Raw genomic sequence first — 72,089 nt, 5'->3', positions numbered from 1 at the left:
CTAGACACTGGCATAAGCAAGGATGTCATGACAAAGAACCCAAAAGCAAATGCAATAAAAACAGATAAACAGAGATAAATAGCTGGGACCTAACTAAACTAAAGAGCTTTTGCATGGCAAAGGGAACAGTCAGCAGAGTAAATAGACAACCACAGAGTGGGAGAAAATCTTCACAATCTATACATCTGAAAGAGGACTAATATCCAGAATCTACAACAAATCAGTAAGAAATCTAAAACAAATCAGTAAGAGAAAAACAAGCAACCCCATCAAAAATGGGCTAAGGACATGAATAGACAGTTTTCAAAAGAAGATATACAAATGGCTAACAAACATATGTAAAAATGCCCACCATCACTAATGATCAGGGACATTCAAATCAAAACCAAAATGCAATACCACCTTACCTCATGCAAACAAAAAATAAAATAAAAGTAGATGTTTCCATGGATGCAGTAAACACGGAACACTTCTACACTGCTGGTGGGAATGTAAACTAGTACAGCCACTGTGAAAAACAATGTGGAGATTCCTTAAAGAACTAAAAGTAGAACTACCATTTGATCCAGCATTCCCACTACTAGGTATCTACCCAGAGGAAAATAGTCATTATTTGAAAAACATATTTGCACACGCGTGTCTATTGCAGCATAATCCACAAAATCGTGGAACCAACCCAGGTGCCCATCAATCAAAAAGTGGATAAACTGTGGTGTGTGTGTGTGTGTGTGTGTATATATATATGGTGTGTGCGTATATATATATATGGTGTGTGTATATATGTATGGTGTGTGTGTGTATATATATATGGTGTGTGTATATATATATAGTGTGTATATATGGTATATATATGTGGTATATACATATGTGATATATATATGTGGTGTATATATATGTGGTGTGTGTATACATATATATATGTATGTGTATATATATATGTATATATATATAGGATGGAATACTACATAGGCATAGAAAGGAATGAATTAACATCATTTGCAATGACCTGAATGAGATTGGAGACTATAGTTCTAAGTGATGTAACCCAGGAATGGAAAACTCAACATCGTATGTTCTCACTGATATGTAGGAGCTAAGCTATGAGGACACAAAGGCACGACAATGATGCAATGGACTTTGGGGACTTTGGGAGAAAAGTGGGAGGGAGGTGAACAATAAAAGACTGTGAGTATGGTGCAGTGTATACTTCTTGGGTAATATGTGCACCATAATCTCACAAATCACCACTAAGGAACTTACTCATGTAACCAAATACCATCTGTACCCCAACAACTTATAGAAAAATAAAGTTAAAATAACAAATGAAAAATAAAGTATAACACACAAGGAAAGTGAAGAGACAACCCACAAAATGGGGGAAAAATGGAAAACTATCCATCTGACAAAGGATTAATAACCACAATATATAAGGAGCTCAAACAACTCTACAAGAAAAAATACAATAACCTGGTCAAAAATGGCAAAAAAGACTTGAATATATATTCCTCCAAAGAAGACATACAAATGGCAAATAGGCATATGAATAGGTGCTCAACATCCTTGATAGAGAAAGGCAAATAGAAACTGCAATGCAATATCATCTCACTGGAGTTAAAATGGCTTATATTCAAAATACAGGAAATAACAAATGCTAGGGAGAATTTAGAGAAAAGGGAACCCTCATATATTGCCAGGGGGAATGTAAATTAGTATAATCACTATAAAGAACATCACTAGCATTCCAGCTGGCATCAAGTCAGTACCCCTTTGGAATGGTGCTCCCAGAGAAAGGACCATACTGCCATCTTTGCTGTTTTGCAGCCTTCACTGGTGATACCTCCAGGTGCAGGAGAGACTGAGGTGACTAAGATCCAGAGTGGACCCCCTGAAAACCACAGCAGCCCTAGGAAGAGTGGTCTGGCTGTTAAAAACAAACAGAAAGCAACAACATCAACAAAAAAGATCCCACAAAAACCCCATTCAAGGGTCAGCAACATCAAGGATCAAAGGTAGATAAGCCCACAAAGATGAGAAGGCATCAACACAAAAATGTTAAAAACTCAAAAAGGCACAATGCCTCTTCTCTTCTAAATGACAACAACACATCCCTAATAAGGGTGCGGAACTGGCCAGATGCTGAGATGGCTGAATTGACAAAAGTAGGCTTTAGAAGGTGGGTAATAAAAGACTTCACTAAGCTGAAGGAGCAGTGCAGGAGCTGATAACCAGAATATTCAGTTTAAGGGGAATATAACTGACCTGACAGAGCTGAAAAACACAACATGAGAACTTCACAATGCAACCATAAGTATCATTAGGAGAATAGGCCAAGTGGAGGAAACAATCTCAAAGCTTGAAAACAGTCTCTCTGATATAAGACAGGAAGAGAATAATAGAAAAAAAAGAACAAAAAGAATGAACAAAAACTTCAAGAAATATGTGATTATGTAAAAAGACTGAACCTGAGACTGATACAGATACATTGATCCACCATGATCAAGATGGCTTCATCCTCGGGTTACAAGGTTGCTTCAACAAAGCCAAATCTATAAATGTAATTCATCACATAAGCAGAAGTAAACACAAAAACAGTGTGATTATCTCAATAGATGCAGAAAATGCCTTCAGTAAAATTCAACATCCCTTCATGTCAAAAACTCTCAATAAACTAGCTACTGAAGGATCATACCTCAAAATAGTAAGATCCATACATGACAAACCCACAGCCAATATCATACTGAATGGGCAAAATCTGAAACTATTCTCCTTGAAAACAGGCACAAGACAAGGATGGCCTCTCTCACCAGTTTTATTCAACATAGTATTGAAATTTCTCGCCAGGGCAATTGGGCAGGAGAAAGAAATAAAGGTATTTAAATAGGAAGAGAGCAAATCAAATTATCTTTGTCTGCAGATGACATGATCCTGTGTCTAGAAAACCCCATCATCTCAGCCCCAAACCTTCTTAAGCTGATAAACCACTTTAGCAAAGTCTCAGGATACAAAATCAGTATGCAAAAGTCACTAGCATTCCAATACACCAACAGCAGGCAAGCAGAGAGCCAAACATGAATGAACTTCTTTCACAATTGCTATAAGGAGAATAAAATACCTAGGAATATAGCTAACATGAGAAATGAAGGACCTCTTCAAGGAGGACTACAAACCACTGCTCAGAGAAATCAGAGAGGACACAAACAAATGGAGAAACATTCCATGTTCATAGGTAGGAAGAATTAATTCATAAAACTGGCCACACTGCCCAAAGTAATTTGTAAAAGAATTCAATGCTATTCCCATTAAACTACCATTGATACTCTTCACATAATTAGAAGAAACTATTTTAAAATTCTTATGGAACAAAAAAGAGCCCAAATAGTCAAAACAATTCTAAGCAAAAAGAACAAAGCTGGAGGCATCACACTACCCAACTTCAAACTACACTATAAGGATACAGTAACCAAAACAGCACGGTACTTGAATGAACACAGACATATAGACCAATTGAACAGAATAGGGAACTCAGGAATAAGACCATACACATGCAAGCATGTGGTGACAAATCTGACAAACACAAGCAACAGGGAAGGGATGCTTTATTTAATAAATTGTGTTTGGAAAACAGGCTAGCCATATGCAGGAAACTGAAACTGTATGTCTTCCTTACACCTTACACAAGAATTAACTGAGGATGAATTAAAGACTTAAGCATAATACCTAAAACCATAAAAACTCTAGGAGAAAACCTAGGCAACATCATTTAGGACATAGGCATGGGCAAAGACTTCATGACTAAAACAGGAAAAACAATGGTAACAAAAGCCAAAATTGACAAATAGGATCTAATTAAACTAAAGAGCTTCTGCACAGCAGAAGAAACTATCATCAGAGTGAATAAGCAACCTACACAATGTGAGAAAATTTTTAGAATCTATCCATCTGACAGAGGGCTAATATCCAGAATCTACAAAGAACTTAAACAAATTTACAAGAAAAAAACAATCCCATCAAAATGTGGGCAAAGGAAACAAGAGGACACTTCTCAAAAGAAGACATTTATGCGGCCAACAAACATTTGAAAAAAAAAAAAAACTCATCATCACTGGTCATTAGAGAAACGCAAATCAAAACCACAATGAAATACCATTTCACACCAATTAGAATGGTGATTATTAAAAAGTCAGAAAACAACAGATGCTGGACAGGGCGTGGAAAATAGGAAGGCTTTTACACTGTTAGTGGGAGTTTTAATTAGTTCAAAAATTGTGGAAGTCAGTGTAGTAGTTCCTAAAGGATCTAAAACCAAAAATACCATTTGACCCAGCAATCCCATTACTGGGTATATACCGAAAGGAGTATAAGTCATTCTTCTATAAAGACACACGAACACATGTTTATTTCAGCACTGTTCACAATAGCAAAGACTTGGAACCAATCCAAATGCCGATCAATAATAGACTGGATAAAGAAAATGTGGCAAATATATACCATGGAATACTATGCAGCCATAAAACGGGATAAGTTTCTGTCCTTTCCAGGGAAAAGGATGAAGCTGAAAACCGTCATGCTTAGCAAACTAATACAAGAAAAGAAAACCAAGCCAGGCACCAAGGCTCACACCTGTAATCCCAGAACTTTGAGAGGCTGAAGTGTGCAGATCACCTGAGGTCGGGAGTTTGAGACCAGCCTGACCAACATGGAGAAACCCTGTCTCTACTAAAAATGCAAAAAATTAGCCAGGCACGGTGGCACATGCCTGTAATCCCAGCTACCTGTGAGGCTGAGTCAGGAGGATAGCTTGAACCTGGGAGGCAGATGTTGCAATGAGCCAAGATTGTGCCATTGCACCCCAGCCTGGGCAACAAGAGTGAAACTCCATCGAAAAAAAGAAAAGGAAGAAAAGAAAAAAAAGAAAACCAAAAACCACATGTTCTCACTCATAAGTGTGAGTTGGACAATACAAGAGAACACATGGACACAAGCAGGGGAACATCACACACTAGGGCCGGCCTGAGGGTGGGGGGCTGGGGGCGGAATAGCTTTAGGAGAAATACCTAATGTAGATGACTGGTTGATGGGTGCAGCAAACCACCATGGCATGTCTATACCTATGTAACAAACCTGCACGCCCTGCCCATGTATCCCAGAACTTAAAGTATAATTTTAAAAACTTTACATAAATGCAAAAGTCTGGTATAGCTAATATACCATAATGAAATGTCACCTATAATCCCAGCTCAAAGAGAACACCATAAAATTATGAAGGCTTTTCCATAAATCTCTAAATTTATGTCCTCATAAGATTATATTTCATTTCTTCTTAAATAATTTCCTTATTTTAGCTATGATTTAGTGATAGTAAGATGGTAACTATGAAGAGAAAGTTCTAACACTCCATTGAGAAAATTCTGCCTCATTTCAACACACACCTGAGTCTTAAGCAGTCACTTCCTTTTCCTTTTCTTTTCTTTTTATTTTTTTTTTGAGACAGAATTTCTCTCTGTCACCCAGGCTGCAGTGCAGTGGTGAAATCTCAGCTCACTGCAAGCTCCACCTCCCGGGTTTATGTCGTTCTCCTGCCTCAGCCTCCCAAGTAGCTGGGACTATAGGTGCCTGTCACCACATCTGGCTAATTTTTTGCATTTTTAGTAGAGATGGAGTTTCACTATGTTAGCCAGGATGGTCTCAATCTCCTGACCTCATGATCCAATTGCTTCCACCCCACTAAGTGCTGGGATTACATGAGTGAGCCACCACTACCGACCTAACCAGCCCCTTTGAATGCAGCTGAATAATAGATACTCACCCAACTCAGTCTAAGAATTGAATCCATGTATGGGAGATAAGGCCCCCAAGGAGTGGTAATAAGCGGGGAATGCCATCAGCTCATCTTCCTTCAGGCCTGTATTTGTCATTGTCACTTGAAGAAGCAGGACAGCCCTGGCATTGGGATTGTTAGAAACAGACAGTATCAAAGGCAAAACTGAACTCTCCTAATTTTTGAAAAACAGCAGATAGGAAACAGATGGGCTCCAGCGTTTTCCATGTGTGAGGTCATTGTCCCAGGTAGCCTTGCTCAGGACCACATTTCTTCTCAGCAAAACAGAAGTCAAACAATATTTCTACCTTCCAGGAGAATAGAACATAATGTCAGATTTTCTCATGGATTTCCACAAGTTCAAGAAAGTTTCATGGCCTTCATTTATTTCTTCTTTAGTGGTCTTAGGGTCACCTAGAAATATAAGCTACTTTGTTGGAATTTGGAAGATAACTCATGCTCCAAAAGTACTTAAAAGATGTGCTTTTTCTCCCTGGGAACAGAGCCCTAAGCCAAGGCATCTTGCAGGGGAAACAGAATGTAGGCGGCTTTTCACCTGTCACGTAGTAGGCCTGGTATATTTATCAAGGGCAGAAAAAAAACCTCAATTACAGGCAGAGTTGATGACCGAGATGCACATTGTCCTTCTTTATATATCTGATTTTGACATAAATTTCCAGGAACTTGTGTTTTCCATGCCATCCGTTTTTCTTTTTCTTTTTTCTTTTTTTTTTTTTTGAGACAGTCTCGCTTTGTCACCCTGGCTGGAGTCCAGTGGTGTGATCTCAGCTCACTGCAAGCTCCACCTCCTGGGTTCACAAAATTCTCCTGCCTCAGCCTTCCAAGTTGCTGGGACTACAGGCACCCGCCACCACGCCCAGCTATTTTTTGTATTTTTTAGTAGAGATGGGGTTTCACTGTGTTAGCCAGGATGGTCTCAATCTCCTGACCTTGTGATCCACCCGCCTCGGCCTCCCAGACTGTTGGGATTACAGGCGTGAGCCACCATGCCCGGCCCATCCCATCCCTTTTTGTTATCTTCTGTCTCTAGTCATGGGGATATTTTATTTCGCAAACTAGAATGCCCACTTCTTGGCAACAGACACATTTTTTGCTTTGTGACACCCACCAACCAAACCTGAAATATAACTTTAACCTTAATCCTGATTATAACTGCACATTTATGATTTTTTTAAATACAAATACACTTGTTGTTATGATGGTAGCTTTTCTTCCCATAAACCTATATTTCTTAGTGCAGAGCACCAGCTCAGCCTGTTTGGGTTTGGCATGGTGTGTCCCCATGCATTGTTTTTGATTCTGTAACAAAAAAATATTCCAGTTGGCTTCATTTTGGACACCCTCACTCTCTGACTTCTACTCTCTGCAAATAGAATTCTGCTTGAACTCTCTGACTGGATCCAGTCTATCATTAGCTGCCATAAATACAACCTCAATACTCAATCTTTGTTTTTTCTTAGCTCTTTATTTGTTCATTTAATTGCCTTATTTAAAGTTTCTCTATTTCTTCTTTTGAAACTTTCCTTGGTCACTGCTCACAGAAAAAAAAATAAAGCTCTCGACTAAGAATCCTACACCTAGCATATTTATGTATCAAAAATGGAGGATTGCTTGAGTTCAGGAGTTCAAGACAGACCTGGGCAACATAATGAGACCTCATCTCTGCTAAAAAAAAAAAAAATTATATATATATATATATATATATATATATATATATATATATATATATGCCAGGTGTGGTGGTGTGCACCAGTGGTCTCTCAGCTACTTGGGAGGCTGAGGTGAGAGGATTGCTTGAGCTCAGGAGATCTAGGCTACAGTGAGCTGTGATTGTGCCACTGTACTCCAGCCTGAGTGAGAGTTAGGTCCTGTCTCAAACAAAGAAACAAAACAACAACAACACCAATACAGAACCTTAGGGAATCTAATAAAAAAGTAGTTTTGGTCAATCTTTGCTATTTTAAATTCCTGTTTTTTCCATACATTCTAATGCAAGGTAAATGAAAGCACTGGTGAGACCCAGCCTGGACGGGCTTGCCCTAGGCTTAGTGTTTGTTATCTCTGGGCAACCCGTACAAAATTTCCAGAGACATCTGGTGTGTGGAATAAGCCAATGTCAGCATCTCAGAAAAGGTTTTCACTTTAGGCCTTCCTGAATCAAGAGCCTAAGAGTATTGGGATCTACCAGGAGGATATTGTGCTCTGTTAAACATTTTCCATGAGTGACCTGGGCACAGGGTTGTCTCTAGGATGTAGGTGCTTGGTTACCAGAGTTCTAAGTTCTGTTGGGGTCTGTCACAAAGGAAGTAAGATCACTTTTTCAAAGTTTCATCCTCTGGCTCCTTGCTTTCCTCCATAAAACCCATCTAAAATGACCTTCTGGGCTACTGACTGCTCACTATCCCTGAGTGTCAACTCTTTAGCTGCGCACAATTATGCAAGAACAGCCCTCCTCACTTCCCTGAAAAGACCTGAATGAAGCCAGGGTCTCAGGTTTGAGGTCACAGATCTGGGTAAGAACCTAGTATTTCTTATTAGTTCTGTGACACTAGAAAAGTTATTGTAGGTTTTGGGGCCTTTCAACCTGTACAGTGGGTAATATGCCAGCATCTCCCTAGGGAACTCATCAGGTGTGTATAAGACCTGTAAAACTCATGGTGTGGCATCCCATGTAGACAATGCACGCATTTAGAGATAAAATAATTATAAGAAGGAATGGGAGGTAACATAGAATACAACACAAGCAGGCCTGTGTCCAGCACTGTGATATTGGAAAGTCACTTCCCCTCTCAGCCTCATTTTTCATTCTACACCAGTAAGAATTTGAGGTGAAATGAAATTCAGATGTTGTCATCCTCTGACATTATTCTTTTTAGAGCCTTCTCATTATATTCAGAATCAGACCCATGTCCCTCATTTTGGCCTATGTGGTTGGCAGACTATAGGAAGGCTCATAACACTAAGGGGTCTGCGGCTCACTTCTGACAAATGGAATGCAATAAATGTGATATGATAACATTTCTGTCTTAGATTGGCTGTTACAGCAAAGATAGAATGAGCCGCTTATCAACAATACAATGTTCTTCAATATTCTTTCTCACAGTTCCGGAGGACAGAAGTTGAAGATCAGAATGCCAGCATGGTCGAGCTCTAGTGAGAACTCTCTCTTCTGAGTTTCAGACTGTAGTCTTTACATTCTATATTTGCCTGACAGATAGTGGAGGATGGAGTTCTCTGGGTTTTTTGTTTTGTTTTGTTTTGTTTTGTTTATAGAGCCAGTAATACTGTTCCTGAGGGTTTCACCTCATTTTCTCCTTGTCTCTTTCTTCTGTGTTTTGTCCCTCAATCTATTTCTCTCATTCTTCTACTTACTCTGCCCATTGTTTTCTCTCCCATTTTCTGCCAATGTCTTTCTCTTTCTCTTTCAATGTGTATTTATTTCCCTGTCTTTCTACTGCATTCCTCAAGTTCAGAAAGCAAGATCCAGAGTTATGAGCTGCCTATGCAGTGGCCTACACAACAGAGAATGAGGGAGGGCCCAGGCCCCAGGAAACACTCAGGCTCTCAGTCTACACTGAATCTGGACAATACCCATATGAGTGTGCTTGGAATCTAATCCTCTCACAGCTCAGCTTCAGCTGAGAGCACAGCCCCAGCTTCATGGAGCCCCATGTGCAGGCAACCAGCAAAGCTGTGTCCAGATTCCGGTCCACATAAATTGTGAGATAGTAAGAATTTGTTGTTAAAGATGCTAAGTTTGGGGAGAATGTTGTCAGAGAGAAGCAGATCACTGTCTTATTCTTCCAGGTCCCAGAGTCCTCCTTCCCTCTCCTTTTCTCTTCCCTAGGCTCCCTCTAGCCCTGCCGGCCTCTTTCTCACATGGTCTGCCAAAGTCACTTCTGCCTGCATTTCTCTGCACCAGGAGTGGCATCTCACTGACACTGTATCCCCAGAGTTGTGCCGGGCTGGTCATCTGTTGCCACAGAGAGGCATTTGGGTCCCTAGAATGCTGTGGCTCCCCACCCTCCCTTTCAACATCCTACTTTATTTTAATTATAGCATTTACTCTTCATTTACTTGTACTTGCTTTAGGGTTTTTGTCCATATATCCTCAGACTGCAGGCTTCTTGAGTTGGGGAAAGGGCCACTCAATCATTTCTCAGCACCACATGCTGGGCCCATCATGGCACTTAGCACAGATTTAGTTCTGTGGCAGGGTCGCTGAGTGAATAAATGAGGAAATGTCTAACCTCCTTGTCTGCTTCTGATCACCTCATAATGGTATATTTATTTCTTTTAAGAAAAACAATAATTGTAGTTGATAGTAAAATATAAATGGCAAAATTAGTATAATTTCTGAAGTTTTCTGTTCAGTATTTGTGATAGCTTTTATTATATAATTATCCGTATTATTATTTTATGTTTTATAACTGTTACGTAAATATTGATCTTCAGAAAAACCTGTTTTAACTGAGTTGTGACAAAAAATTTTATATTCTATCTACAAATCTTCTATAGTTTAATAATTTTATTATTGTTTTTATGAATGATTTTGACCCTGATATTTTGGAAAGAGGAATTCTACAAGTTTCCTAGCAGGTCAGGCCAATCACATTTTGTCATCCAGGATTTAGCATCTGATGTTCCATCTAACAGGTGTACAAGTTGATATGTCAAGTAACCCTAAGCCATATGTGCCCTAAATAATTCTAAATTATTTGATGAATATTTAATTTTCTTGTTTAGTTTTTAAAAATCGTTAATTATAACTTGTTAGTTCACGTGCAACTCTGAACTCATGCACTAGATTTGAATTCTGCAGTTGCTTACCAATCTGGGTCATGGGAAAGGTGGATACTTAGGTGAAACAAACAATTTGGGAATGTGTGACAGCTCACAAAATAATTTCATATTAAAAAACTAGAAGGAGAAGTCAATAGTTGGGCAAAAGATGAGATATTAGAATCATAAGGGGCAGGAGGGAGAGCAACATGCAAGGAGGCAACAGAAGGACAAGGAGGAGACACATTTACTAAAAAATGTGTCTGGTTTTTGTTGCTTCTGATTGTAAATTTTTCATCTTTAGACATCTTTAGCAATAGAATATTTTAGTGGAGCAATGTCTCATTCAGAATTATATGTACAGTCTTCTTGGCTCATTATATGTACCAACTAGAAATACTTCCCATTGGACCTGAAGATTCTTTGTCTTTCTAAAGTGCCTCTCAAAGGAAGAATGTTTGTCTAGTCAACATTCATTAATGTGGTCATTAAAGGTTCAAATAATCATTGAACTAATGGTATTCAGAGAAATAAGTGTAAGAATTGTAATTAAAGTATATATAAGTACCAATACTTTTATCCTAAAATGAAGAGTATTTGGAGAACAGTTTGTGTGTAATCCTGTGCACCTAATGTCTCAGCCCTAATCCAATGATTGGCCATAACTTAAAGCAGAAAAATGCCTATGACTCCAGTGGGTATAAAACCAGAGAAAACATGCTGTATGGATTAAAGATGTTTTCTTAAGATGAGAAAAAGTGAAAGGAAAATGTAACCAGTTTCACAGTAACTGACAGCAACGTTTATCCAAATTAATGCCGATCGAGGGAAAAACCACTAACTGTTCTCTCTGTGAGGTTGGCTGAAACAATAGGCACAAAGGTCCTATGCCTATGGTCTACCCTCAGATTGTTCTTAAAAAAAATGACTTTACACATTATAATACATGACAGTAACACAAGGATAGCACAATGGGATGAAGATGGCCTGATTCTACCAAGTATGTCAACAAAATGGGGTCTACAAAATCTAGGTACCAAACTGATAATAAATAGCTGCAGAACCCAACAGAAAGAGAACAGAGTTCAGCTCTTGTGATGACTTAGCACATAATCATGCACTTGACAAGTCAGGAAAAGCAAGGGAAAGGCGACCTTCATGGGTGGTGCACATAGTCAAGGCTGCCACCTATGGCAGTGGGTAGTTCAGAATATATTTTAGTGGAATCTTCATGTGACCATGAAAATTAGCAGACCACCTGAGGTAAGTGCCTTATTCAAATATACCATTTTAAAAATCTTTTATAACATAAATTTGCTGTGCCTTTTATGTTTATGTATACAAATGTTGACTATTGTGTTACAATTGCTTACAGTATTCAGCATAGTAACATGCTGTACAGGTTTGTAGTTTAGGAGCAATAGGCTATACCATATAGTCTAGGTCTCCAATAGGCTATACCACCTAGGTTTGTGTAAGTACATTCTATGATGTTCACACAGTAATAATACTACACAATGGTGCATTTCTCAGTATATATCCCAATTATTTAAAATGTGTGATTGTATAAAAAATAAAATGGATGTTGAAAGAGTGAAGTTGCTATGTATTGTTTCATAACATGTAACCCCAAAACTTTATGGCATAAAATCACAATATTTATTACCTGAATTTCTGTAGATGAGAAATTCAAGAACAATTATCCTGGTGGTTGTGCCCCAGGCCATCTCATGTGGTTACAGTCAGATTTCAATTGGGGCTGTCATCCAAACTCTTGACAGCAACTAGAAGATCCACTTTCAACTTTGCTAACATTCACGGCCTGCAAGTTGGTGGGGTTTTTAATTGAAGGTCTCAGGTTCTCTCCACATAGATATTTTTGTAGGGATGATTGACTGTTCTCACCAAATAGTGGCTGGTTTCTTTCAGAGAGAGTGGCTTAGGAAAAACAATGCATTAGTGGCAAAATCTTTTATGACCTAGACTCAGAAGTCACACATGGACACTTCTGTCACATTCTATTCACCAGAAAGGATTTTTAAGCTTGACATACCTTCAAGAAGAAAAGAATTAGGGTCTATGAAAGGACTTCAATAAGTTTGTGAAAAAATGAAAGTAAAACACAAAAATAAAACATATAAACTTTATTTCTCAACATTAGCTTCATCAAGTCAAGTTCAAGACACTTTTATAAGCAATAATACCAGCCTTCAGTCTATCCCCACAAAAAGTAAGGTCCTGGGAATTTAACAATGTCAGGAAAGTCTCTTTTACATTATTAACTGTAGAAAAATGGGTGTCTTTTAAAGCTGTTTTAAAATCAGAAGAGAAAAAGAAGTTAGAGGGAGCCAAATCAGGGTTAAAAGGTGGATGCTTAATAATTTTCCGTGGAAAGTCCAGCAAAATTGTCCTTTGATTTTTTTAATGAGAGGAAAGAGAAGGAACATCGTTGTGGTGGTGAAGAATTCTATGGTAAAATTTTCTGGAAATATTTCCCCTAACGCTTTGGGTAACTGTCTCAAAATACTCCATAATAGCATGTTTTATTGCATTATGTATTGTTTTGTTTTGTTTTTGGCCCTCTAGAAAGCCAACAGGCAAAATGCCTTGAGCACCCTGACACTGTTGCTATCAGCTTTGTTCTAGACCAGTAACCTTTTGCTGAGACTGGACCACTTTCACTTCTTGGTAGCCGTTGCTTTATTTCTGTTTTATGTTGAAAATTTCATGGAACAGCTGTGTTTGACTTCCTCACACAATTATTTGAAGAAATGCCCCAAGATCTTAATAACATTTATGTACAATTTCAGTTGAAAGCTCTGTTCTTGTCTGCAGCTGATCTAGGAACAAGAGTTTTCTAATCTATTGAGTGGAAAAATTCTCAAAAATTGTGTAAATTTAAGAGATGGCCATGGTGTTGACTGTTGTTTATACTGTTGTCATTCCTAAACTGTTGTTTATACCGTTGTCATTCCTAAAGCACGGCATGAACAAGATTAATTTCTTTTCTGGTGAGTTAATGTGAATTGTCTTCCACTGTGGGCTTTATCTTCAACACCTAATCATCCCTTCTTAAAACGAGTTATTCATTTGTATGCTTGTGAATGTCAGGGGGCATTGTCCCCATAAATTGTTATAAAGAATTAGTTATTTTACTATTCTTTCACCCAAAATGGCCATAAATTTGATGTTTTTTCTTGCTTTAATTTTAGTAGAATTCATGCTGCTCTAATACGATCTCTTTTCAAATTGGTGTCTTAGTTTCCTTATTATAATTCCCCAAATTAGATCCTGTTCAGACATGTTATAACAAAGTTAGTAAAAGTTTATTTAGTCGCAAAATATTTTTGAAGTCTATGCAGAATTTATTCTCCATATGCATTTCTCATGAACTTTTTGAAGATCCTTCATACTTTTTGAAGAGCTTCAAATAATTTTTGAATATATATTTAAACTATTACAAGAAAATTATCTATAGAACCAAATTTCAGATTTATCAAGTTTGTGATAGGTATAATAACCAATGGAAATATCAAATGGGCAGCTTAGCTATTGAAACAGAATTAGAGTTAAATGATTATAGAAGTATTCAGTAAAGACCTGCAGGTATTGAAAAGCATTAAAAATTTAGAAATAAAATAACAGGATTATACGTACCATTTAAGAGGAGAGATATCAGAAAAAAATTAGAACAGGGAGAAGAACCTATAATAGCAAATGTTATGTAAAATTTAAGGATAGTGAAGCCATTGCTGTTCTCCATAGCAGCGTTGACATCTCTTTGTTAACAGTATCACTGAAACTCCTGCTTCCATTTCCAAAATCCTGCCTTTGTGAAGCAGAGTTTTTTTCCAGTGACAGCAATCAAAACAAAATTATGAAGTAGACTGGACACAAGCACCACATTTTGAGTGTCACTGTCTCCCATCACTGTCAAATGGAACTGACTAGTTGCAGGAAAACTAGCTCAGGGCTCCCACTGATTCTACATTACAGTGAGTTGTATAATTATTTCATTATATATTACAATGCAATATAATAAAGTATGAAATAAACGTAATGTGCTTGAGTCATCCTGAAACTGTCCCCCTGCCCAGTCCATGGATAAGCTGTCTTCCACGAAACTAGTCCCTAGTGCTGAAAAGACTGGGGAGTGCTGCAATATAGAAAGAAAAATTTAAAGAGAGGAAAACACAAAATCTATAACAGCTTTAATAATATATGCACTAATGCTGTACAGAATACACTAATTTCATTCATTTATTTAAGTATCAACCGATACATACAAACCAATACAAATGGCTGTAATTGTTTTAGGAGAACAGTGAACGAAACAGCAAGAGAGAAAGATAGCAAATTAAAAATATACGTGTATGATTATCAGAGAAAGACCCCCATCTCTATAAACAAAAATCTACATGTTCACGTCAAGTTGTAATGAGTACTAAGAACAAAAATGAAGAATGAGAGAAGAAAGAGACAGATACGTTAATTCATGTAGAATGATCAAGGAAGTTTGTCTGGGATTACAGTGGTTAACATTGCAGGTTTTAGAGTCAGACAGATGCCAGTTTTTATCCTGGCTCTGTGTCTTGTAGCTGAGTGTCCCATGGACAATTTATTCCACTTTTAAATCTCAGTTTTCAAATTTCTAATTTCTAAATGTTTATTAGAAATAAAAGCACATGAACAAACTAAACATACATAAAGAATCAAGCACAGAAAACTGATGAGGCTGTATAATGAATCAAGAATAATGGTTATAAAAATGGAGATAATAAATTTGTCAAACTTATTAGACAATTCTGAAGATTAGAAGATGAATATACATAAAGAATTTTGCATGTCATGTGGCATAACACTCATGGTAACTACAATTATTATCATCATATTACTAAAGGAAAATATGTATCGTTCTTGGGCATTAAAAAAGCTGTGGGACATACTTTTTCAAATTATGCAAACACATAATTAAAGATTCATTTTTATGTTAAATTAAACAGTTCTACCTTTAACATTTTTAAAAGAGATTTCTTGAAAGCATATGTCAAAAATCTCATGTAATGCTTTCTGCTTCTTAACCAAAGTTTAGAGAAACTTAACAGTCAAACTTTTAAAATGTAGTTACATTACATAAACTATTTAAGGCAAGAATAAGCACAACAGCTTTAACTTCTTAAATACGCTTAAGCATTTCAACTAAAAAATTATTTCTTTCAAATTCACAGGAATCTGTTTAGGAAAATTTTAACTAGGAAAAGTTGGAATTCTAAAGTAAACAGTGCCTAAGGCCATAAAATTTTTTATGGCTTTCAATTTCAATGTCAACTAGGGGGAAAAAAACATTCTCTGAAATTTGCTTTTATTCCATTAAAGACTTATTTTTTATTACCAGCAATACAGAGTGACTCAGGTTGAATCTTGAAGGTAAACTGTAACTTAATTTTAAGTTTTGGCTAATTTTTAAGGATTTCTCAGTCACCTATCATGATTTCATCTCAGAAACCAAGATCTCAATTTCATATAGACATTTGGAATATTAAAATAGAAGGATAATGCTTCAAAATAATATTCATGTAGAGGCTTGCATATGTGGACCAGGAATCTTCATGTATTACAAAGTTTATGAGAACATAACAAATGCTGATACACACATTTAAGTCTGAAATAAAAATTTACAACAAACAAAATTGTAACAAATCAAGAAAATTCTGTGGGTTACATATTTTATGTCTAAAAATACAGGTATTAAACACTCAAGGATGGATAGAAGAATAAATCACAAGAGAAAACAGAAAATATCTAGAGACAAATTAAAATTATGAAATACAAAAAGTTAAGACATACATCAAAAGCAGTAGCATAAGAGAAAAATTTATAGTTATAAATGATTATAAAAAGTAAGATATCAAATCAACAACTTAACTATATAGCTAATGAACTAAAAACAGAGGGAAAAAGAGGGAACAACTAAAAGTTAGCAGAATAAAAAATGATAAAGATAGCAGTGGAAATAAGTGAAAGAGAATAGAAAAATATCAAAATACAACAAAACCAAGTTTGTTCTCTGAAAAAGTTCAACAAAACTGACAAACCTTTAACTAGATTGACTAAGAAAAAAAGAATACTCAAATTACAAAACTCAAAAATAAAATGGATTCATTACTACCAAATTTTTGGAGTAAAAAAAGAATGTAGGAGGGTACCATAAGAAACTGTACACTTAAAAATTGAATAACATAAATAAAACGAACAAATTCCTAGAAACAAAAAACCCACTAAGACTGAATATGAAAAGTTGAATAAACCTATTCAGAAAGGAGATTCAGCAAGAAGACTGCATCAGTAATCAAAAACCCAACAACAAAGAAAAGCCTGGACCAGACGGCTTCACTGTTGAATTCTACCCAACATTTAATGCAGAATTAACACCAGTTTTTTTCAAGCTTTTTCAAAACGTTGAAGAGGAGGTAACATTTTCTAACTTATTCTATGAGGCTAGAATTACCCTGACACCAAGCCGGAAAAAGACACTATAAGAAAACTACAAACATCCCTTACAAATGCTGATTCAAAAATCCTCAACAAATACCAGCAATTGAAATTTATCAGTACACTAAAAGGATTACACACTATGAATGAGTATAGTTGACTCCTGAAATAAAATTATGTTCCAACACATGAAAATCAGTTTAATATCACATTAACATAAAGAAGGAAAAAACCCTCATGTGATCATTTTAATCAAATAAAAGAATTTGTCAAAATGTAACCCACAATCATAAAAATATACTTAATAAGCTATAAAAATAAATAAAATGTCGATGTAATGTTATATTAAAAATGCACACACACACACACACACAGCTAACCTTATGGTGAAAGACTGAAAGATTTTACTCTAAGAGCAAAAACAAGGATGCCTGTTTTCACTACTTCTATTTAATATAGTACTGAAGATTCTAGTTAGTTACAACAAAAAGGCAAGTAAAAGAGTGAAAGATATTCCAATTTTTGAAAAAGTAAAATTATCTGTTCGCAGATGACATAATCTTATATGTTAAAAGTCTTTTAGTTTCTGTGAGTTAAACTGTCAGATGCAGTAAATAAAATTCAGCAAAACTGCAGGATAGAAAATCAATACACAAAATTAGTTGTATTTCCGCAATAATAATAAACTATGTGAAGAAGAAATCAAGACAACAGTATAATTTATGATAGCATCAAAACAATAACATATTAGAAACAAACTTAACCAAGGAAATGAAAAACCTGTACAGCAAAAACTATAAACATTGCAGAAAAATATTAAAGATGATACAAATAAATGAAAAGACGTCATGTGTTTATTATGGATTGGAAGACAAAACCTTGTCAAGATGCCATTGTTATCAATAGTCATCCATGAATTCAATAAAATCACTATAAAAATTCCAATATTTGCAAAAATAGAAAAACCTATTCTAAAATTCAGATGAGATTTCAAAAAACCCCAAGTAGCCAAATCAATCTTAAAAACTAACAAAATTAGAGGAGTAACACCTCCTGGTTTCAAACTTACTGCAACGCTTCAGTACCCAAGACAATGTTGTACCGGCATAGAGACAGACAGAAAGACCAATGCAATAGAAATAAAGAACCAAAAAATAGGGTCATGATTTTTAACAAGGTAGTCAAAAGTATTCAATGGGAAAGGACAGTATTTTAAAAACGGTGTTAACAAAGGAATATTTACATGAAAAACAACGAAGTTCGACCCTTACTTTACACCACATAAAAAACTTAATTTAAAATAGACCAAACATCTAATTGTAAGTGCTAAAACTATAAAACCCTTAGAAAAAAAACATAGGAAAAGAGTTTCATAACATAGAATCTGGCAATAATTTCTTGGATATGTCAGTGAAAGCATAGACAACAACAAAAACAACAATACACAAAAATAACTTCATCATAGTGAAAAGCTTTTGTGTATCTGAGATACAATCAATAGATTGAAAATACAATTCACGGAGGGGGAGAAAATATTCACACGTTTATGTATTTCACAAGTAATTAATATCCAGGCTATATAAAGACCTCAGAAACAACAACAAAACAATCAAATTTAAACATGAGCAAAGGTTTTAAAATACACATTTCTTTAAAGAAGATATACAAATGACCAGTAAGCACAGTATAAGGAGCCCAGCATCAGTAATCATGAGACAAAAGTAAATCCAAACCACAATGTCATACCAACTGACACATGTAAGTATAGCTACCATCAAAAAAACCACCAGCAGCAAACTAAAACAAACAACAAAGCTCCAGAAAGCAGCAAATGCTGGATGTGGAGAAGCCAGGACTCCTGCACTCTGCTGGTGGGAAAGTAAGATGGCACAGCTACTGTGGAAAACAGTAATCACTATGTGATCCAGTAATTCGACATCTGGGCCTATACCCCAGAAAACTGAAAGTGGGAATTTGAACACCCATGTTGGTAGCAGCATTCAGAATAGCCAAAGGGTAGAAAAAGCCCAAAGGTCCATCTACAGATGAATGGATAAGCAAATGTGAGCCATACACACAATGACATATTATTCAGCATTAAAAAGAAAAGAAATTTTAATACATCTTACAACATAAACCTTGAAAAGATTAAAACAAAAAATGCAAATACTACATGATTTTCACTTTTATAACAAACCTACAATGGTTAAATTCATAGACACAAGAAGTGGGATGTGGTTTCCAGGGGATAGGGGGAAGGGAAACGGGAGCTATTGTTCTGTGGATACAGTGTTTCACTTTGGGATGATAAAACAGATTTGAAAATGGATAGCGGTGATAGTTGCACAGCAATGTATTTGTGCCTAATGTACTTAAATTTTCTATTACACATATTTTACCACAGTAAAAAATTAGCAAATATTTAAAAATCTATGTGTTTCTTTGAACTGTTTCTTTACATCCCTTGTCCATTTTTCAATTTGACTGCTAGTCTTTTAATAATTTAGGATATATATATATTATGTAAATTCGCTTTTTGTCTGTCACGTATGTTGCAGATCTATTTCCACAGTCTATGAGTCATTTGAAGTATTTTTCTCTCATAGAAAGTTTGAATTTTTATGGAGTCAACTGCATCAGTCTTCTATTCAAAGACTTATTTATGGGTATAGTCTTTCAGTTTAGGACGATAAAGAAGTTGTAGATACGGATTAAGGAGATGGTTTTACAACACTGTGAATATACCGAACTGTGCATTTAAACATGGAAAAAATAGTAAGTTCTATGTTATATATATTTTACCACCAAAAAAGGGTCAGGCTTAGATGTTTATAGGTTAGAGGTTTGTTGTACCTTTAACATTAATTCCCCTCCAGGGCTTTACTTTATAAAACACCCACAGAAGAAAAGTAGATACTGACTTCACAAATCTCATTACAAGTCCCACAGCAGAGGCTGCCTTGGAAAACAGAGGTGGAAAAAGTCACAGAAACTTGAGGTCAATGTGAGACCTCCCATCCCCTACTCAGAAATCAGATAAGGGAATGCATGCATGCAGGCTGAGCTGGATAGATGAGATGGGGTGGGCAGAACAGTCCTCCAATCAGCCTAGACCTTAAGTGCTCTCACGTGCTCTCAGGCATGTATCAAACCAAGAAAGCAGGCTAGGAGGATAACACATCTATCTTTATACAGGGAGCTATGAAATATCTGAGATGAGCAAGTGATTCACAAGGAGACAGAAGCAGTATGACCTTTACCCTGTGACCTGGTTCAATTATTTCAGGCTCTCATTAACCAGGAGAGCTCCTCTTTCTCTCAGAGGTAGGTAAACTTGAGGGGGTAAAGTAGGATTTGGGGATAATGGAAAAGAAAGCCTGGTAATATTTCTTCTATCTCTGTTTTAAATAAAAAGTAAAACATAAATGCCCTTTCTCAGGGCCCAAATGTTAGGCGAAAACAATGTTTGTCATCTCAGTACACACATGGTCATTTATTCTTTCCCTCTGCATGTAGTGCGCTTTTTCAGTTTATAATGTCCCTGATCCACTTGTCTCATACTAGCTGCAAACAAGGAAACTGAATGTCACACCAGGTGGCCAGCATTTCTGTGAACGGCAGAAACCGGGGCAGCCAAACAGCTGGCAGAGGCCAGCTAGTAAGTACCTGATGCCCACTCCGTAGAGGACTCCACACTTAAAAGACCAAATAAGCAAGTGTCAGGCTGACTCACTTGTTATCCCCCCAAATAAAAAAATAAAAATAATCCCTCCAGGGAAAGTGTGTGTGTACATGCCAAAGTACATGCACACAGCTACATGCAAAGGGGAAAGTCTGGGAAGGAAGAAAACCCACCCCTGAACACAAGTTACTTGTGGGGAAGGGGCAGGTGAAGCCAACTGTCAGCATTTCTTACCTTTTCAACAGATGAGCTTGCACGAATTTTGGTAATTTCTCATAAAAAAGGCAATTTTCACTCCTTGGGTGATCACCCAGGTCTTTCAAAACGGAGCCACCAACAACCACCTGTACCACTTGACAGGAAGCCAAATAATGGCTTCCATCAAAGCTCAGCCCTCACACCCACCTCCCAGTCCTGTCCCATGCAGGGGGGTACTGGACTGCTGGGGTCCAAGGGTCCAGGCCAAACCCAACCCACAGATTGTTGGTGAAACCAGCATGCATCCAAGGGCCTTTCCACAACTTGGGCCATGTGCTCACTGCATAAGTATGCCTGTGCTTGTTCCCCTAGGACAAAGACTCCCTTTTTTTACAGCTGGAAGGAGGGGTGGGGAGATTTCATGGTGTCCTGTACAGGTTGGATGTTAATCTGATGTGGTGCTCTTGGAGAAGCTTGCCTGAGTCAGGTGCTTTCTCATCCTGTGGTGTGTGCTTCCCCTTCAAGCTGCAGAAGTCCCTGAAGGTAAGTGCTAATGCAACCCCCATCTACTGGTGAGCAGAGGTCAGGTGATCTGCAGCCGTCCAAGCAGCTGCTAAGTGGCCAACAGGCTGGATCTGCGTCTCACTTGCAGAGGCCCTGCGTGGCTGCTGTGGCTGCCCTGAGACTCGTTCTGCCTCCTCTTCCTTCCACAGCTCTCCCAGCTTCTACCCACAGCTGTGCTCCAGGTGAGGAACACTTATGGATGCACCAGGGTGTAACTACTCAGACTTCTGCATGCAGAAGGGCCCCTGATCCATGCTGTTTCCATATCCAAGCCCAAACTTTTCTAGAGCTTCAGCAAATCCAAGCCCTCTGAATTCCCTGCAAGACCAAACTGAGCCCTACAACCCCTACTACACTGATTAGCTGCCAGCCCCTGCTCCCTCCTGGGCCCCTGTCTATAGTGTTCTGAAGTCCTACAAGAATGTTGAGTTCCTAAGCCAACTCTCACCCAAATAGGTAAACAACCAGGGGCCTCCAGGGGTAGAGAACCTACCCAGACAGGTTCTGCTGCCTGTAGACTTGATGTCCTTCCCCCACAACATGCCATGCTTGCCAGGCTGGAAGGGGGGTCTCCAGATACTTGGGAAATCTGGGCCTGTAGCTGGCATATGGAGAAGAGGCCTGGAAAAGCACCACTCCTCTCCATGAAGCCCCCAGATGGAACCAGGTAATTGGGAAATACATGGGTACCAAGCCTAATCCACATTCAGACCCGATGGGAACTGCAGCAGTGACTCGCCCTCTGTGCAACTCTGGGTGTACCACTTCAGAAGGACCATCTGACCCCATGTGTCACTGGAGATACTACATGTGGGCAGGTTCCAGTGGTTGCTTCAGCTGAACCTTCCCAACCAGGTCCACACAAAAACATTTCATATGGGGGCACACCTGGGTGGGCAAGCACACCCCTCAGAGAGTGAGAGCCACTGAGGAGGGCTGTCACAGAGGCCCCTTTTCCTGCTCTGAGAACAGGTTAAGGGAGTATGGGGGACCTCTGCCACCTCCTAGCTGCTTCCAGGAGCCACTTCTTTCAAGATGAGGCACTCTCCTGCTTGCCTGTTGCCATTTGGCTGCAAAAGGCCATTGTCAACATTCAGTGAAGAAAAAGAAAGGGGCCTCGCCTGTTTTCCCTGACACACCTGAGGCAGGTGGGTATGCCCAGGGTTCCTGCGGTAGAACCTGTACATCTGCCGACCCCCAGGCTATGCTGGCTTCATTTTATCTGTGTGATGAGGGTGGGGTGGGAATTACCGAGAGGTAATTACACAGGCCACCGACAAATTCTACAAGAGCTAGGTAGAAAAGCACTGTCTTGTCAGGCTGCCCAGCACCCAGCTCACACACACATCTCTTGACAGCTTCCCCAAAGCAGGCTTTGAAGTCCAGGCTCCCCAAGAAGCCTGGGGTGGAGACTCTGCCAGGCTAAAGGACCTATCCCCAAAGGTGCCACCCTCACCAGTCTCATCCTGACAATCTTGGATTATTTTTGCCCTGAAGTTTTGGAGTGGGAGACAGAGAGACAGCAGACAGTGTGTATTAACCACCTTTCCAGAGAGCATCAGCCCTCCAGACTGGGGCAGGTAAGACCTCCACTTGTGTGTTTTTCTCACTGATTGCCAGATGGGGGAAGCAGCACTTGTGAGCATCTGCCTGTCTCCCCAGGTCCTGTTCAGAAACCCCATCTTTGCCTTTGGAGAGACTGCCCCGAGCACACAGGCCCAGCAACCACCATCTATGGCCCCCAGGACCTAATAACCTTCTACATAGGGTTCAGTGCATGTGAGCAGACACTGGACTTGATTCCTGCCCAATAGTCCCTGCCAGATACCCCATGCCCACCTCATTAAGAGAATGAAGACACACGTTCACACCCAGTCCATCATGGTGATAGAGTGGCTGGGGTCCTACTTTCCCACCCTTCAATGCTGGTTCATAATCAGCTGTCTGACCACGTTCCTACCCTGAGGTAGGACTTTGGGACATTGTCCACCAGGGTCACTGACCACTTTTAAAGTTCCAGAAACAGAGGGCCAGCTATTCCCCTGGAAGTTTGCTACATGGGATAAGCCAAGGCTTGCCTTCAGGAACAGGTTTCCCATCACATAGCTGCCCAAGTCCCAGGGCATCCATACGTTCATGTGAATACTACTTGCCACATCCACAGCCCATGCCAACCCCTCCTGGAGCCAGCCGAATGCTTGTTACTGGGCATGTGATAAGCCCAGACAGCTTCAGCCTTGCAGGACAACTAAGGGCATCTAGCAGCAGTAGCCAGAGAGCCTAAAGAAAGAAGTTAGAGGTGAAACCAGATGTTATGAGAGTACTTTAGTAGGCAAAATCGCATACTATAAAAATGCTTTAAACTGCATCAGGAGAAGACGAGAAGACACAAATGAACAATTGCATAGTGACACAGGGCTGTCAGAACACCAAAAAGAATCCACATAGTTTCCATCCTTTCCCCAAGAAAAGGAAAGTTCTAGGCCACCTCCTCCTCAGCACACTCCTCAAACTCCTCCTCCTCAGCCTTGGCATCCTGGTACTGCTAATTTTCAGACACCAGGTCATTCATGTTGCTCTCAGCCTCAGTGAACTCCATCTCATCCAAGCCCTCGCCCGTGTACCAGTGGAGGAAGACCTTGCACTTGAACATTGCTGTAATCTCTTCTGAGACATGCTTGAAGATTTCCTGGATAACAATGCTGTTGCCCATGAAGGTGGCCAACATTTTTAGCCCCTGGGGTGGGATGTGACAGATGGCTGTTCTTACGTTGTGGGGGAGCCAGTCAGCAAAGTAGCTGCTGTTTTATTTTGAATGTTGAACATTTGTCCCTCCACCTCCCTCATGGGCATGCAACCCCTGAAAATGGCAGCCACCATTAGGTAGCAGCCATGACAGGGGCAGCCATCATATTCTTCGCATAAAACGTCTGCTGAGTAAGCTCAGCCACAGTCAGGGCCTGGTAATGCTGGCTGCCCCGGCTGGTCAGTGGGGCAAAGCCAGGCATGAAGAAATGCAGCCTGGGAAATGGGACCATGTTCCCAGACAGCTTCTGTAGGTCAGCATTCAGCTGACCTGGGAAGCCCAGGCACATGGTGACCCCACTCATGGTAGCAGATAACAGGTGGTTCATGTCACCATAGGTAGGTGTGGGCAGTTTTAGGGTTCTGGAATAGATGTCATATAGAGCTTCATTATCTATGCAAAAGGTCTTATCTGCATTTTCTATGAGTTGGTGGACTGACAGGGTGGCATTGTAGGGTTCCACCATGGTGTCTGACACCTTGGGCGAGGACAGGATGCTGAATGTGTTTATGATCCTGTCTGAATACTCCTCCCAGATCTTACTAACGAGAAGGGTACCCATCCCAGACGCAGTTCCCCTACCCAGGGAGTGGGTCAGCTGGAAACCCTGCAGGCATTCACAGCTCTCACATTCCTTTCAGACAATGTCCATCACTGACTCCATCAGCTCCGCACCTTCTGTATAGTGCCCCTTGGGCTTGTTTCCAGCCCCACACTGACCTGTAAGACAGTACAGTCAGTCACTTGAGTGCCAGGTGTATGGTCATCAGTGGTCACCACCACAATGCAAAATGGACCAAGTGTCACATGTGAGGTGAAAGCACCATTCATCCTTCAGGTGGAGCAAATGAAACCCCGTACCGCAGAGTTACAGGACAGCAGCCTCCCGTGTTAGAAATTAAGTCAGGACTCAAACCTCAGACATGCTAAGAGACCTCGCTGTAGGTGGCTCCTACCTATTTTCAGGGAAGAGAGTAGCCACGGCCCCAGCTCAGTTCCCTGCAGGGAGTTTATAACAGTAGCTCCTCACCTTGAGGAGACGCCTGGGGCTTCCTCCCAAAGCCCATTTAGGAGAGGCAGATTGAGCCACTGGGAGAATAGGAGGATGTTCAGAGGCCCTGGCTGCACAATTCCCACAGCTATGACCTTCGGGAACTACTAGATGAGCTGCTCCGGCTAAGGAGCCGCAACGCAGTCCTCACTCGCAGCTCACCAAAGATGAGGTTGTCGGCCTGAAGATCAGCCCGAAGGGCCCCGAGCGCAGAGAGTCCATGGTGACCGGCTCCAGGCCCACGAGCACAGCGCAGGGCACGTACCAGCCACCTGAGTGGGACAGGAGGGTATTAGCGAGGGGGAGGGCCGCCGTTCCCAGGATGGCGATCGGAGAAGGTCTGGGTTCTCACCGCTGGCCTCGTTGTAGTACACGTTGATGCGCTACAGCTGCAGGTTGCTCTCCCCGTGGTAGGTGCCAGCGGAGTCAATGGGATGTTCATCAGAGATCACCCCCCAGAACTACAAGAGATTAGTGGGGTCAGACAGACCAGGGCTGAGTCACGGAGGCCAGGGAGCTGGAGGCGCCCCAGCCCCTCTCCTAGCTCCTCTACCACCCCAACCCTCATCCGCAACCACATCCCTAGGCTGCCGTGTCCCTGGGGTCCACCCCTGCCGACTAGTCAGCCTCCCCGTTCCACTGCGTCCCCGGCAGGGAGCCCAGGGGCTGCAATTCGGGGGCACCGCCCAAGCCACTGCCACTGCCAACATCTTCCCTGGCCACCCAGTAGGCCGGAGCTGGGACCTCAGAGCCCCGGATGCCGACCTTGGCACCGATCTTGTTCCCGCACTGCCGGTCTGCGTGAGCGCAATCTCCCTCATGGCCAAGGCGGGATTAGGGCGGCAGGGGAAATGCGAGAAGGAAGAGCAGATGTGCAGCGACCCAGCCCGCCCTCTGCCAACATTTAAATAGACCCTCGCCCGCCTCCCTCAACCTCGGATTGGGCTCCCAGAATAAGCAACAGCTTTACTTCCACACAGGTGTACCCACCTGTGAATCCCTTGGAGCTGAACGTCTGCTGGGGAGCTCAGGTGGCCTTGCTGTGGTCCTTTCGATGTTGGGGAAAGCTGGTCAGCTGGAGAACTTCCTCCCTCGTCTTTACTAAGATTAAATCCCTAGCTGACATGAAACTGAATTTTCCTCCCATGTGGGAGGGGAAGCCTCTTATTTCAGTATTCACAGAGTGCCTTGCACCTATCCTAGACTGATGACATATTTTTGTACTTGATGAGTCTTTTCATCTATTGGGAGATCTGTGGTTAGGAAAGACCTTCCATATGTTAACACAACAAGACTTAATTGTAAGTTTTACTTTGGAGCAGTTCAAACCCTCAGTAAGTTATGGGTGTTAGAGATATTAGGCATTTGATTTAGCATGAGTCTTCTTTAGAGTAGGATTAGCCCTTTCACCTTTCCAGAGGACTGTGGTCTTTATGCAGAGTGAAAGTAATACTGGATTCCTAAAGCTGAGGATAGGTGTTGGGATACGCTGAAAATGGACCATTGTCACTTTGCAGGCTTTTAGATTACTCAAACTGAGAAGTTATTTCTTCTGGCAATGATCTAACCAGTGAAGGTATCAGTAAGAGTTAGCAAATATTTGAATCTCCTGCAGAAAGACATCTGAGTAAATTAGAGGTGCCAGTTCTCACCTGGATAGATTCATCAATATTGGACACGTTTAACTGGAGAAGGAGAAACTCGCTGGCCTTTTGGGTCATGTCAGGCGCAGAGCTCACAGGGGTGAGTCACCTGTTTTATTGTCTTGAAAAGATTTACCGCTATAAACAAATGAGATATTAACAGAAACAAAGAATCTCTTCTAGGATGAAAAGAATCATAAAGTACTGAATTATATTCCTATGATTGGTACTTGGCATTAGTAATTTATTACCATCGTTCAGCGGGCCAGAGGGGTCCTGGACTGAACTGCAATCCCTGGCCCAATTTTGTACTTCTTCAGAGTATTCTGACCCTATGTTCTGTGAACGCTAATCAGCACACCCATAGCTTAATTGGCCTTTTCAGTCCAGGGGCCTTGACTGCAGCATCTACCAGGGCATTTCCTTTTACATGGTCAGTCTCTGTTTTGATGACCTCTGCAATTAATTATAGTCAGTTTTGGCAGCAAAACAGCATTCTAAGAAGCTAAAAATCTGAATGATGTTCTATGGAAAAGCCCTTGGGAGCCACGGGTAGTTACCCATTCCAAATTGCAGCATAAGAATGAAGCACTAAAAAACCATAGTTGGAATCAGTGTAAGTGTTAACGTTTAAATGCTTTACCAACTGCAGGGGCCTAGTAAGTTCAATTAACTCAGCTTTCTGAGCTGAGGTAGAGGCCAGCAATGCTTGTGCCTTGATTCTCTTGTGCTAATAAGTATATCTAGCTCTTCTGTTTTCCCTGATGCAAAAAAGAACTTGTGTCTGTTAACCACTCTTCCTTGGGATGGTCAAGGGGCAAGGGGCTCATCTCTCTTAAGTCTGGCCTCCTAGAATAAATTTGTTTTATAACCTGTGACATGATTTTGCTGTGTCCCCAGTCAAATCTTATCTTGAATTGTAGCTCCCATAATTCCCATATATCATGGCAGTGACCCAGGGGAAGGTAATTGAATTGGGGGATGAGTCTTTCCCATGCTGTTCTCGTGACAGTGAATAAGGCTCATGAGATCTAATGGTTTGTTTATTTATTATTTATTTATTTTTTTTTTTATTTTTGAGACATAGCCTTTCTCTGTTGCCCAGGCTAGAATGCAATAGCATGATCTCAGCTCCCTGCAACTTCTGACTTCCAAGTTCCAGCTATTCTCCTGTCTCAGCCTCCTGAGTAGCTGAGATTACAGGTGCCCACCACCATGCCTGGCTAATTTTGGTAGTTTTAGTACAGATGGGATTTCACCATGTTGGCCAGGCTGGTCTCAAACTCCTGACCTCAGGTGATCCACCACCTTGGCCTCCCAAAATGATGGGATTACAGCTGGTGGCTTTATAAAAGGGAGTCTCCCTACACAATCTCTTTTGCCTGCTGCCATGTAAGAGATGTGACTTTGCTCCTCATTTGCCTTCTGCCGTGAGTGTGAGGCCTCCACAATCATGTAGAACTGTGAGTCAATTAAACCTCTTTTCTTTATAAATTACCCAGCCTCAGATATGTGTTTATTAGTAGCATGAGAATAGACTGATACAACCTGTATGCCAGAAAGGCTGGGAGCACCTGTGGACTCTGGCAGATAAGTAGCTGTGTTTATGGTTTGGCAGGCTTTAAGAGTTATGTCTGGAGTGTCTAGCAATTAGGCCTGATACCTTCATAAATATTCTCCTATTATCCACTGGTGCTATTTAGCTTCTAGGAAGACCTTCCCTTGATGTGGGGTCAAAAACCTGTAGGTGCTGTCCTAATGTTAGTTTATTAGTTTTACCTACTAGAAAAGTTGTAGCAGCAATAGCTCTAAGACATTAAGACCACCCTGAGGCCACCTGGTCTATCTGCTTAGAAAATTAGGTTACTGGCCTTGGAATATTCCCCAGTTTTGTGACAAGATTACCGAAGGCCTATGCCTTGCTTTTTGGCCACATAAAGTACAAATGGTTGATCCAACTTGGGGACTCCCACAACTGCAGCAGAGCCCAATTTCTCCTTAAAAGTATTGAAGGTTTGCTTGTAGTTCTAATTACATTCTAGGAGCGCTAAATCTTTCTCTTTAGTGCATCATATAAGGGTTGGCTACATGTCCAAATCTGGGTACCCATAAGTAGCAGTACCCAGCCATCTCCTAAAACAGCCCACAGTCATTTCTTGGACTGGGATCCTCACATGACTAAAATAACTTTTTATCTTCTAGGGATGTGGATCAGTTCCAAAGGTTAAGACAGATTCCAAATATTTAAGTCTTTCAGTCAAAATCTGAGCCCTGTATGGTGATATCTTATATTTGCAAATTCCCAGGAAATTTACCAATTTAACAGTATTATTATTTGAGTCTTCTTTAGTTGGACTAGCAATGAGCAAGTCACCTACATACTGAATAATTGTGTCCTTTGCAATCGTAGATTTCTTAAGTCCTTAGCTAGAGCATTTTCTAATAAGTGGGGGCTATCCCAGAACCCTTCAGAGATGCCTGTCCAGGTTAATTTTGAGGCTGAATGCATATACAGATCAGTCCATTCTAAGGCAAACATATTGTGAAACTGGATGCACTGAAATGCAGAAAAATTCATCTTTCAGGTTTAAGAATGTAAACCACTTTGCATCCCCTGGGACTTGGGTAAGTATTGGGGACAATGAGGTTTATGGAGACAACTGCGTTTATTAATGCTGTAAGGTTTCTGACAAATCTGTATTTTCCATTAGGCTTTTCATCTGGTAACATGCAAGTATTGTAAGGAGACTCTCATGGCCTTAATAACTCATATGACAATAATATGGCGATAAGGGTTTGAATTTCCCCTCATGCTTCTCGCCTTAAAATGTATTGTCTCTTCTGAGGGTGAGGAGCACTAGGCTGAAGTTGGATTTGAATGTGGGAGGTGTTTAGTGCATTTCCCAGAGCTTGTGTGGCCCAAACCTTAGGATTTACTTGAGACAACAGCTCAGGTGGTAAATGTGACAGCTCATTCTTAACTTCTTTTTCCCCTGAGGGGTCAGGAACAAAAGTAACACTTTCTCTGCTTTATGATCTGTGAAGGTGACCATGACATAGTCTCCTGATTCAATAAACCTCTCCCCAGTAAGAGGTCAGGCATTCAGACAGTACTAAAAAGGCAGGTGAGAAACACAGAATCCCTGGAGGACAACTTAGAAGATAAGAAAAGCAGTGTTTTTGGGCTTGTCCATCGTGAGAAGACAGGAGCCAATTGTATTTACTCAGGACGGAGTCATCTGTTCCCATACTTAATAAGAAGTTAATAATCCTACCTTCCACTTCAAGAGTCGGCTGAGGCTCTTCCATCTCTCGATAGGTAATAGTCCAATGAGAGCAGATGCAGGAAGTATCAGGCCCTACCACTTTTGGATCTACTGGGTGCTGATGATGGCTGCCTTGGAAGCACAGTGTATTTCCTTCGGCAGTGGCTGACCTTCTTACAGAAGTCACATTGATTTATATCCAAGGCATAGTGGGCCAGAGGCACAGACTGGGACTTTTACCTTCTCACTTCCTCTGTGACGGCCAGGGGTTAAGGGGGCTGCCTCTGAAGGGGTGGAGAGCACAAGGCTGTAGCTAGAAGCTGGCCTCTTGGGAGGTTTGCTTTATTTTGTTTCCTCTGCCCTATTCCTGTGATGGAAAACTGCAAAAGCCAAGTCTAACGGCTGACCCATGGGAGTCTGGGTCCCTAAGCACTCCCTAAGGCTGCTTTCAGCGGCTTCCTGCAGATATCAGAAGCAGACTGGGCTATAAAATAAACTCCTAGCAATGCCGCAATGCCTGTCCCTTCTTGGAGTCGGGCAGTGTTAGTGTATTTCCTCAGGGTCTAAATTATCCACCCTTGTAATAAAGCTAGGTATTCATCTTCTCCCTGAGCAATTTTCCAGATTTATAAAAATTAAAAAGTTACATCATGCATTTTTTTATTCCTTCAAGGAGTCAAATGATCATAATTTTTTCCCTGTATATCCCACTTTCTTCCTAATTGATTTCCCTTTTCTAGATCCTAATTCTCTTTTGGTTCCTGCTCAGGCACTGTTGTGCCTCCTACTTGATAGTTGCCATGTCTCCGGTTGCAGGCTGCCGCCCTATTAGCATGTGCTCTAGTCACTCCCATAATACACTGTTTTTCTATCATGCGGCAGGTAAACATAAATGTATGCAAATATTGCCTGGTCAGATCATACTTCAAGGTTAGCCTCTTAAATTTGTCTATGAATTTTCCTAGAACCTCTGAAAGCTGTTTCAGTTTTTCCTTGCATGTGGCTGATTCAGACACAGAAAAGGGTACATGTAGCTACATAGTGTCCCTATTGTCATTTGCCACTTCCCAGAGAGGGCAAAGATTCAACTTTGCCAGCTGATAAGAGACCCCAGGGCATGTTGTTCTGGTGAAGCTCGGGTGTTTTCGTGTATCTATGTAAGACAGGACTCGAAGGGCAGGGCAAAGATGATGTCTGGACACGAGATTACCCTGGAAAACTAGAAGGAATTAATAACATGTTGCACACCTCACCAGAACTGGAAGGAGCCTGACTGCGTTCTTATGGGGTGCTTGGACTGGCAGTGCAGAGTTCAGCCTCAGCTAAGAGAAGCCTGATATTAAGAGGCACTTGCATTGAAAAGGTAATCAATTATGTGCCATCCCTATTTTGTCTTTTCTTCCATCAAACATATACAAGCTGATTTTAATTTTTTAATCCTGACCAAGCATCAGAGATGCCTGTGTATAATGTATTTCCTCCCCTTCACTTTCTCTTCTATAAAACAAATTAAGCTGCAAAAGAATGAGTCAGACCAAACAGGGAAAATGGGAAGGCTGTAACTTGTATATTGAAATGTATTAGTCCATTTTCACACTGCTATGACAAAACTGACACACTTTCAGGGAAAAAATGACATGCTGGGTTTAGAAAGTAGGGTCCAGCTGCCCTATACCAGCTCTTCAAAGATGATCTTATGCTTAAGAAATAAGAGAAAACTCTTAAGCAAACGTCTCATGTTCTCCATATTGATGCTAATTGTTTGCAGAGGGTTGTCATAGAAGAGGTTGTCACTAAACAGGCATATCTGATCTTATCATGTAAGACTGTTAAATGCCACATTTCAACTTCTAGTCATAATGATGGAGAGGTTACTGCTGATCTTTTCTGATAATTAAGGTAAAAAATACTAGGTTCCAAGACACCTCTTTTCTTCAGTGTCACTTGGACCAGTGGCAAATTAAATAAGCAATCAGCTAAAAGTCAGAGGATTATTGAGGAAAGTAAAAGCTAAACTGTTTTGGTCCTCTTTCATGGGGCAGCCTACAGACTACTACAAAACAGAGGCAGTGAGCAGAAAGGGGACAAGATGCAGAGCACTCAGGTGAGGGACAGAGAGCACCAGGTGGACAGTCCAAAAAGAGAAAGTGGCAAACATCTTGTTTAGCCAAGTCCATTCTTCTCAATATACCCCAGAGCCTCTAACCTTGTGAGCTTGGCGTTTAATGTGAGTATGACACCCCCAGGTCTATAACTTTTTGGGCTAAGTCTCTCCCCCTAACATTATGCACTAGGGCCTCTCACTTTAGTAATAGTGGATAATCATTCTTGCCCGCCAGAATGGCTTCATGACTCTAAAAGATGGCCTGCTTGCCAGGTGATTGATTCTGTATGGATTGTTTTCCTTGGAGTGGGGGTCTTGTCTTGGTGTCCCTTCAAGGTGTTGCTGAAAGATGTTGCTGGAAAAGAGGGTCCTGATACTGACCACAAAGTAGGATTCTTAGATCTTGTGTAGGAAAAAATTGAGGTGAATCAGAGAGCACAGTGAAAGAAGCAAGATTATTATAAGTGACTCCATTGCAGAGTTGGGCATCCTCAGAAAACAAAAGCAGGAATGCATTGTCTTTTATGAGTATCTCTACTTATAAGTAAGTATAAAGAGAAACAGTTATTAATAAACTTGGAAGGTGCAGATGTATTCACTAAAGTCAGGAGCTATTGGTTTTAACAATGGTCATTACCCCGTTGACCTAAGCTAGCTCATTAATATTATCTTTAAGGAAAAAATGCTGCACACCTAGGATATTTATACATTTTTCAGGCTTGGTGGAAACTGTCTTGTATGGCCATAAATACTCTGCAACTGTAATTTGTGGCCAGCTTAAAAATGTGGCTATTTTCAGACCATAAATATTAACCTTCTAGATGCCTTGTGAGTACCTAGGTACTCATATTAAGATAGAGTATTCTAGTTATGTTTATTAAACTAGAAGCTTGGTAACCATGACTTCCTCTAACAAAGCAAGCCTACTGCTCAAGGATAAAATTTATTTCTCAGGAATTTTGCGCATTTTGTTTGATGGAATTGATATATTTACCAAAATGGCAGAAAAGAGTGAAATTAGTCCTCAAAGATTTCTCAGGATTGGAGATAAAGTAAACAAAATGATTATAGTTAATATGCAAGTTGATACAATTGATATTCAAAAGAAATTTTGTTAGAAACATGAGATTTTTATCTATATTTATTTAATTATTGTTATTATTTTGAGACAGAGTCTTCCTCTGTTGCCCAGGCTGGAGTGCAGTGCACCATCTTGGCTCACTGAAACCTCCGCCTCTGAGGTTCAAGTGATTCTCCTGCCTCAGCCTCTCAAGTAGCTGCAATTACAGACATGCATCACCACACCCAGTTAATTTTTGTATCTTTAGTAGAGATGGGGTTTGTCTCTGTTGGCCGGGCTGGTCTCAAACACCTGACAGCAAATGATCTGTCCATGTTGGCCTCCCAAATTACTGGGATTACAGGAATGAGCCACCGCTTCCAGTCACAATGAGGTTTTTAAGTAATTCTAACTGATTTCCTGCTGTTCAGCAGGGAGCTGAGCAAATTCAACAGATCGTGAGCCTAAAGAAGGAGAAGACTGAGGACAAACTCTGGAACACATGTGATTAATCACGTATAATTGAAACCAAATCAAATTTAATAAGGCTTTTAGTTTCAAGATGTTTCCATCATTTTGAAATGTGGTGTTATTCAGTGGAAAAGAAAAATAATGTTTATTTCCAGAGTAAAGAACAGGGTTCCCTGCAGGGATTGATTAACTGAGAGCTATGGCTCAGGATTAAACATTCTTTTTCCCCTTATAAATTAAAAATTAATTTTTAAGCCTCCAGTGATCAAATGGACCCCTCTTCTTGGATAAGGACCTTCCAAAGTTAACCTGAAAAGCAAGTTCAAGCCATGGGTCACGCATACCTCATTATACTCTCCTCCCCTTGGTTTTCATTTTAATTTTGATTTTTAATTTATTTTTGTGGGTACACAGTTGGTGTATATATTTATAGGGGTACATGACATACTTTGATACAGGCTTGCAGTGGGTAATACATAATAAAAAATGGGCTATTTATCCCCTTGAGCAATTATAGCTTGTGTTATAAAGAATCCAGTTATACTCTTTTAGTTTTTATAAAATGTATAGTTAAATTATTATTTACTGTAATCACCCAGTTGTGCTATCAAATACTGCCTTATTCATTCTTTCTAACAATTTTTTTGTACCCAGTTAGCATCCCCACTATCCTTCTCTTCCCCCACTGCCCTTCCCAGCCTCAGGTAACCATCCTTATACTCTCTATCTCTATGACATCAATTGTTTCAAATTTTAGCAGTCACAAATAAGTGAGAACATGTGACATTTGTTTTTCCTGTGCCTGACTTATTTCACTTAACATAAAGACTTTCAGTTTTGTTTACGTTATTGCAAATGACAGACTCTCATTCTTTCTTATAGCTGAATAGTATTCCATTGTGTATACGTACCACATTTTCTCTAGCCAGTCATCGCTGATTGACATTTAGGTTTCTTCCAAATCTTGGCTATTACCAGCATTTGTTTTTGACTGACTTCTGGATAAAAGCCACCTTACTGGAGTGAAATGATATCTCATTTTTGGTTTGATTTGCATTTCTATAATAATCAGTAATGTGGAGAATCTATTCATTTGCCTGTTTGCCATTTGTATGTCTTCTTTTCATAAATGTCTATTTAAATTTTTTGTCCACTCTTTAATTAGGTTACTACATATTTTTCTATAGAATTCTTTTAACTCAATATAATGTAGTGTATTAGTCTGTTTCTGCACTGCTATTAAAAGAAACAGAGACTGGGTTATTTATTAATCTATTTATTTATTGAGATTAAGTCTTGCTCCATCACCCAGGCTGGAGTGAAGTGGTGCGATCTCGGCTCACTGCAACCTCCCCTCTGGGGTCCAAGCAATTATCTGCCTCAGCCTCCTGAGGAGCTGGGATTACAGGCACCAGCCACCATGCCCAGCTATTTTTTTTTTTTATTTTTAGTAGAGACTGTGTTTCACCATCTTGGCCAGGCTGGTCTTGAACTCCTGACCCTGTGATCCACCGACCTCGGCCTCCCAAAGTGCTGGGATTAAAGGCGTGAGCTACTGTGCCTGGTGAGATTGGCTAATTTTTAAGGAAATAGGTTTAATTGACTCACATGGCTGGGGAGGCCTCAGGAGACTTACAATCATGGCAGACAGGGAAGCAGGCACCTTTACATGACAGCAGGTGAGACAGCCTGTATGCGAAGCAAAAGGGGAAGAGCCCCTCATAAAACCGTCAGATCTCATGAGAACTCATTATCAGAAGAAGAGCATGGAGGAAACCACTTCCATGATCCAATCACCTTCTCACCTTCTACCAGGTCACTCCCTCAACACCTGGAGATTAATTCAATATGAGATTTGGGTGGGGACACAAAGCCTAACCATATCATGTAGTTATAAATTGCATTTCACATGGGTAATTTACAAATGTTTCCTCCTATTCTGTGGGTTTTCTCTTCACATCGTTTATTGTTTCCTTCACTTTAAAAAAGCTTTCTGACTTGCTGTAATTCCATTTGTCCATGTTTGCTTTTGTTGTCTGTGCATATGGGGCACTACTTAAGAAATTTTTGCCCAAACCAATGCTTTAAAGAGTATCCCCGTTTTTGTGTGTGTGAAACTTTGATAGTTTGAGGTGTTAAGTTTAAGTCTTTAATTATTTTAATTTGATTTTTTTATGTGGCAAGAAATATGGTTCTAGTTTCATTCTTCTGCCTATGGCTTGCCAGTTTTCCCAGCCCTACTTATTACAGAAACTGTCTTATTTTTTGTTGTATGTTCTTAGCACTTTTGTTGAAAATAAGTTTAGTTTAGCTGCATGAGTTTGTTTCTAAGTTCTCTATTTCATTCCCTGTGTCTTTATGTTCTATTTTTATTCTAGCATCATGCTGTTTTAATTACTATAGCTTGATGGTATAATTTAAAACCAGGTAATGGGATTCCTCCATTTTTGTTTTATATACTCAGCATAGCTTTGACTATCATGGTGTTTTGTGGTTCCATATACATTTCAGAAGTTTTTTCTATTTCTGTGAGGAATGTCATTGTTATTTAGATAGAGATGGCATGAAATGTACAGATTCCTTTGGATTGTATGGACATTTTTAAAAATACTGATTCTTCCAACCTGTGAACAAATAAATATCTTTCCATTTTTTGTGTCCTCTTTCATTTCTTTTATCAGTATTCTACAATTTTAATTGTTGAGAACTTTTATTTCTTTGGTAAATTCACACACATTTTGTTTTATTTATGGCTATTGCAAATAGGATTACTCTTCTGAATTCTTTTTCAGTTTGTTGATGGTTGGCATATAGAAATCCTACTGATTTGTATATGTTGATTTTGTATTCTGCAAATTTACTGAAGTTATCACTTCTAACAGTTTTTTGGTGGATATATTAGGCCATTCTCACATTGCCATAAAAATAGTTGGTGACTGGTTAATTTATAAAGAAAATAGGTTTAATTGGCTCATGTTTCTAGAGGGTGTACAGAAAGCATAGCCCTGGATCCTGCTTCTGGGGATGCCTCTGACAACTGACAATCAAGGTGAAGAAAAAATCCGGTGCTTGCACATCACATGGTAAGTGCAAAGGCAAAGGGAAAGTGCTACACACTTGTAGATGACCAGCTCTCATGAAAACTTACTGTTGTGGGAATGGCACCAAAGCAAATGATGCCAAACTCTTCATGGAAATCCTGCCCTCATGATTCCATCACCTCCCAACTAGGCCCACTTCCAACATTGAGGATTACATTTCAATATAAGATTTTGGTGGGAACACACACCCAAACTACATCATTTTGCCCCTGGCCATTTCAAATCTCATATCCTTCTCATATTTCAGAATACAATCATGACTTCCCAATAATCCCCAAAGTCTTAACTCATTTCAGACTTAACTCAAAAGTCAAAAGTCTCATCTAAGACAAAGCTAGTTCCTTCCTCCTATAAGCCTATAAAATAAAAACAAGTTAGGTAATTCGAAGACATAAATTGGGTATAGACATTGGGTAAATATTGCTATTCTAAAAGGAAGAAATCAGTTAAAAGAAAGGGGCTGCAGGACCCATGCATGTCTGAAACCCAGAATGGGAGTTATTGAATTGTAAGACTCCAAAATAATTATTTTTGACTCTGTGTCCCATTTCCAGGACACACTAATGCTTTGGGAAGTTTCAACCTTGTGCCTTTGCATGGTTTAGCCCCCATGGCTGCTCTCACGGGCTGTTACTGTGTGCCTCTAGCTTTTCCAGGTGCAAGGTGCAAGCTGTACAGGATCTACCATTCTGGAGTCTGGTGGACAGTGATCCTCTCCTCACAGATCTACTAGGTCATGCCCCATTAGGGAGCCCACATGGGGACTGTAACCCCACATTTCTTCTCTGCATTGATTTAGTAGAGGTTCTCCATGAGGGCTCCCCTCCGCAACATGCTTCTGCCTGCACACCTTGGCTTTTTCATACATCCTTTTTGAAATAAAAGTGGAAGCTCCAAATTCTCAACTGTTGCATTTTGTACACCCACAGGACTAACACCACATGAAAGCTAGCAAGGCTTATGGATTGCACCTTCTGAAGCATTGACTATAGTTGTAAGTGGGCCAATTTGAGCTACACCTGGAGCATGAGCAGTGGCCAGGATTCAGGGAGCCATGTTCCAAGGCTACTCAAGGCAGCAGGTGCTGAGTCTGATCTCAGAAACTATTGTCTTCTTTTAGGCCCCAGGGTCTGTGATGGGGGGCTGGCTTTTAGAATTCTAAAATGCCTTCAATTCCTCTTTCCCATTGTCTTGGCTATCAACAATTGCTTTTTTTTTAGGTTGTACAAATATCTCTAACAAGTGGTTGCTCCATAGCCTGCTTGAGTTCCTCTCTTATAAAAGCTATTTATTTTTCTGACACTTAACTAGACTACAAACTTCTCAAGCTTTTACACTATGCTTCCATCAAAAGTATAAGTTACAAATTTTTGTTTTGTTTTGTTTTTTTGCTCCAACATGTGAACACAGGTTGACAGAAGCAGCCAGGCCACATCTTGAATGCTTTGCTGCTTAGACATTTTTCCAACAGAAACCCTAAATCATCACTTACAAATTCAAACTTCTATATATCCCTAGGGCGTGACAGACATTCAGCCAACCATTTTGCTAAGATGACATGCATAACTTTTGCTTCAGACCTAATAAGTTTCTAATTTTCATCTGAGAACTCCTCAGCCCAGCCTTCACTGTCCAGATCACTAGCAGAATTATGGTCACAGCCATACAACCAGACTCTAAGAAGATCTCAACTTTCCCTAATTATTCTGGCTTCTTCTGTGTCCTACAGACTCCTCCAACTTTTGCCTGTTTATCCAATAACAAAGTTAATTCCACATTTTCAAGTATTCTTATAACAATTTTCCACAATTTGGTGCCAATTTTCTCTATGTATCTATTTTTGCATCACTATAAATACCTGAGACTGGAAAATTTATTTTTAAAAAAGGAGGTTTAAGTGGCTTGTGTCTCTACAGGCTATAGAGAAGATATAGCACTAGCATACACTTCTGGGAAGGCCTCTGAAACTTTACAGTCATGGCAGAAGTTTAAGCAGAATCTTGCATATCACAGGGCAAAAAGCAGGAGCAAAAAACAGAGAGGTGAGTTGTTACACGCTTTTAAATAACCAGATCTTATGGGAACTCACTCACTATCATGAGGATAGTACCAAATGGGATGGTGCTAAGCCATTTGTGAGTAATCCACCCAGATGGTTAAATCACCTTTCATCAGGCCCACCTCCAACATCGACAATTACATTTAAATATGAGATTTGGGAGAGGATACATATTAAAACTCTATCAGATGAGTCTTTATATTTTTTCAAATATAAAATTATATCATCAGCAAAAAAGGTAATTTGACTTCTTTTCCAATTGGGATGCCTTTTATTACTTTCTCTGGTCTGATTGCTCCAGATAGGACTTTCAGAATTATGTTGAATAACCATGGTAAAAATGGATATTCTTGTCATCTTCGAGATTTTAGAGGAAAGGCTTTTAGTTTTTTCCCCACCAAGTATCATACTAGCTGTGGGTCTCTCACATATAACTTTTATTATGTTGAGGTATCATTCCATACCCAGTTTTCAAAGGGCTTTTAATTATTAAGGAATGTTAAATTTTATCAAATAATTTTTAGCATAGTTGAAGTGATTATTTGGGTTTTGTCCCTCATTCTGTTTTTTGTTTTTGTTTTTGTTTTTTTACGCAGTCTCCTTCTTTCACCCAAGCTGGAGTGCAATGGCATGATCTTGGCTCATGGCAACCTCCACTTTCCAGGTTCAAGTGATTCTCCTGCCTCAGCCTCCTGAGTAGCTGAAATTACCGGTGCCTACCATGGCGCCTGGCTAATTTTTGCATTTTTTGTAGATATGGGGTTTTGCCATCTTGGCCAGTCTGGTTTTGAACTCCTGACCTCAGATGATTCACCCACCTCAGCTTCCCGAAGTGCTGGGATTACAGGCATGAGCCACTGCACCTGGTCCCTTCATTGTGTTTATATGATATATCACATTGATTAATTTGCATGTTGCACCATCCTTGCATGTCTGGGATAAATCCCACTTGCCCATGATGAATTATCTATTTATGTATTGTTTAATTCAGGTTTCCAGGTTTTTTGCAAATTTTTGCATCATTATTCTCATATATTGGCCCGTAGTTTGCTCTTTTAATATGTCTTTGTCTGGTTTTGATATCAGTTTAATACTAGCCTCAAAGAATGAGTTTGAAAACGTTCTTTCCTTCTCTATTTTATGCCTGGTCCTGCAGACTTTTTTATTATGGCTTTAATTTTGTTATTTATTATTGGTCTGTTCAGGTTTTTTATTTTTTCCTAGTTCAATCTTGGTAAGTTGTTTGTGTCTAAGAATTGATTTCCTCTAGGTTTTCTAATTTGTTGGCATACAATTGCTCACATTAGCCACTAATGATCCTTTGATTTTCTGAAGCGTTACTTGTAATGTCTCTTTATCAACTCTGATTTTATGAACTTGGTATCTTCTCAGTTCTTCAGTTAGCCTCTGTAAGTAGTTGTCAATTGTTTTACTTTTCAAAAAAATCAACATTTTGTTTCATTGATTTTTTGCATTGTTTTCTTAATTTTAACTTTATTTCCACTCTAATCTTTATTATTTCTTTTCTTCTAATTTTGAGTTTGGTTTGGCCTTTTTATTCTATTTAATTAAGATATATTGTTAGGTTATTTTAAAGTTTTCTAATTTTTATGTATGCACTTATAGTTTTAAATTTTCCTTTTTATTAGTACCTCTTTTACTATATTCTATAGGTTTTGCCATGCTATGTTTCCATTATCATTTGTTTCAAGAAATTTTTCTACTTTCTTTTTAACTTTTTTATTGACCTACTGATTATTCAGGAGCATATTGTTTAGTTTTCAAGTGTTTGTATAGTTTCTGAAATTCATTTTTTTATCGATTTCTAGTTTTATTCCATTGTGGTCAGAGAAAATCCTTGATATTACTTCAATTTTTTGAATGTTTTTAGATATGTTACTTAAGTTATGGTCTACCCTTGAGATCAAACCACGTACTGAGGAGAAGAGTGTGTATTCTGTAGCAGTTGGATGAAATTTTCTGTAAATATCTATTAGGTTAATTTGTACTATAGTGCAGATTAAGTCTGAAGTTTCTTTGTTGATTTTCTGTCTGGAAGGTCTATCCAATGACTAAAGTTGGGTGTTGAAGTGTTCAGCCATTATTGTATTGTGGTCCCTTTCTTTAGATCTTTTATAATATTTGCTTCATTTATATAGGTGCTTTAGTGTTGGGTGCATATATATTTCCAATTATTACATCTTCTTGATTAATTGACCTCTTTATTATTATATAATGACCTTCTTAATCTCCTCTTACAGTCTTTTGTTGAAATCAATTTTTGTCTGGTAAAAGTATAACTATTTCTGCTTTTTTTGTTTCTATTGGCATGGAATAACTTTTACTATGCTTTGATTTTCAGTCTAAATGTATCTTTATAGGTAAAGTATTTTTTTTTTTAGGTCACAGATTATTGTCTTGTGTCTCTATCCATTAATCCATTATTTGTCTTTTGATTGGAGTATTTAGTTCATTTACATTCAAACTTAGTATTGATAAGCACTTACTCCTTCCATTTTGTTATTTGTTTTCTGATTGATTTTCGTCCTCTCATCCTTCTTTTTTTTCTTCCAGTCTTCCTTTTAGTGAAGGTGATTTCTCCTGTAATATAATATAATTTCTTCCTTTTTACTTTTTGTACAACTGTGATATGCTTTTTAATTTGAAATTACCATTAGGCTTGAAAATAACATCTTATAACACATCGTTTTAGACTGTGAACAATTTAACCCTGATTGCATAAACAAAGAAACAAGCAGAGCAACTAGCAAAAACTTTACACTTTAATTTCATTGCCATTCTTTTAAACTTTTTGTGGTTTGTCTTCATTCCCGATTTTACTGTCTATATCTTGGAAATATCTTGTAGTTATTTTTGTAATTGGTTTATTGCTTACTGTTTCTATTTGAGATTTTTGCACAACATAATTACCATGTTATAATATTCTGTGTTTTTCCGTGTGCTATTACTAGTGAGTTTTGTACCTTCAGATGATTTCTTATTGCTCATTCACTTTTTTTTTTTCAGGTTAAGAACTCCCTTTAGCATTTCTTGCAGGACATGTCTGGTGTTAATGAAATCCCTCAGTTTTTGTTTCTCCAGAAAAGTTCTTATTTCTCCATCAAGCTTAAAGGATGTTTTTGCCAGATACATTATTCTAAAGTAAAAGTCTTTTTTTTTTCTTCAGGTTTTTAAAAATGGCATGCCATTCTCTCAGCCTGTAAATTTTCCCCTGAAAGGTCTGCTGTCAGATCTACTGGAGTTCCACTGAATGTTATTTGTCTCTCTTCTCTCGCTGCTTTTCGATTCATTTCTTTATCCTTAACCTTTGGGAGTTTAGTTAAGTGCCTTGAGGTGGTCTTCTTTGGGCTATATCTGCTTGATGTTCTGTAACTTTCTTTTACTCAAATGTTGATATCGAATGCTGGGGAATTGTTTAATATTATTTAACACTATTTCTTTAAATAAATGTTTAACTCATCTCTTTTCAATCTCCTCTTTAAGGCCAATAACTCTTAGATTTGCTATTTTGAGGCTAATTTTTAGGTTTTGGAGGCATGCTTTATTTTTTATTCTTTTTTGTCTCCTCTGACTTTATATTTTCAAATAGTCTGACTTCAAGATCACTAAATCTATCTTCTTCTTGATCAATTGTTTAAAGTAATTCTTCATTATGACAACTGCATTTTAATTTCTTTTTTTTTTTTTTGCTTTATTCTTTTTATTTCAATCTCATTGCTAAATTTATCTGATAGAATTTGGAATTTTTCGCTGTGTCCTATTGCATTTCTTTGAGTTACCTCAACCAGCTATTTTGGATTTCCTTTATGAAAGGTCACATATCTCTGTTTCTCCAGGATTTGTCCCTGGCACCTTATTTAGCTTGTTTGGTGAGGCCGTGTTTTCCTGGATGGTCTTGATACTTGTAGATGTTCATCTATATCTGGGCATTGAAGAGCTTCCTACTGTAGTCTTGAAAGTCTGGGCTTGTTTGTTCCCATTATTCTTGGGAACGCTTTCCAGGTATTCAAAGAGACTTGGGTCCCAACCGAATAACACAGTAGTTTATGTAAACACATACAGGTACTGCCTTGGTTGCCTTGGATTCACGTCAGGAAAAATTCTCTTGATTTATCAAGTAGAGTCCCTTGTTCTCTTCCCTTACTTTCTCTCAAACCAGCAGAGTCTCTCTCTCTGTGCTTAGGCATGTGGAGCTGGTGTTGTGGCAACATGAGAAACCGTGTGGCCAGCAGCACAAAGACTGTGCTGGTTCACATCTCAGGTAGGCACAGAACTTGAGTCTCACCCAAGGCCCATTCTAACCACTACTTAGCTACCATGTAAGTTTACTCAAAGCCCTAGGACTCTATGATTAATAGATGGCAAAGCCAGCCAGATTTGTGTCTCTGCGTATAGCGTGGCAAGTTCCCTGTAGCCATGAGGGGGTCCCTAGATGCTAGGGAGCCAGAGATTAAAGTATAGAACCTTCAAAATTTACCTGCTCTTCTATTTTACTGTAGCTAACCTGGCATTTAGGGCATAAAACAAAGTATTTTCTACCCTTCTTTCCTCTGTCTGCAGGCAGAGGAGTCTCTTCTATGACTGCCAACACCACCGGCCCATGGGGTGGTTCTGCCAAATCATCATCAATTTCTCACTTAAAGCCCAGGTACTCTTTAGTTAGCTTGTGATAAATTCTGCAATGCCTGGGACTCGACCTTTGGCCCAGGGCAAGTACAGAAATGCTGACCAAGACCTTAGGTCTGGACTCAGGGACTCCATGAATCTGCTTGGTGCTCTAACCCACTGTGGCTGAGCTGGTATATGAGGTACAACACAGCGTTCCCTTTACTTTCCCCCCTGCTTGTCTCAGATGGAAGAAGTCTTTCACCATAGCTACCACAGTTGGAAATGTGCTGGGTCACACCTGAAGTTAGCACTTCTCAGAGCCCTATACCCATGGTGTATCACTGGGTATTACCTGGGTATCACTGTTTTTTATTCTGGGTACAGAGGTTCTTTAGTCAGCAGGTGATGAATTCTGCCAGGTCTTTACTGACATGGCAGCACTGACTTTAATGTTAAGTCCTTCAGTCATTGTGCTCTTCCTCTCCCAAATTCACAAGTTTCTCTGTGTTGTGTGGCTGCTGCTGGGTGGGGGTAGGGGGAGTGGTATTGTGACCACTCCCTTAGCTGCTCTGACTGGTGTCTCAGTAGTCCACATTCTCCCCAGCCTCCACATTGCACTCGCTCTGAGCCAAGCTCAGCGGTATGACTTGCCTAATAATTGAAGTCCTTGTGGCCTAGACTGCCCCTTAAGTTCTCTTAGGGTCCAATAGCTCTTCAACTCATGTGGCAAGGCTTGTAAAGACTCAAGCTCCCAACATTGAGTTGGGAGATTTTCATCTTGCTAGGGCAAATCAAAATGTTCTATTGGCAGATGTCAGCTGAGTACAATCTGGGTCTGCTTTTTACTGTGACAGGGTAGTACTGAGTTTATTTCAAAGCCTCACAATCTGTGCTCTCCCTTTCCCAAACATACAATCTCTGTACCACGTGGCCACTACTGGTGGTTGAAAAAGAGGTGGCATCAGTGTTTCTAGACTGTCATTTTTTTGTCTTCTCCAAAGTCTCTTTCAGTGATATGAAGTTAATACCAGGTACTGTGATTGCTTGCCTAATTTTTGGTCCCTTTGATAGTGCTTCTTGAATATAATAAGTTGTGAAAATTTGGTGTTTGGGTATGGGGGACAAGTGATGTAGACTTCTATTCTGTCTTCTTGGTCTCTGCCTTACATTTTTTAGATTCAGGAAGTACTTTTGCAGGTTTGTTACATGGATATATTGTGTAATGCTGAGCTATGTGGGATATTATTGATCCCATTACCAAAGTAACGAGCATAGTACTCATAGTTTCTCACCCCCTGCCCTCCTCCTTCCCTCCTTCATCTAGTAGTTCTCAGTGTCAATTGCTGACATCTTTATATTCATGTTTAGATCCCACTTACAGGCAAGAACATGTGGTACTTGGTTTTCCATTCCTGTATTAATTTTCTTAGGATAATGGCCTACAGATGCATCCATGTTGCTGCACAGGACTTGATTGTATTCTTTTTAATGTGTGCATAGTATTTTATGGTGTTGGATATTTCTATCCAATTTTTGATTCACACGTACGTTAATTTCATGCCTTCCCTAATGTGAATAGCAATATGATGATATACAAGTGCATTTGGCGTTTCTTTTTAAAAAATTTTTAATTTTCTTTTGGATATATGCTCAATAATGGAATTTGTGGTTTAATGGTACTTCTGTTTTAAATTCTCTGAAAAATCTCCAAACTGCTTTTCACAGTGGGAAAATTAATTTACACCACAGTATATAAGCATTTTATTTTCTCTGAAGTCTAACCAGAATTTATAATTTTTTACTTTTTCTTAGTAGCCATATCGAATAATATGAGAAGTTATCTTACATTGATTTGCATTTCTCTGATTATTAGTGATGTTGAACATTAAGAAAACCATGCCATTAAAACATTGGCAAGGCACTTAAGCAGACACTTCTCAAAAGAAGACATATGAGTGGGATTCTTATTCTATCGCAATAAGCTGTCTTTCTTTTGAAAAATACAAAATCAGACCATTTGAAAATTCCCTTTAATTGTAGTGATTGACAGTATGCTTCCCCTTCTCTATCTCATTTTCTTATTCGTGAATTTTTTATGATCATTATGAATCCACTCAGCAGAGTAACCTCCATTCTTAATCTGTGTGAATTGTGCTGATGAGCTAGTCAGCTCTCTTAAAATCACCAACAAGGGTTTTAAATTTCCTAGTTAGTAATATATTTTTGGCATGCCACAGGATACCCTTAGTACAATGTCTTCTGATCCACGCATTATGGATTATGATGATTAGTTTTTTAGATTTCTATAAGCTTTGAAATTAAGAGGTATATATCTAAAATAAATTGGACTTCATACTCTTTCCACGTTTATTGGGTTTGTTAATTATTCCATAGAAAACAGTTGAAAGACTTTTGTAGAATTCAATTCTGTTTTACCATATTTAGGGTCAAAAGAAGGGAATTATATTGATGTAACTGAGAGACTGAATTAACCTGTCATCACAGGTGATTTTTCTGGAGTTTTTTAATGTTAGTGACATTATTTTCAATATGTCAATGCCTAGCTTGGGTTTCTAGGGGAGACATGAGTAGCTAGTACTATCCATCTAAAATATAATGACAAGTGGAGTTGAATCTCCCATTTCTTGAATCTGTGTTGGTCACAATGACTTGCTTTACCAACAGGATGCAGCAGAAGTCAAATTCTAGGACCTCCAAGCCTAGGTCATAAGAAGCTTTGTAGTACTTCTCTGTGTGTCTTGGGACCAACTACCATGTTCTGAGGACTCCAGGTAACATGGAGAGGCCAGATAGGCACCACACACTACAGCCAATAGGCACTGTCAGCCATGTGAGTAACCCATCTAGGCTCTTCAGCCTAGTTGAGTTTTCAGGTAACTTCAGTAGCAGCAACCAATAGCAGCTGCAAGACAAACTCCAAAACAGAACTGTTGTACCTCCCATCAACCCACAAAACCTTGAGAAATAATGTTATTTAAAATTACTAAATAAAAATAACAATAAAAATATTAAACAATAAATAATTCCTTAAGTTTTGGAATGGCTTACTATTCAGCAACAGAGAGCTAGAATAAGTTCTAAATATTTCACAATACTGAATAAGTATAAGTTTAGTCGTGTAATATACTTCTATATTTTGAAGCCATTGACATTTCTGGACAGAGTGTGAAAGTGAGCACTGATCAAATGGTTCCCAAGAGAAGTTGCCTATTGTATCTCAAAATCATCATTTACCAAAGGGAGCTGTATTTTGCTTTTGGAAAATACACTTTTTAAAGTTCATTTGAAAAGAAAACTAGCAATTGTTTAGAAAGGCACATGCTACAGTCCCACCAACAGTGTAAAAGTGTTCCTATTTCTCCACATCCTCTCCAGCACCTGTTGTTTCCTGACTTTTTAATGATTGCCATTCTAACTGGTATGAGATGGTATCTCATTGTGGTTTTGATTTACATTTCTCTGATGGCCAGTGATGATGAACATTTTTTCATGTGTTTTTTGGCTGCATAAATGTCTTTTTTTGAGAAGTGTCTGTTCATGTCCTTCGCCCAGTTTTTGATGGGGTTGTTTGTTTTTTTCTTGTAAATTTGTTTGAGTTCATTGTATATTCTGGATATTAGCCCTTTGTCAGATGAGTAGGTTGTGAAAATTTTCTCCCATTTTGTAGGTTGCCTGTTGACTCTGATGGTAGTTTCTTTTGCTGTGCAGAAGCTCTTTAGTTTAATTAGATCCCATTTGTCAATTATGGCTTTTGTTGCCATTGCTTTTGGTGTTTTAGACATGAAGTCCTTGCCCATGCCTATGTCCTGAATGGTAATGCCTAGGTTTTCTTCTAGGGTTTTTATGGTTTTAGGTCTAACGTTTAAGTCTTTAATCCATCTTGAATTGATTTTTGTATAAGGTGTAAGGAAGGGATCCAATTTCAGCTTTCTACATATGGCTAGCCAGTTTTCCCAGCACCATTTATTAAATAGGGAATCCTTTCCCCATTGCTTGTTTTTCTCAGGTTTGTCAAAGATCAGATAGTTGTAGCTATGCTGCATTATTTCTGAGGGCTCTGTTCTGTTCCATTTTTCTATATCTCTGTTTTGGTACCAGTACCATGTTGTTTTGCGTACTGTAGCCTTGTAGTATAGTTTGAAGTCAGGTAGTGTGATGCCTCCAGCTTTGTTCTTTTGGCTTAGGATTGACTTGGTGATGCGGGCTCTTTTTTGGTTCCATATGAACTTTAAAGTAGTTTTTTCCAATTCTGTGAAGAAAGTCATTGGTAGCTTGATGGGGATGGTATTGAATCTGTAAATTACCTTGGGCTTTCAACCATTGTGGAAGTCAGTGTGGCGATTCCTCAGGGATCTAGAACTAGAAATAACATTTGACCCAGCCATCCCACTACTGGATATATACCCAAAGGACTATAAATCATGCTGCTATAAAGACACATGCACACGTATGTTTATTGCGGCATTATTCACAACAGCAAAGACTTGGAACCAACCCAAATATCCAACAATGATAGACTGGATTAAGAAAATGTGGCACATATACACCACGGAATACTATGCAGCCATAAAAAATGATGAGTTCATGTCCTTTGTAGGGACATGGATGAAATTGGAAATCATCATTCTCAGTAAACTATCACAAGAACAAAAAACCAAACACTGCATATTCTCACTCATAGGTGAGAATTGAACAATGAGATCACATGGACACAGGAAGGGGAATATCACACTCTGGGGACTGTGGTGGGGTGGGGGGGTGGGGAGGGATAGCATTGGGAGATATACCTAATGCTAGATGACGAGTTAGTGGGTGCAGCGCATCAGCATGGCACATGTATACATATGTAACTAACCTGCACAATGTGCACATGTACCCTAAAACTTAAAGTATAATAAAATAAATAAATAAATTAATTAATTAAAAAAAAGAAAGGCACATGCTATTTTGAAAAAACATTTGAGAGAATCAGAAAAGTCTAAACTTTAAGCCTCTAATCATATTTGTATGCTATTTAACCCATAAATACGAAGTCTGATGGCAAATATGTTTATGTTACACTGACTTTTGCATAAATAAGTTAAACAAACAGTTTTCATTTTAAGTGATAGGGCTTATACTAGGTATAATGTTAAGATGGCTGCAGTGAATGGGCTCATCACCATAATAATATTTTCTCTTTAATACTTTTATGGAACATTAAGTGAGAACCAGAGAGTCTAAAACTGGGTTACATAGCAGTAATAAAATCAGAGTGACACTTAATTTGCAGCAGCAAGATTGGAATTCTTGCTGTTGAGGTTGGTGGTAGCAAACTCAATTATGAGTGGTTTCTGCTTCATGCTTAGGTGGTGTGTTGAAAGATTTCCTCTTTAGAATTTTCAAACACTTCCTGAGTAGAGCTGTTTAAAATAAAAACAAAACCCTCTGATTTTGAATTTAGCCAATTTATTTTTAAAATTTGTACATATGTTTCTAATTTTTAAACTGTGGCTTTCATGTAGACAGAAATTATATCTTATACCTCTTTTTCTTCAGCAGTGGTGTGCCTGGCACCTAGTTGAATTGCCAAGTTTCTTGAATAAGTAAAGTAAAATTATACCAGAAGTAAACTATTACATGTATCAACTTTACTCAGAAAATATATTGCTAAGTAAGACGTATGAATCAATTCACTCACTTATTTAACAAACATTTATTAAGTGACTACATTATGCTACGAGCTAGGAATATGGCAGTAAACAAATCTCACCTTGCCTCAAACTTCAGTGGATCCAGAAGTCTCTAGAAGTTTAATTCTTTCTCAATCAGCAATTCCTCTTCACTGAAGACTTGACAAGAAGGTTTGAGAAGGCAAGAGTGTGTGAACTCAGCAGATGTTTGTGATGCACCTACTGTGTGCCAGAAGCTGTAGTGTCAAAGAATCTACCTGTCTCCTAGGAAAGGTGAACACTAAAAACATTATTTTAAGCAACAAAAAAATTCCAAGTATGCCAAGTGATGGCGAGAGAAAGCACTGGGTCCCAAGAGTATAATGGGCACTGAGCCTAGTGTGGGGTCCAGGCATCCCTGGCATTGTGCCCTCCTAGGTCATGGTTGTCCCTCCTTGTTGCTCCTGCTGTCCTCTTCAGTTACATGTTACGTGCTGCTTGATGCTCTGCATTGATATCCACAGGGCTCAGATTTCCCTAGTGGAGTGCTTGGGCCATTCTTGTCATATGGCTCTGAAGACTTTGTTCACAGCGTGTACTTGCCAGATGGGGAAGCCAGAGATCTGGGGGCCTCTGTTGAGGCCACTCTCACCCCAATTATCTTCCCTGACATACCTAACAGATGAAGCTCAGGTGAGCGATGAATGTCAGGCCACAATGTGGACCATGTACAATTCTTCAAGTTCCAGCTTTAAGTCTCTTTCTTATTTCTCTCTTATGACAGTATATTTAGATGGAAGTAAATGAAAATAATGTTATTAGGGGATAAGATTAAAATATATCCCACTTGCAAAAAAAGAAGTAGACTATTTGTGAACTGCAGTACTTTATTTTTAGTGAGAAATCACCTTAAAACTTGGAAACTGGATACAAGATAATTATTTCATTCTGCAAATGTTTAGTAGAAAACTATATGCCAGGACTGTGCTAGGCACTAGGGATACATGGTTGAATATTTAGTATAAGATGCCTTGCAGTTTCATATAAATGGCTAATGCAGTATATACAGTGTGGTAAAAATAGACTTCTGAGATGCACAGAAGACAGGCATTAAAGGGTATTTAAATTGTGGATAAATGTGTTTGGATGTTTCACTCAGGGCTGTTGAAGTTTTTTAAGGTCAGTGGTCTCAGAGTCTTGGTGTTTTCAGGCTCTACTAAGTACTTTGTTTCTAGCTGATTATTGGCCACCATTACTGATCATCAACTGGCTCTGTCTGATCCAGCTACTCCACCACTGGGTACATACACAAAGGAAAATAAATGAAATTATTAGAAAGATACCTGTACTTGTATGTTTCCTGCAACACTGTTCACAGTAGCACAGATACAAATCAACCTAAATACCCATCAACAGATTATTGGAGAAAGAAAATGTAGAAAATATACACAATGAAATAATATTCAGGAATAAAAAAGAATAAAATCATAACTTCTGGAGACACATGAATGGAACTGGAGGCCATTATTGTAAGTGAAACCAGCCAGACACAGAGTAAACATTGTATTTCTCACGCATAAGTGGATGCTTAAAGATGTCTAGGTATTGATGTAGATAGTGGAATGATAATGGAGACTCAGCAGGGTGAGGGGATGGAAGGGGTGAATAGTGGGAAATTACTTAATGGTTACAATGTCCATTATTCCGGTAATGGATACCCTAAAAGCCCTGACTTCACCACTACGCAATCCATGCTTAGAGCAAAATTACACTTGTAACCCATAAATTTATACCCAAAAAGTCTTAGACCTCTCTCTCTTCTCTTCTGTCATAAGTCTCAGAGCTCAGTGATCCCCTTGGATCTCCTCAGCCTGCTAAGTTTTGACTTTCTTACCAAACGTGATTTTGAGCAGACATAAGAGAGTGTTTCAGGAAGATGCTCTCAGACACACTGCTTCTGAAGCAACATCAGAGGCTCTCCTGGTGGCCTTTATCTATTCACTGCTTTTAGCAAGGAATAAAACATCTGTGTCTAAAATTTAAAAAACTGTGTTTCCCACCTACCATTCAGACCTGACAGAAGAGATTTTAGAATTTTAAGGAAACAGCTTTTTCCTGAACCAAAAGGACACAGTAGTGCAAAGGCCAATGTCACATAAGTACCTTTTCCCCATCTGTAACATAACTCTCAGATGCTATTCCCACAGCTGGAATCAGTACAATGTTGTGACTGAGGTACTGGAAAAGCCTATGAGCTCATTATCATTTGAACACATGAATAACATAAAATTTAGGCAGAATTTTATCTTAAAGGATTATTTATACAAGTTTTAGTTAACAGATTTATATTGTGGTTATTTCAAACAATAAAAATCAGCTTCTTATGTTGCAAGCTAGAAATATGTACAATAACACATGGTCTTGATTATCTCACCTGATGAATTGAAGATTAAAGCAAAATAGGGAACTTTGTGAAAGTTTCTGTTTAACTTTGCCTTATAATGACTTCAAACTGTTGTGCATATATAGAGAACTCCTGACTGAAGAGACATTTTTGGACTATTGTGCTATGTTTATTATTGTAACTTTTTAAGATCTGGAGGAACACACATTTAGTCTCAGTTGGCCCAGTAAATGTTTAGGAATCAGCTTAGGTGTTATGTGCTGAGTACTGAAGCAACAGTAGAGACAAGGGCACTGCCCTCACAGAGTCTGGGGGAGAAAACCTGATGGAGTGTGGCATGGAACACTCTGGGAGCATCCCAGGATGCCAAAAGTGCACACAGATGGAACACATGCCTTAGGATGGGGGAGGGACAGACAAGGAGAATTGTCAGGAAAAAACAAGGAAAGATCTGCAGAAATAGAAACACACTTGATAAATTCATGGGGAATGAAAAGAGAATGGGTGAGCAGCAGCAGAGTGTCAAGAAGGAAACCAAGAAGGAGCAGCCGAAATGTTGATGGAGAATGAGGAGAAAGAAGGTGACACTGAAGCCAAGGAGCGGAAAGTGTTTCAACATTTCTGGAAAACAAAATCACATGATCCATCTTAATGTTGCTGTTTTATGAGTCATATAGCCACATTCCAGGTTCTGAGATGTCCAGCAATAAAGATGTTTCTTTTAGTTTGCTTAACCCAGCATTTGCCAGAATAATCTGGGCTCAGTGTGAGTGTGTGCAAGTGTGTGTGTGTATGAGTGTGCATGCACCTGTGGGTTCCACTAATATCTCACTGAGGCTAGTGTTCTATACAACACAATTTTTTAAACACTGGTTTTATCCATCCTATGTTCAGCTGCAGCAATACTTACAAAGATCAACTTTCATCATGTGTCTTAGTTACTAAAGAAAATATGACAAACTAATGAATAAAGCCCACCCTGCAGTGACTCCTTACTACCTGTACAATATAGCCCAACTGGCTTGGCCTGGGTGCCCTGTACTGACCTGGCTGTACTGCTGTCTGCCTGCTCTTTTGCATCCCCTTTCCTCCTGGAGAAAGTAGGGATGCTCTGAGCTTTGGCCAGCATTGAACCTGTGTCCTTCTTCTAAAGTGGACCATGTTTTCTTGAGTCCACTTTAATCTCTTTTAAGGGCATAGATCAAACAATTTATATTATTTCCTCTCCTTTTCTCCCCTACCAATCACCATACAAAGATCTGAACTTTCCTTAAAGCTTTTGGTCAGGTTTCACTCTGTATGCAGTTTTCCTGCCACTTCTGCAATGTACACACTGTACTGGTACATAAATTATGCTATACCAGACCAGCTTTTTCATTTATGTGTCACTTTATATCATCTTTTTTTCTTAGAGCTTACTTCACTTATTTATTCAATCTTTCACAATATAATTGTATGTCATATAATGTTATATTTATTTTCATTGGTATTTGTATACCTTTTCTGTAAAATAGAGACTTTCTAAATAGATCTTCATTAATGTTGAAAGAACAAAGTTTTAAGTCTTGGTCTCAGCCAAAATGAGGTCCCCAAATATCCAGGAGGACATGAAACACTTGCATTGTTGCATAAGATATTATTACAGAGAAAGAGAAACATGTGTAATGGAAAATTGCTAACTTTGCCTCAGGGAGATCAGGCTGATTCACTGAGAAAGTTTAAATTAGTTTAGAAAGCACAGTCCTGAGTTTTCTAGGAGAAGGAGAAAAGTTAGTATAGGGCATAAGAAGTAATGCCCAATTCAAAAAGTTAGAAAGATCTCATATTAACAACCTAACATCATAACTGAAAGAATTAGAATAGCAAGAGGAAATCAACAACAAAGCTTGCAGAGGATAAGAAATAACTAAAATCAGAGCTGAATTGGAAAAACATTGAGACATAAAAAACTGTTCAAATGGTCACTTAATCAACGTTTTCTGAAAAAAATTAATAAGATAGATAGGCACTAGCTAGACGAATAAAGAAGAAAAGAGAGAAGATTCAAATAAACATAATTATAAATGATGAAGGTAATGTTACCACTGATCCCACAGAAATAAAAATAACAATCAACAACTACTACGAACACCTCTACACACTCAAACAAAAAACCCTAGAAGAGATGAATAAATTCCTGGACACATACACCTTCTAAAGACTGAACCAGGAAGAAATTCAGTCTCTGAACAGACAAATAATGAGCTCCAAAAATTGAATCCGTAGTAAACAGCCTACCAACCAAGGAAAAAAATAAAGCCCAGGACCTGATAGATTAACTGTCAAATTTTGACATATGTACAAATTAGAGCTAGTACCATTCCTACTAAAACTATTTCAAGAAATAGTGAAGGAGGGACTTCTTCCCAACTTCTTCTATAAGGCCAGCATCATCCTTATACCAAAGCCTGGCAGTGACACAACAAAAAAGGAAAGCTTCAGGCCAGTATCCTTGATGAATGTCCATTCAATAATCTACAACAAAATCCTTGCAAAGTGAATCCAGCAACATATCAAAAGGGTAATTCACCACAGTGAATTAGGCTTCTTCCCTGGAATGGAAGGTTGTTCTATAATGGGCAAATCAATAAAATGTGATTCATAACATAAATAAAACTAAAGACAATAACCATATGATGGTCTGAATAGATACCGAAAAGGCTTTCAGTAAAATTCAACAATGTTTCACATTAAAAACTCTCAATAAGTGAGGTATTGAAGGAACATACCTCAAAATAATAAAGCCACCTATGACAAACTCACAGCCAACATTATGCTAAATGGGCGAAATCTGGAAGCATTCTCCCTGAAACCCACACAAGCACACAAGACAAGGATGTGCTGTCTCACCACTCCTATTCAACATAATATTAGAAGTCCTTGCTGGCGCAATCAGAGAAGAGAAAGAAATAAAGGTTATTAAAAAAAGAAATAAAGGGTATGTAAATAGAAAGAGAAGTCCAACTACCTCTGTTTGCAGACAACATAATTCTCTATCTAAAACCTATAGTTGTGACCCAAAATGCTCCATAAGCTGATAAACAACTTCCACATGGTTTCAGTGTACAAAATCAATGTACAAAATTTGCTAGCATTCCTATACACGAAGAAGAGCCAAACTGAGAGACAAACCAGAAAGGCAATTGTATTCACGATTTTCACAAAAAGAATAAAATACCTAGAAATACAGCTAACCAGGGAAGTGAAAGATCTCTGCAATGACAATTACAAAACACTGATCAAAGAAGTCACACAAGACACAAAGAAATGGAAAATTATTCCATGTTAATGGAGAGAAAGAACTGATATCATTTAAATCACCATACTGCCCAAAGCTATTCCTATGAAACTACCAATGACAAGCTTCATGGAACTAGAAAAAGCTATTTAAAAATGTATATAGAACCAAGAAAGAACTTAAATAGCCAAGGCAATCCTAAGCAAAAGAACAAAGCTTGAGGCATCACATTACGGGACTTCAAACGATACTACAGCACTACAGTAACCAAAACAACAGGGCACCCTTACAAAAACAGATGCACACACCAATGGAACAGAGTAGAGAGCCCAGAAATAAGACCGCACACCTACAACTATCTAATGTTTGACAAAGCTGGCAAAAACAAGCAATGGGGAAAAGTCTCCCTATACAATAAGTGTTGCTGGGATAGCTGGCTAGCCATACGTAGAAGACTGAAGCTGGACCTCTTCCTTACACTCTACACAAAAATCAACTCAAGATGGATTAAAGACTTAAATGCAAAACCCAAAACTATAAGAGCCCTGGAAGACAACCTAGGCAATACCATCCTGGACATAAAAACAGGCAAAGATTTCATGATAAAGACACCAAAAACAATTACAACAAATGCAAATATTGACAAGTGGGGTCTAATTAAACTTAAAAGCTTCTGCTCAGCAAAAGAAATTATCGATAGAGTGAAGAGACAACCTACAGAATAAGAAAACATATTTACAAACTATGTGTCTGACAAAGGTCTAATATTCAACATAGAGAACTTAAATTTACAAGAGAAAAACAAACAACCCTATTAAAGAGTTGCCAAAGAATTCTCTACTCATGTCCTTAGCCTACTTTTTTATGGGATTTTTTTTCTTTCTAATTTGTTTGAGCTTTTTGTAGATTCTGGATATTAGTCTTTTGTCAGATATACAGATTGTGAAAATTTTCTCCCAGTCTGTAGATTGTCTGCTTACTCTGCTGACTGTTCCTTTTGTCGTGAAAAAGCTCTTTAGTTTAATTAAATCCCACCTATTTATCTTTGTTTTTCTTGCATTTGCTTTTGGGTTCTTGGTCATGAAATCCTTGCCTAAGCCAATATCTAGAATGTTTTTTGATGTCATCTTCTAGAATTTTTTAAGTTTCAGGTCTTAGATTTAAGTCGTTGATCCATCTCGTGTTGATTTTTGTAGAAGGTGAGACATGAAGATCCAGTTTCATTCTCCTACAGGTGGCTTGCCGATTATCCCAGCACCATTTGTTAAGTAGGGCATTCTTTCCCCACTCTGTTTCTGTTTACTTTGTGAAAGATCAGATGGCTTTAAATATTTGGGTTAATTTCTGGGTTCTCTATTATGTTTCATTTGTCTATGTGCTTACTTTTATACCAGAACCATGCTGTTTTGGTGACTATGGTCTTATGCTATAGTTTGAAATCAGGTAATGTGATGTCTTCTAATTTGTTCTTTTTGCTTAGTATTGCTTTGGCTATGTGGGCTCTTTTTTGAATTCTAGAATTGTTTTTTGTAGTTCTGTGAAGAATGATGGTGGTATTTTGATGGCAATTGCATTGAATTTGTAGATTGTTTTTGGCAATATGGTCATACAAAATTCTTAGAAGATATACAAATGGCCAACAAATATATGAAAAAATGCTCAACATCACTAATAATTAGGGAAATGCAAATTACAACCATTATGCGATACCACCTTACTCCCACAAAAATGGTCATAATCAAAAAATAAAAACATAATAGATGTTGGTGTGAGTGTGGTGAAAAGGGAACACTTCTACACTGCTGGTGGGAAAGTAAGGTAGTACCATCACTATGGAAAACTGTGTGGAGATTCCTTAAAGAACTAAAAGGAGAAGAACCATTTGACCCCACAATCCCACTACTGGCTATGTACCCAGAGGAAAAAAAGAAGTTATTATACAAAAAAGATGCTTGTACATGCATATTTATAGCAGCACAATTTGCAATTGCAAAAATGTACAACCAATCCAATTGCCCGTCAGTCAATGAGTGGATAAAGAAACTGGGGTATAGATGTAGGATGGAGCACTACTCAGCCATAAAAAGAAATTAATCAATGGCAATTGCAGCAACCTGGATGGGATTGAAGACTATTAACTCAAGTGAAGTAATGGAATGGAAAACCAAACATCTTACATTCTCACTTATAAGAGGGAGCTAAGCTATAAGGAGGCAAAGGCATAAGAATAACACAATGGACTTTAAGGACTCACGGGGAAAGGGGTAAAAGGGGTGAGGGATAAAGGGATACAAATTTGGTTGAGTATATACTGATGAGGTGATGGATGTACCAAAATTTTACAAATCACCAATAAATAACTTACTAATGTAACCAAATACCACCTGTTGTCCCAAAACCTATGGAAATAAAAAACAATTTAAAAAGTGGGCAAAAGACATGAATACTTTTCAAAAGAATACATACATGTGTCCAACAACCATAGAATACGAAGCTCAATATCACTGGTCACTAGAGAATTTCAAATTAAACGCACAGTGAGACACCGTCTCACACCAGCCATAATGGCCATTATTAAGAAGTCAAAAAATAACAGACATTGGCAAGGTTGTGGAGAAAAACAATACATACACTGTTGGTTGAAATGTGTATTGGTCCCACCGTTGTGGAGAGCAGTATGGTAATTCCTCGAAAGAGCTAAAAGCAGAACCATCACTTGACCCAGTAATCTCATCACTGGGAATATACCCAGAGGTATATAAATTGTTCTATCATAAAGTCACAAGCAAGTACATGTTTATTGCAGCACTATTCAGAAAAGTAAAGATATGGAATCAACTTAAATGCCCATCAATGACAGATTGAATAAAGATAATGTGGGACAAGATAATGGAGCAAAAGTTAAATATTAAATTTGAACTCAACTGAACATGGACACAAACAATGGTCACTGAGACATGGAACAAGTTGTGTGAGCCCCTTGAGGCATTCATTCAGTGCTCTTTCAGAGAAATAGTTATTGAAAAACAACAGACATTTCAAAAACAATTGCACCACCACGCCGGGCTAATTTTTGTATTTTTAGTAGAGATGGGGTTTTACCAGTTTGGCCAGGCTGGTCTCGAACACCTGACCTCAAGTGATGCACCAGCCTTGGCCTCCAAAAGTGCTGGAACTACAGGCTTGTGAAGGTATGCTTTTGATGACCATTTTGTATTCCTTGAGCCCAGTCAAGAAGGGCCCACATGACTGGGCCTCATGTTAAACAACTTTTAAGAAGAAGAGCTAGTTTCCAAGACCACGCCGAAGCTTCATGGGACCTCTCTTCATCTGTACATGGACTAGTGGCCAACTCTGGAGGCCAGGTAGTTGCTTCCCCATCTGGTGATGAATCCTCCATTATCTGGTGAATATATATATATATATGTGTGTGTGTGTGTGTGTGTGTGTACACACATACATATGTATATGTATATATTATATATAATATGTCTTTTCCCTTCTCCCCTTTCCATCACAATTTGTTTATTATATCATTGGCTTATTAGATGATTTGTTTATTATATCTGTGTTGCCATATACTTGGGATAAAGTCTGTTTACCCTTAAAAGTATTGTGTGTTTCTTTTCTTCTCTCCTTACACATTTTCCACACAGGACACACATATGTACCATGGAATACTATGCAGCTACTTGTTCTCACTTATAAGTGGGAGCTAAATAATGAGAACTTAGGAACACAAAGAAGGAAACAACACACACTGGGTTCTACTTGATGGAGGAGGGTGGGAGGAGGGAGAGGAAGAGAAAAGATAACAATGGAGTACTGGGCTTAATACCTGGGTTATGAAATAATCTGTATAACAAGCCCCTGTGATATGAGTTTATCTACGTAACAAACCTTCACACGTACCCCTGAACATACAATTAAAAAAAATTAAATCCTTCATGAAAGCTATAAGATCTGTTCTGTGTGTTTGTATATCTGTTAATGTATGTGACACTTTGTAAATAAAGCTAGTTCTTACATCATTAGTAAAATAGAAATGGCTTTACAATGATCAGTTAAATATAATTAGGTACTTGCTTTATTTAACTGTGAGCTTATGTCTTTTGTTGAGAGTTTCTGGATTCAGGGGGTCTTGATAGGTGTCCATCATGAAGTCTGGAGACATGTTCTCAGTGTCTTGACCAGCAGTTACAAGCCGGAATCAAGCCTGTTCTGGCTTGATTAGTCTGTTCTTTCTATGCTTTTCCTATTTTGCTTCCTGGCTATTTTAGGAGGGATTGGATCCTCCAGGTATAGCCTTCACAGCTCTGTCTTTAGTCCTAATGGACTCAGGCAGAGTCTGATCTTCATAGTTTTCCTGGGTGCCATGGGGCTACTTGGGACCTAGAATTACTAGGGGAAGACATTAGTGATGCTACCTGTGTCATAGTTCCAAAATTCTGTTCCGTAATTTAAAACCTTAAAGTCATGTTAAATTAAGTAATAATTATAAAATGTCTTGAGTCATTTGTAAGCTAAAATAATGAAATAGTCACCACTAAAAATTAGGTCTATATGCCATGATATATTACTTGTATATGGTATAGAAAACCTAAATATCTTTCGTTCTGTTAATAAACAATAATCTGAAGAACTATATTTCTTTAAAAGTATAAAATGGTTTCTATCTAAAAATACTGATATAAGACAGTTGAAAATCACTTTTTAGGGTTTTCACTGAAAATTGGGGTTACTAAGACTTAATTACTAGATATGAGAGGAACAATTCTGTAATCAGACTGTATGAAAAAGCAAGATATGATTCTTTATTGTTATTATTATTATTATTTTAGACTGAGTCCTGTTCTGTTGCCCAGGCTGGCATGCAGTGGCATGATCTCAGCTCACTGCAAACTCTGCCTCCTGGGTTCAAGTGATTCACCTGCCTCAGCCTCCCAAGTAGCTAGGATTACAGGTGCTCACCACCACACTGGGCTAATTTTTGTATTTTTAGTACAGACAGGGTTTCACCATGTTGGCCAGGCTGGTCTCAATCCCTAGACCTCAATTGATGCACCTGTCTTGGCCTCCCAAAGTGCTGGGATTACAGACTTGTGAAGATAAACTTTTGATTAGAAAACTTATAAAGGCAAAAAATGTGTTTTAATTTTTTTAAGTTACTTAAGGTTTCAAATTGAAGAAGTAAAAAATAGATACAACTAGATAAATAGAGAAAGTTGGGGGAAAATCTAAAGTATAGGCTCACGAAAATCTGGGATTCAAAGATGACACATTTGATAAATTTATTTATAAAATTTTATTAAATGAACTTCAGAGGCCTGGTGTGGTGGGTCACTCCTGTAAATAATAAAATTTTCTTGTCAATTGTGTCTATGAAAATTTAAAATCATTTCTACAGTAAATTGCTTAATTGTGAGGCATTTCAAATTCTGAAAACTTTACAAGCTTGCAAAATTATAGAATGCTGTATCTTTAAGGAGTTTCATGAAAGGATGGAAAAGGTCCTGAGAAGTATTCTTGAATACAGATTTTTGACAACGTTAGAATCATATCATTTGAACAGGGTAAGAATTCCCAGAACTTTAATGAAGACTGATTGGTTTATAAAACTACTACAGCAAACAGAGTAAAAATCAATTGAATACCAAGAAAATAGTTTGTCAGATTTTCATGCCAAATCAGCCAGTACTTAAATTGTCCAGATAAAGTATTTGAATGAACTCTATATTCCAAGTCAAATTATCTATGATAATCCCTGATTAGTCACTGTTATGCACCTAAGTTGAAGAAACAGTCCAATGTTAAACATACAGAACCAGGGCATCTTCTATGTCCTTCCTGGTTCTGAAAGCTTTTCTTATTGAAAGTTCTTCATTCTGATTCTTGGCTGCAAAGGTAACACAAGATGGCAGAAAGAAGGCTCCACTGATCTTCCCTCCTGCAAGGACACCAGATGAACAACTATTAACGTCTACATAGAAAATACATTCATAAGAACAAAAATCAGGTGAGTACTCAAAGTACCTGGTTTTAACTTCATATCACTGAAAGAGGCACCATTTCCTCACCACCAGCAGTGATGGCGTGGTGCAGAGATCAACTCTGGGTTCTGCAGGAGGGAGAACACAGAAATTTTAAGACATTGAACTCTGTGCTGCCCTGTTAGACCAGAAAGGAAAACCAAACCAAATGCAGCTAAAGCCCATCCACAGAGGGATTATTTAAACCAGCCCTGGCCAGAGGGGAATGAGATTTTGGTGGTTGGAACTTGAGCATTTGGAAATCTGGGTACTGAGGGCTCCAGAGCTCCGTGTATCTAAGAAAACTTGAAAGGCAGCCTAGGCCATCAGGACTGCAACTCTTAGGTGAGGCCTAGGGCTGAACTGGATCCAGGAACAGTCAACTAAGATGGGAGGTCATGCACCATACTGAGACACCAGCTGGGGCAGCCAAAGGGGTTCTGGAATTATCACTCTCCTAATACCAGGCTGCACAGCTTATAGCTCCAAAAGGGACCCCATCCTTCTGCTTGAGGAGAGGAGGAAAAAGAGCAGGGAGGACTTTGTCTTCCATCCTGGATACCAGCTCAGCCACAGCAAGATAGTGCACTGGTCAGAGTCCTGAGTCCTCCTTTCCAGGCTCTGGCTCCTAGACATTCCAAGACACACCCTGGGCCAGAAGGAAACCTGCTGCCTTGAAGGAAAGAACCCAGTGCTGGCAGCATTTATCACCTGCAAACTTAACAACCTTTGGGACCTGAATAACCAGCAGCCATACCCAGATACTACATCAAGAGGCTTGTGTGAGCCTCATAGACTTACTAGATTTAGGTGAAATTCAGCACATTACAAGCTGTGGTATCTAAGGAGCAAAACTCCTTTTGCTTGGGAAAGGCAGAGGGAAAAGTAAAGGGGACTTTTTCACGCCACTTAAGTACCGGCAAGGCCAGAGGTGGGTAGAGCACCAAGAAAGGTTTTGGGATCCCTGATTCTAGGACTTGATTCTTGGTTGGCATATATGAACCTGCCCAGGGCCAGTGGCGAGCCCACTGGCCTGAAAACGGCAAGTCCCAGTCCAGGCAATATTCATCACAAGCGGAAAAGAGGATTTGGGCCTTAAAGGAACAAAGGTGGTAACATGGCAGTACTCCTTGTGGCCTGGGGTGCTTGGGGCTACTCTGCCTTTGGAAAAGGAAAGGAGGTAATAGGAAGGACTGTGTCTTGTGGTTTGAATGCCAGCTCAGCTGGAATGCAATAGAATGTCCGGTGGACTTCTGAAATTTTTGACTTTACTCCCTGACTTCCGAATGGCACTTCTGGACCCAGCCAGGGACTGAGGAAACTCGCTGCCCTGAAGGAAAGAGCACAGATATGGCTGGCTTTGCTACCTGCTAATTGCAGAGACCAAAGGCCTTGAGTGAACATAGACAGTTGTCAGAAAGTGCGTGCAGCAGGACTTGAGCAAGAACCCGGTGCTATGCCAGCTTCAGGTCTGACCCAGGGCAGCCAGTGGTGGCGGCCAGGGGCGCTCGTGTCATTCTCCTCCCAACTTTAGGTGGCTTAGAATAGAGAGAAAGACTCTGTATCTTTGAGGGAAAATAAGGTTAGAGAACAAGAGTCTCTGGCTACTAATCCAGAAAATTTTCCTGGATATTGTCCAAGACTGTCAAGGTGGTACATCAATGAGACTGCAAAAATTACAGCACTATTGGGTATACGGTGCCCCCTAAAGCAGATATGGCTTAGATCACAACACCTGCCTTTTCAAATATGTGGAAATCCTTCCCAAGAAAGATAGCTACGAATAACCCCACACAGTGAAGTCTACAATTAATGCTCATCTTTTTTTTAAAAAAATATTTTTTCCACATCTTATGTGGTGCTGCATGCCAAAGTTTTAATGTCCAGATACTGAAGAACATCTGCTAGCATTGTCACCATCCAGGAAAACATGACCTCACAAAGTGAATGAAATAAGGCATCAGCGACAAATTCTGGAGAAAAAGAGATATGTAATCTTTCAGACAGAAAATTCAAAATAGCTGTATTTTTAAAAACTCACAGAAATCTACGATAACAAAGTAAAGAAATTCCAAATTTTATCAGCTAAACTCAACAAAGAGATTGAAATAGTTACAACAAATTAAGCAAAAATTCAGGAGCTGGAAAATGCAACTGGCATGCTGAAGAATGCATTAAAGCCATTTAACAGCAGAATGGATCAAGCAGAAGAAATGGTGAACTTGAAGACAGGCTATCTGAAAATATATATTTAGAAGAGACAAACGAAAAAGAATAAAAACAACAAATATTGCCTACAAGATCTGGAAAATAGCCTCACAAAGATAGGCCTAAGAGTTATTGGTTTTAAAGAAGACGTATAGAAAGAGACAGGGATAGGAAAATTTATTCAAAGGGATAATAATAGAAAACTTCCAAACCTAGAGAAAGATATCCAAATCCAATCACAAAAATATTATAGAACATTAAACAGATTAAATTCTAAAAAGACTACTTCAAAACATTCCATAGCCAGTTTTCAAAAAGTCAAAGAAAAAGAAAAGTTCTAAAAAAGAAAGACAAAAGAAACAAATAATATACAGGAGAGCTCCAACACATCGGGCAGCAGACTTTACAGAGGAAACCCTACCGGCCAGGAGAAAGAAGCAATAAATATTTAAAGCACTAAAGAAAATAGCTTTACCTTAGAATAGCATATACAGCGAAAATGTCCTTCAAATAATAAGAAGAAATACTGACTTTTCCAGACAAACAAAAGTTGAAGGATTTCATCAATACCATGACTGTCCTGCAAGGAATGCTGAAGGGAGTACTTCAATCAGGAAGAAAAGGACATTAATGAGCAAGAAATAATCAACTGAAGGTTAAAAAAAAAAAAAAATCCTCATTGATAATGGTAACTATACAAAATAAAACAGAATATTGTAACACTATAGCTGTGGTGTGTAAACTACTCATTCTAAGTAGGAAGACTGAATAATAAACCAAACAAAAGTAATAACTACAAGAACGTTTCAGCCGGGTGCGGTGGCTCACGCCTGTAATTCCAGAACTTTGGGAGGCCAAGGCGGGGGAATCACGAGGTCAGGAGATCGAGATCGTCCTGGCTAACAAGATGAAACCCCATTTCTACTAAAAATACAAAAAATTAGCCGAGCGTGGTGCTGGGCGCCTGTAGTCCCAGCTACTCGGGAGACTGAGGCAGGAGAATGGTGTGAACCAGGTAGGCGGAGCTTGCTGTGAGCCGAGATCGAGCCATTGCACTCCAGCCTGGGCAAGAGAGCAAGACTCCGTCTCAAAAAAAACAAAAAACAAAAAACAAAAACAAAATAAGAAAGGAACGTTTCAAAACATAGTACAAAAAATATAAATAGAAAAAACAAAAAGGCAAAAAGTGAAGGGATGAGCACACCCGTCCTGAGGGGCCTGTTGTGATGGAAGCTCGGGAGCCGGGTGAAGGCCTGGAGCGTGAGCAGGAGGGGGCCGCCCGGACAGCCCAAAGACTGGGCATGGGACGGAGACCTCTGGCTCCCCCGAGCAGCAGCAGCGCGGCGCCTTGGCCATGCTGCGGAAGGCCAGGCCACCGGCGACAGCAGGAGGCTCTAGGAGGCCGGAGGAAGGCACAGAGGGGTGGCCAGCAGTGCTCAGAAAAATAGAGGAGGAGAGCAGCCCTGCCACTGGCAAGTGCTTGGGGATCCTGGATCCAAGCCCAGCAGCCCCGGGGTGGCAATGACGCCTGGAGTCGAGCGGGGCGTGGCTGTGCCGGGCTCTTGAGGCATCCAGGCCCCTCTGCCAGCGCCTACAGCCATATCACCCTGTCCAGTCTCGTCTGGCCTCGGAAGCTAAGTAGGGTGGGTCCTGGTTAGTACTTGGATGGGAGGCCGCCCAGGAATGTTGGGTGCTGTAGGCTTTTGTCCTCCCCCTCCCTCCCTCTTTCCCCCTTTTGTCGCCATGCTTCACAAACTTCCCCTAACTCTGCTCCCACTTTTCCTCTCACCTGCGGCCCCAGAGCAACCCGGGACCTCCTCGTGGGGTTCCACCGCTGCAGCACTGCCAGGCAACAGCATCCCACATCTTCCTTCTTGCTGCAGCCCCACCAGGTGCCCGGCTCCAGCCGTGGCAGGACGGTATCTGTTCCCTGAGGTGACCCGTGTCTTCACGCTCCCGGGACGCCCAGGCAATTCAATTTACTCATCTGGCACCATGCAATAGTTCAAGCCGGTGGGGGAAGTGGCGGCCAGGGACAGAGGTCCCACAGACACCATCCAAAACCTCTGCTCCTGGACCTATGGGCTGCTTTCCCCAGGGGAAGGACATTGCCTTCGCCAGTCACGAGGCAATCCGTCTCTGTGCACCCGGATTCCCATTGGCACCGTCTTCGTGTCAACTCCAGTCCTGAGGACACGAGAGAGACCCAGGCCTCGGCCCAGTCGGCACGCTCTGCGCCAGGGCTCCCACCAGAGGGAAGGACGCACTCTCCAAATCTCGGTGCCCACTGCACCAAGAAGATAGGGAGTAGCCAACAAAAGGACCCTATGAAACGCACCCCAAAAGCAACCAACCAATCCAAGCAAAAATACGTCTCAGGGTTCTGTTGGTCCTCTTGCATGGGCGGCCTGCCCACCTGTTCCGGCCAGGCTCAAGCACCCTCCACCCTACCCCTGCTGGAAGGAGCCCTGTCTACGAGAGCGGAGAGCTCCCTCTCCCAGGCTTTAATGCTCTGGCTCTCTAGTTCTGTCACCCTCTCTCTATTTCTCTCCTGCTCCCTCCATCTCATGCTCTTTCTGTCACCTTCTCTCTCTTTCTTTCTCCCTCTCATTCCTGTCTCTCTCTCTCTCTCTAGGTCTCTCTCCCTCAGTTTCTATCTCTCCATCCCTCTTTCCCTTGATCTCCTTCAAGCTGTCTGTCTGTATCTTTGTGTATCTGTGTGTGTCTCTGTGTGCCCGTGAGCGTGCATCCATGTGTGTCTGTGGGGGTAGGGGTGGGTTTCTTCTTGGTGCTGGTGAGGTGTGTCTGGCTATCCATCAGCCTCTGTCTCCCGCAATCAGTCGGCCAGCTCCAGTGGCAGCGCGGGGCAAAGCAGCTCCCCCCACTCACTTGGCCATGGGCCATGTCCTTGTCCGGACAAGCGACCCTGTTAGGGACGTTGTAAGAGAAAGGGCCCATGGGGCTAGGCCAGCTGTTCACCCTTGAGCAGCCCTGGCAGCACTGGGTGGGTGAGGAGAGAGGGGGCCTTGCAGGAGGGGCGGCGAGGGAACCAAAACAATCCCTCCGTGTCAAGGAGGACAGAAGGGTATCCCTGACTCCTGGGAGCACAAGCTCAGCAAGCCCGATGTGGTGGAAGCTTGGGAGCTCATGAGCCTGGGGAAGCCCTGAAGCGTCGGAGGAATGGAGACCAACCAGAGAGCCCGAAGTCTGTGCAGCGGATGGACACCTCTGGCGTCCTCACTCAGCAGCAGGGCGGCGCCGAGATGGTCCAGTGCATGGCCTTGTCTGCTATGGCTGGAGGCCCTTGGAAGCCGGTGGAAGGCGCAGTGCGGTGGCCCACAGTGCTCCGGCGTGGAGGTGGAGAGCAGCCGAGCAGCAGGCGAGGAGTGGCTTAGGGTTGTCCCGATCCAAGCCGCGTGGATTTGAAGTGGCGGTAATGCCTGGAGTCTGGCGGGCATGGTGGGCCAGGCTCTTGTGTCAGCCAGGTATCACTGCGGGTGTCTAAGGCCTTACCGCCCTGAGACACCTGATCTCTGGCCTCTGAAGCTAAGCAGGGTGGGGCCTGGTTCAGTACTTGGAAGAGAGACCGCCTGGGAATACAAGCTGCTGTAGGCTTTTGGCTTCCCGCTCCCTCTTTCTCCCTTTTGTGCCCTACTTCCCAACCACTCCCTGACTCTGCTGCCCATTTTACACCTGCCTGCGTCCCCACCGCACACCAGGACCTCCTCGTACACCGCCGGGCAGCAGCATCCCACCTCTTCTGCCTTGCTGCAGCTCCACAAGGTCCCCAGCTCTAGGCAGGGCGGGGCAGGCCAGCACCAGACCCCAAAGGCGCAGGCCCAGGTTCCCTGCCATGCTGGTTGTCTTCCTGCTCCAGGAAGGCCTAGGTAATTTAATTCACTCATCTGGCACCGCCGCAAACGCCCGAGGCTGGGGAAGGGGTGGGCAGGGGCAGAGGGTCCCACAGACGCCAGCCAAGACCTCCTCCAGAACGCACGGGCTGCTTTTTCCAGGGAAGAACATTGCCTTTGCCAGCTACCAGGGAAACATCCTTGTGAACCCGGATTCCCAGGGCCACCAACTTCGTGTAAACTCCTGTTGTGAGGACACGAGAGACACCCAGGCCTCAGGTAAGGATTCCCTGGCTTGCACCCAGGGTGCCTGTCTCACCCATGGGGGCACCCTAAAGTGGCAAGAAGGCACCGGGCGATGGGAGCTGGCTTTAAAGGGGACGTTGAGGCAGTCCGTGGAAAAACTTCTCAGGGAAGACAGTGCATTCCAGGCAGCCCCTGCGGCGGGCTGGGGGGCCCTGGAGTCCCTGTCTTGCACAAAGGTTGTGTGTCTCGCCCTCAGGGGGCACCCCATAGCAACAACAATTCCCCTGGGGAAAAGTACCCCGCTTGAAAGACACGCCCCCTGGGTGCAAGCCAGGGACTCCACGACCACCCCGAGCCCGGCACAGACACTGCCGGGAAGGCACTGTTCTCCATGGGATTGTTTTCCCTCCCGACTGCCTCAACGTCTCCTTTCAAGCCTGGCCTCCTGTTCCCTTCCCTCGCAGGTATTCATGCTGCCTTGGGGTGGCCCCCGTGGGCGAGACTCTCACCCTGGGTGCAAGCCAGGGACTCCATGAAACCCTTGGCCCGGCGCGGGGGCCGCCAGGAAGGCACTGTCGTCCGTGGGAGAACCCCAGCCTCGAGGTTGTTTTCCCCGGGCTGCCTCAATGTCCCCCTTGAAGCCTGAAGTGCTGTCCCCTTCCCCCAGGGGACTACTTGCCGCTTTGGGGTGCACCTAGTGGGAGAGACACGCACCCTGGGAGGAAGCCAGGGACTCCACGATGTCCGGGGCGTAGCGCAGGGGCGCCGGGAAGGAATTGCCATCATGGGAGGAAACCGGCTGGCCGCTTTTTTCGCCGTGCTGCCTCAGCGTCCTTTTTAAAGCCTGGCGTCTTGTTCCCTTCCCTGGGAGGCCTTCTTACCACTTTGGGGTGCCCCTGTGGGAACGACACGCACCATGGGTGCAAGCCAGGGACTCCACGATCCCTCCGGGCCCAGCTCAGGGGTTGCCGGGAAGGCACTGTCGTGTGTGGGAAGACACCATCCCTCCTCTTTTTTTCCCGTACTGCTTCAACTATGCCTTTCAACCCTGATGTCCTGTGCCCTTCCCCCGATGGCCTTCTTGCCTCTTTGTGGTGCACCCCGTGGGTGAGACATGCAAGCTGGGTGCAAGCCAGGGACTCCACGAAGCTCCTGGGCCCACCGCAGAGGCTGCCGGGAAGGCAATGTCGTCCATGAGCCGACCCCAGTATCCCCGCTTTTTTCCCCGGGGCTGCCTGAACGTCCCCCTTCAAGTCTGACGTGCTGTACCCTTCCCCGGGGAACATTCTTTTCGCTTTGGGGTGCCCCCCATGGGGGAGACACTCACACTGGGTGCAAACCAGGGAATCAACAACCATCCCCATGCAGGGCAAAGGGGCTGCCAGAAAGGCACTGTCATCCATGGGAAGTTTTTACCCCGGACTGCCTCAACGTCCCCTTTCAAGCCTGGCGTCCTGTTTCCTTCCCCCGGAGGCCTTCTTGACGCTTTGAGGTGTCCCCCGTAAGTGCAACATGCACCCTGGGTGCAGCCAGGGACTCCACGACGACCCCGGGCCTGGTGCAGGGACTGCCGGAAAGGCACTGTCGTCTGTGGGACGTCCACGGCCCGCTGCTTTTTTCCCCGTGCTACCTCAACGTTCCGTTTCAGGCCTGGCGCCCTCTTCCCTTCCAACAGAGGCCTTCTTGGTGCTTTGGGGTGCTTCCCGTGGAAGCGACACGCAACCTGGGTGCAAGCCAGCGACTCCAGAACCCCACTGGGCAGGGCGAGAGGCTGCCGCGAAGGCACTGTCGTTCGAAGGACCCCGGCTTACTGCTTTTTTCCCCGGATTGCCTCAAAGTCCCCTTTTAAGCCTAACATCCTGTCCCCTTCCGCCGGGGACCTTCTTGCCTCTTTGGGGTGCCTCCTGAGGGCGAGACGCACACTCTTGAGTACAAGCCAGGGACTCTACGACACCGCCAGGACCGGCGCAGGGCTGTCGGGAAGGCACTGTTATCCCTGGGATCACCTCAGCCTCGCTGCTTTTTTCTCTGGGCTACCTAAAGTTCCCCGTTCAAGCCTGATTTCCTGTTGCCTTCCACTGGGGGACTTTTACCGCTTTGGGGTGCTCACTGTGGGCGCGACACGCACCCCAGGTGTAAGCCAGGGACTCCACGACCACCCCGGGCCCGGTGCAGGGGCTGCTGGGCAGACACGGTTGTCCTTGGGTGGACACTGGACCGCCGCTTTTTGCCGGGACTGCCTCAACTAAACTTTTGAACTCTGGCGTCTGGTACCCTTCCCCCGGGGCCTCCTTGATGCTTTGTGGTGTCACCCCTGGGCGAGACACACACGCGGGATGCAAGCCAGGGACGCCAAGTCCTCCCCGGCCCAGCGAATGGGCAGCCAGGAAGGCACTGTCGTCCGTGGGAGAACCAGCGTCACGGTTTTTTACCCTAGGCTACCTCAACGTCCCCCTTCAAGTCTGACGTGCTGTCCCCTTCCCCTGGGGGCCTGTTTGAAGCTTTGGGGTGCCTCCCGTGGGCGAGACACGCATCCTGGGTGCAAGACAGGGACTCCACGCTCTCCCAGGGCCCTACGCATGGGCTGCCAGGAAGGCACTGTCATCCATGGGAGGAACCCGGCTAGCCTCTTTTCTCTCCGTGCTGCCTCAGCGTCCCCATTAAAGCCTGTCTTCCTGTTCCGTTCCCCCGGAGGCCTACTTGCCACTTTGGGGTGCAACCCCTTTGCCGGACACGGAGGGGTTGTTGAGTCCCAGTCTTACACCCAGGGGCCCATGGGGGTCACCCCAAAGCAGCGAGTAGCTTCTCAGGGGAAGGAGACAGCACGTCAGGTTCGAAGGTGGACGTTGAGGCAGCCTGGGGAATAAAGAGGGGATGCTGGGGTTCTGCCATGGATAACACGGTCTTCCAGGCAGCCTCTGCGATGGGTCTGGGAATATCGTGGAGTCCCTGGCTTGCACGCAAGGTGCCTGTCTCGCCCACAGGGGGCACCACAAAGCGGCAAGAAGGCCACCGTGGGAAGGATATGGGACGCCAGGGTTGAAAGGGATAGAAGAGTCAGTCCGGGGAAAAACGCCGCGGACTAGGGTCGTCCGACGACCGACACTGCCTTGCCGGCAGCCCCTATGTCGGGCCGGGGTGGTCTTGGAGACCCTGGCTTGTACCGAGGGTGCTGGTCGCGCCCATGGGGGCACCCCATGTCTAAGCGCGACACGCACGCTGGGTGCAAGTGAGGGACTCCACGATTCCCTGGGGCCAGGCGCAGGGGCTGCCAGGAACGCAATGTCATCCATGGGATGACCCCGGCCAGCCAGTTTTCCTGCAGGGCAGCCTCAATATCTCCTTTAAAGCCTAGCTGCGTGTTCCCTTTCTCCGGGGGCCTTCTTTCCGCTTTGGGGTGCCCCCCATGGGGGAGAAGCGTATCCTGTGTGCAAGACAAGGACTCCACGACTCCTCCGGGCCCAGCGTAGGGGCTGCCGGGAAGGCACGACTGCCGGGAAGGCACTATCGTCCATGGGAGGACCCCGGCCACTCGCGTTTTTCTCCGTGCCGCCTCAACGTTCCATTTCAAGCCTGGCGTCATGTTTCCTTCCCCTAAAGGCCTTCTTGCCTCTTTGGGGTGCCTCCTGTGGAAGAGAAGCGCACTCTAGGTGCAAGCCAGGGACTCAACAACACACACGGGTTCAGCGCAGGGGCTGCTGGGAAGACACTGTCGTCTGTGGGACTACCCTAGCCTCGCCGCTGTTTTCCCCAGGCTGCGTGAACGTATCCTTCAAGCCTGACATGCTGTCCCCTTCTCCCGCGGGCCTTTTTGCCGCTTTAGGGTGCTCCGCGTGGGCGCGACAGGCAGCCTGGGTGCCAGCTAGGGACTCCACGTCCCCCACCCCCACGTTTCGGCGCAGCGGAGACCGGGAAGGCACTGTCAACCGTGCGGTGACTCTGACCCGCCGCTTTTTTCCCCGTGCTGCCTCATCGTCCGGTTTCAAGCCTGGCGTCCTGTTCCATTCTTTCGGAGGTTTTCTTGCCGCTTTGGGGTGCCTCCCCCGTGCGCACGACACACACCCTGGGTGCAAGCCAGGGACTCCACGACTTCTCCGGGCGTGATGCAGAGGCTGCCGTGAAGGCACAGTCCTCCGTGGAAAGTTTTTCCCAGTACTGCCTCAACGTCCCCTTTCCTTTCACCGGAGGCCTTCTTGCCACTTTGGGGCGCCCAGCGTGGGCGCAACACGCACATTAGCTGCAAGCCAGGGACTCCACGACCACCCCAAGCCCGGCGCAGGCTCTGCCGGGAAGGGACTGTCATCGGTGGGAGGACTGCGGCCCACCGCTTTTTTCCCCGTGCTGCCTCAAGGTCCCCTTTCAAGCCTGGCATCATGCTCCCTTCCCCCACAAGCATTCTTGCCACTTTGGGGTTCCCCCGTGGGTGCGACACTCACCCTGGGTGCAAGCTAGGAACTCCATGAGCGTCCCGGGTGAGGCACACGGGCTGGGGAAACGCACGGTTGTCTGTGGGAGTAAACCGGCCTGCTGCTTTTTCCCTCGTGCTTCCTCAACGTCCCCTTTCAAGCCTGGCGTCCTGTTTCGTTTTCCCGCAGGCCTACTTGCCGCTTTGGCGTGTCCCCACTAAATGCGACACGCACCCTGGGTGCAAGCCA

At 41.3% G+C, this 72,089-nt stretch overlaps 1 pseudogene; it reads right to left on the bottom strand.

Moving 5' to 3' along the window:
- Window positions 1-20,033: 20,033 nt before the first annotated feature.
- LOC134809413 (tubulin beta-8 chain-like) lies at window positions 20,034-25,651 on the bottom strand (annotated as a pseudogene).
- Between the last annotated feature and the right edge of the window lie 46,438 nt (window positions 25,652-72,089).

The sequence above is a fragment of the Pan troglodytes genome, chromosome Y (assembly GCF_028858775.2).
Source record: "Pan troglodytes isolate AG18354 chromosome Y, NHGRI_mPanTro3-v2.0_pri, whole genome shotgun sequence".
In the NCBI taxonomy this organism is placed as follows: domain Eukaryota; kingdom Metazoa; phylum Chordata; class Mammalia; order Primates; family Hominidae; genus Pan; species Pan troglodytes.
This window is presented reverse-complemented; position numbering and strand designations above follow the sequence as displayed.